The following is a 72,089-nucleotide window of genomic DNA, read 5'->3' on the forward strand; positions in this document are numbered from 1 at the left end:
TAAAGTGCCAATACATCAGTATTACACAGGATTCCTGGAGTTCAGGTTGGAGTGGGAGGAAAATAGCTGCTTTCCAAGGCAGGGAAAGGATGGATAGTTTCTGAAACAGTGCTCCCTAGGCCTGAAAATAATTGAGGTTTTGATTGTGCCCGCTCAAAGACCTACGCCCGGTTCAGGTCTGCACGTCCATGAAGCAACCTCCTCTGGCCCCTCCGACCCAGCATGCTCACTACCTCCTCCTCCCACCTCCTAGAGCGGCCTGGAATCCAAGGTAGTTGTCTATTAGTTTGGATTGTTTTATGTGTTGGCCAGCAGAACAGTAACTTACACATCTTTTTTTTTTTTTTTTGGTAGACACATCCCTCATATCATCTGCCAAATAGGGACCATGTAGGGACCATTATCTTCTTTTTTCGTTGTGACAAAATATACATAGCATAAAAGTTACCATTTTTATGCATACAGTTCAATTAAGTGCATGTATATTATTGAGCAACTATCACCACCATGCATCTCCGGACGTTTTTCATCATCCCAGACTGAAAATCTGTACCCACTAAACCATAACTCCCCATTCCCCCTCCCCCTCAACATCTGGGAATTGCCATTCTACTTTCTGTTTCTATGAGTTTGACAATCTTATGTAACTGGAATTGTCCTTTTGTGACTGTTCCGTTTCATTCAGCATGCTGTTGTCAAGTTTCATCCATACTGTAGCATGTGTCAGAACTTCATTGCTTTTTAAGGTGGGGTAATATTCCGTTGTATGTATATATCACATTTTGTTTGTTCATCCTTTAATGGACATTTGGATTGTTGCCACCTTTGGGCTATTGTGATAATGCTGCTATGAATGTTGGTGTACAAGTGTTGATTTGAATGCCTGCTCTCAATTATTTTGGTTATATCCTCGTCGGCAGCCGTCCGTCTCGAGAGACGATGGTGTAGCTTCTTAAGAGTCTATCTGCACCGCCGAGAATGGTTGTGCAGTCCGACTCGGGAGTGACACGGTATCTGTCTCCTCCCGTGTTGAATCGACATCTTGCGATGATGCTGGAGTGTCCTCTCCAGTGAAGCTGAAGCTACAGAGCCTGGGCAGGGTGATATGGAGGGTCTGCTGTTGCCCATGCAGCAGACCCCCCCTCTCTTCGCAGCTGAAGGATCCAAGGGAAAGACGGAGTCAATACAGCTTGGCTTCAGGTGCGCCGCAGGAGTTGCCGGTGTTGACTACAACGTCAAACCGCCTTAGGGACTCCGGCTCCGGATTTTCTGTCGGGGTTTACTCCCTTAGCCTTTCCCCTGAAGAGGTATGCCGCAAGGCAGCGGAGGTTTTTTGGAGTCAGAGTTTTCCTTCTCTGATGTACTACTGGTTATATACCAGTAGTGTAATTATTGAATCATATGGTAATTTTGTGTTTAATTCTTTTTTTTTTTGTAAAACCACTATATTATTTTCTATAGTGTTATACCATTTTGCATTTGCACCAGCAATGTACAAAGATTCCAATTTCTCCACAATCTCCCCATACTTATTATTTTACCATTATCCTCTGACTTAATCTTCATGATAGATAACTATTACTCTATCTAGCATCTGTATTGCACTTTACAGTTAACATTTTTTAACATAATTACCCCTTTTTACATTTATAGTAATCTTTGGTTTAAGTATTGTAATTTATATTCCAAAAAAAGGAATGAAAGCTTAGAGATGTTACATCATTTTCCCAAGATCACAGAGCCAAAAAGTGGGAAAGTCAGATATACAGCTTTCCTCCTGATTCTTTTTATTATTCAGAGAATTACATAGTCTAGATTCTTTGAGATTCTCCCCTGAGTGTTCTGTCCACTCTGAATCACAGCAAAAGGCCAGCTCACACACTGAGGAAAAATTTCAGGAAAGGAGACCCGTTATTCTCCCATATTGTTTAAGGTATCAAAGAAAAGAAATGGCTTACTAAGTAGCAGGAGGGATTTAGGTCAGGTATTAACTGGGTGGCTGATGATGATGGGGAAACTTTGGAGAAGATTACCAAAGGATACTTTGAGATCATTTAAGTCCTGAAAGAATGCTCTGGGTTGAATTCCTTCCCAGTACAGGCCTTGGGTGCAGGAAGTTATTCCATCAATCCTTGTTAATTATTTGAAAGCAAGAAGTAAATGGAATGACTTCACAGAGTTACTTTGAGTTCTCTAATTCTAGGACAAATATTCTACCCCATGGATTTGTTTTACTCAAGAGAGTTGTGTCCTGGTGTTCGGGGATGGATCTTGTTTCTTGACCCCTTCATCCTTGCTCTCCGGAGAAGGCAGACCCCCTCACCCAATGCCATTTCCTACCCTCAGGGAAGAGGACAGAGATGGCCTGACATCCTGAGCCACACCTTGGGCAGCGAGCCTTCTACACCTCTGTTGATTTGGTTCTACTCTGCTTCCCAAGGGAGGTTGGAAGGCATTGCCATGCAGGCCTGAGATGAAAGGGGCAATTTTAATACCTAATCTTTATGGGTTTTCAGTGCTGGAGCATAAAAAAGGGACATGGTAGCTAGGGCACAAATAAAATCATCTGGGTAATTATCCAGATGCTGCCACCAGTTAGCTATTCATTTGCCTTAGAGCAGCAGTCTGTGCGGGGTTTTATTTATTTATTTATTTATTTATTTATTTATTTATCTTACATACATATGTATATATAATTCTCTCTGAGCATGACTTTTAACCACATCCCACACCTTATGATAAGTCATATTTTTATTGTCATTTGTTCAAAATATTAAAAAAAAATTTCATTATAACTTGCTTCGACTGTTGGATATTTTATATATATACATATATATATTATATATATATATTATATATATATATTTGTATCTGTATTTTTCCCTTTTTTAATTGTTATTTTTTGGCCCTGTGATTTCACTCACATTAAGCAGTCCCTTTCCTCGCCCGCCTGCAGAACCATAAAGTGTCCATCTTTCTGTGACCCTGTACGCGAGACTAATTCAGCCCTCATGTGTGTCATACCCCCGCGTTTCAGTTCCCTCCCTATTCAAAAGGCAGACTCGACTTCCGCACCTCACTATTGGTAGAGAGCTAACTGATAAACCTTTTGGAACAGTAGTCTGCATTCCGAGATATTTAAAGACCTTTATTAGGAGAATGTTGAAATTAAGGAAAAATAATTCTAGTAATCGACAAAATGCCTGCTGATAAATTAAGGTAATTTTCTATGTAACAAAAGTGGTAATAAGTTAGTGTCATGTGCATCTGAAGCTAAACAAACAAGCAAAAAAGGAAGCAACTCATCACAAAGAAAAAAAAAGCAGAAGTATGATCTCTCAGCGACAGCCTTTTTCTTTTTGTTCCCCTCCTTGGAAGTCCCTTGGGGGTGCTCCTTATCTCCTACTCTGTAAATGACAGGTGAGGAACTGGGTTTAGAGGGACAATTGGTGAAGCAAATCCCAGCGTTTCCAACAGGACAGCTCTGTGGACCTGGAGTAGCTAGCGGTCACCCTTTTCCTCCTGGGGCAGGAGACTTAATCTTTAGAACCACGGGGCAGAGAATGCAGAGTGGGGGGAGGACTCAGTGTCGATCCCTGTCAACCGTCCTGTCACTGTGCAATGACAAAACTGAAGCCAGAAGGGTTGCCAATCTTTTTTTTTTTTTTTTTTTTTACGTTTGAGTGAGGAATTGAAGAATGCAATGGAAAGCAAGTTGAAAAAGGCAAGGGTGAACCCATTAACCCCAGCTCTAGGGAGCCGTTATCTGTAAGTAGATTTGCCTTCAGATATCCCATAGGGTCTGCAGAGTTTACAGAACAATTTAAGTAATCACTCCAAATGAGGTATTGTTTCCATAAACGCACAGACTTAAGCTTGGCAGAACCTAGCTTAGCATTTAGCTGATGCTTATTCTCACCTAAACTCCCTTCTAAGCCTGGATAACTTCACATAATGTTGAAAACCACCCTCCAAAGATCTGCCTCTTTACCTCTGCAGGGCAGCTGGAGGCTTCTGTTGGCATCCCTAATCAGTGCAAGATTGACACCAACCTGCAAACCATAATCACTCTGTTTTCACCCACTCTAGGTTGCTTTTTCTGAAATTTAATTGCCTGGATTTTAGTGTCTGTAATAAGAACTCAGGGGTAAAATCACACACCTCTGGAATCCCTCCATGATTATGGGCTATAACCTGCCAATGATGGAAACAGGATGTGTCCAATTAGGAGTACAGGGTTTTCTGGGCCCTGCCAGGATCTTCACAGACAAATGTCATGCTGTTCACACTCCTAGGGGCTGGCTGGTTTTGCAGTTTTTCACGCCCTATTGTAGTATACTATCTCAAATAAGGTCCCTGTCTAAGTGTGCTTTGGTGGTTTACACAATAAGTCGCAAACACTGAAGATTTAAACATCAAAGGAAGAAATCCATGCTTCCCCTTTTTATTCTGTAACATTTAACACGTTAGTTTTACTTTTAATCTCAAAAGAGCATGGTGAACAAAGTGCATTATGATGGGATTACTGAAATTTTTTCTTCAATGAAAATGTATTATATTTATGAATCAGATAAATGTTTTAAAGGAGCTGCCAGGTATAGTGAGCATTGGTGGACGTGTGAGGGGCTTTGTGACATGGATCGCAGGTCACTCCCTCACCTCTACCACGAAGTGAAACTCAGATTCCCAGGTTGTTGGCCACATTGAAGTTTACAACTCCGTGAAAGATCTAAACTCGTCATCATTAAAAATGCATCTCTAGGATACATCTGAGGGATGATTTTGGTATTTGTTTTATTGTACAAAAATCTCAGATTTGGAGCCAAATGCTCCAAGAGATCGTCACTTGAGGAGCTGAAGGGAAGGCAGGTGGTCCTCCAGCAGGGGAGGGGACAGGGGGACATGATTAACACTCCCATGGTTTCTGCATCTTCGGTGTTTTCCTCAGTGTGACTCACTAATATGCTCTTTGTTCTTTGTTCTAGAGTCAGAGCCATCCCAGCCACGTGGCACCGAGATTTATAACTCTGGGCAAAGGTTTCGGCAAATATGATTTCTTCACTCCAAAGTCCCATCTCTGTGTGTTCTTGAACTAAAGAGCAGTGCATTTCTGTCTGTTGGTTTCTAATCCCAGGAGTCTCAGCAGCACAGCTAGGAGAAGCTCCCGGAAGGTGTTCTCATTGCTCTGAAGACAATGACCGGCCCCAGCAGGCCAGAGCTTCACGGGGACACCATGGACTTCATTGCTCTCTTTTTTCAAACTGATGTAGTGTCTGCACCGACACAGGCAGTTTTGGAAAAAGAAACTCTGTCTGTTGTAACTTTTACCTACGTGGCGTCAATGGACAGATCATAACCCAAAGATCTGGTGAAGACACATTTCTGATCCAGAGAATCCATCGTAATGTTGCAATTGAAAAGTTCTAATCAGAGAAAAAGAGTGAGGTTTAAAAGAAGAAAAAGGTCAAGATCTAGGATTAGGTCTGATAATCCAGAGCCTGCTAGGAGCATAATAAAATTACTGATTCTGTATCTTGGATCTGAGTACGTGATCTGGGACAGAAGTCAGAGTCTTCAATAGTTATATCACCCTGCCCTCCTCGGCCCGCTCTTCCCATGAAGACAGGCAAGGGGTGGTGCTCAGATTCTCTCAGGCCCTAATGCAGTCTCTGAGCAATTTGTTCTTTTAGCATCTCACGCAAGCATGACCAACACCACAGATAAAGCTCACCTGGGGCCCGACTCACAGTGCCTGCTGACAAGCATCGGGATTGAAGCTAATGTAATGGCGCTGAATGCACTCTAGTGAGCAGCTTCGCCTAGGGCGTTCATCTGGATCCAGCCCCAGTCCTAGTGGGACCCAGCATTTTATTACAATCTGACGTACCACAAGGTCCCGTGGCAGAGTTCAGCTATGGTGCTAACCTCTGAGTTACCCAATCTGGAAGGGAGCCAACTGGCCTATGGAGCATTTGAAAATGAAACAGTACCCACCAGAGATGGGAAAGTGTGCCTGCTTTAGAATGTCTGATAAGATTCCCTTGAAAACTAACAACCACACAAACGCTCACAATCTCTGGGTTCTTGATAAGTTCACTATCTAATGGGAAAAGCAGATAGAAAATAAGAATCTTAAAAAAAAAAAAAAAACCAATAGAAGTGTTATATTGGACGTATGTCCAGAGTGCTGTCAGAACAGAGAAGAGGGACCCCTCTCGCAGCCAGACGGTGAGAGCAGGGAAGGCTGCCGCTGTATGTAGTTATGAGAAATTCAGAGTTCAGCTGATGCATCTTGTCTCGAAGCTGACACTTGTGCTCCAAATAAATTAATCCTTCCCAGAACCATTCCAAAGGACTTAGCTTTCCTCACAAAAGCTTTATGTTCTTATTCATCTGCATCCTCAAGGACTGGAAAAAGGTCAGAAATGTGTCGATGCTCGGACACAGACTGGTATCACTTTTAACCTAACGTCCTGTGCCTCTTCTCCTGAACGAGTTACTGAATTAATATTCCTCCCTACACATTCTTTTTTAAAAAGCCAGTTCTTTCCCATCTTACACCCTGAGCCTTTATTTGCCTTTACATAATTCTGAACAGATCTCTCTCTAGCCAACTAAACAAGCTATTTAGCTTCATGCAACATTATTTCTTCTGGAAGATAAGGGCATAATTTCCTTAGTAATTTCTTTTGGCTTACATTATACAGAATTTGACCTCCCCTGTTATTCACAATTTTCCCTTCCCCTTCTTCTGCGTACTTCAGGGGTTCGCCTGAATAGTAGTACATGCTTAAGCAGCATAACCTGACCGTTATTTTCAGTATCAATTCTCGCTTTAGAACTAAAAACCTACAAACAGATTCACTTCCTCTAAAGTTATCTGAGTTGGATGAGCTCAAAAATAGAAGAATGGGCTCTATTTGGGGGCTGCTTAGAGAACTCAAGGCCCTGAAAGCGAACACCTGCTAGTTGCCTGACAAAAGCTGTTTACCTTGTGTGGCTCACACGTTTGTCCAGAGCAGGGTCAGACCAGCCTGGCTCATTACAAAATTGGACTGGTTGTTGGCATCCTATTATCCTTTCATCTTTTCTCACTGGCAAGGTTCATGTGTCCATTATTCCTCTGGAGAGGTCAGAGGGGCCCAGGAATGACAAGGAGGGGCTCTTTGTGTCGCGGCTGGGATTGTGAAGAGTACTTACCTGCTGCGTGCTCACACTGTCCTGCAGTGGGTTTGTGACAGTGGGATGATGTGTCGTTGCGTAAGGGCCCCAGGGTGTTCAGCCTGAGTTTGGCCACAGTGCAGGGTCACTTCAGTTCTCTTCAAAATGTGGGTAGTGGTAGCCCATGGAGAGACTCTTTTGAAATATAATAACATTATCCAAAGCCACTTCCAGTTCGAAAGTAAATATTAGGCACCAGTTGATATGATCATGCAGATTTTCTTTTTAGATCTATTAATGTGGTAGGGTGGGGCAAAATAGGTTTATCCTTGGATTATTGTTGATTAATTATAGGATTATTTTCATACAAACAACTGTGAGCCTGCTCTGCTGCACCCTGCATACTTAACACATTCCTGAGTAATCTCACAATCGACAGAACTGCTAGATTTAAAGACCAGAGTCAATACGAGTTCTATCAGAAAGCTTCCTCAGAAGTATGAACAAACGGAGGATTATGTCAGTTGTTTTCTGTTGCAGTTCTTCACTGATTCCTTGGGGGATTCCAAGCTTACCACCAGCGATCCACTAGATGATTACAACACGTTACTAAGTCACCGCTGCTAAATTCAATGCCAGGATTAAATTATTGCTAAGGGTGAGTTATTGCCCTGTAATCTCGGTCTTGTAAATGATGTCAGAGAAATATCTATGCTTAGAGAGGAGGACTCGGTGTGATAAAACTCCAGTCAGTGATGGATTGGATCATGCCCTTCCCTATCTTAACACTGATCACTCTGAATCATTATTGCCTGTCTGTATGCTTGGCACACACTACGTACTCTATAAATAATTGTTAACCGACTGACTAGTCTCCAGGAAATAAAATTCCATAAGTAGAGGGATTGTGTCTGCTGACCTCCAGCTCCTCATATGGTAGATCTAGCATGAGGCAAAGCTATAGATGCGACTACTTCCTGTCAAATGTGTATCCTCTGAGCATATATAATACCTTTCCTTGTAGTTCCTCATGTTCATGTCTTATTTCCATTGCTAGATTTTACTATTTTTAAGTTTCTTAAGAGCAGGGGCTATTTTGTTTTTGAAACTTATTAGAGTGATCAAAAGTGGAAAGAAAAAGGTCTAAAAGCTTAAAGTAATTCATTTGTACATTTTTCTAAATTCAGCAGAATTATACTGACCTTAAAGTAGGCAACTTCAACACCTAAAATGAATTCCACTTCCATGTATTAAGTTAGTTGGGAGCAAAGAATAGCCAATAATAAGGCATGCCACAGCCTTTGCAGGGGCAGCACACCTCTCTGCTCAGCTATTCCCATGGAGCACCGGTGAACAGACACCTGCCAAACATTTTCTAGGTCACTTGCTCTGTTTGTAAACAGAAAATGTGTAATACTTAACACGTTATAATCATTTTCTTTCTTTTTTTTTTTATTTTGGTTTTTCAATTACAGTTGTCCCCTTTTCCCCTAATTTCTCTCCCCCACCCAACCCATCCCCTCTCCCGCAATCATATCATTTTCAAACTGGGTTTATGCAGAATGAAAGAAGAAAAAAAAAAGGAGAGGATGGAAATTAATGCACGTCTTCAGTGCTTAATGACCCCATTAATTGAGAAATAGGTAATTGGGGAACATAATCAGAAGAGGTAGTGGCCTTGGAGCCATTATTCTATTTTGGGAGTACTAGTAATGTTTACCAGCTGATTTTCTTCTGAATCGGGAGCTGAGAGTCAGTCTACGTTCACAGTTCTTAAATCTGGCCCACCATACAAATCACGTGGAAACACAAATCCCTGGCTTCTCTTTGTATTTCCTTACTCAGAATCTCAAAGGTGGGATTCAGGCATATAGATTTTTTTTTTTAAAGCTGGACAGGTGATTATTTTTTAAAATTCTCACCAAGGACATTTTTTTCATTGTGTTGCTTTTAGAGAGAGAAAGGCAGAAACATGGCTGTGAGAGAGAGAGAGAGAGAGATTGCCTCCCATAGACGACAGAGGATCATACACACTCGGACTGGGGACTGCATATGCAACCTAGCTATGTGCCCTGACCAGGAATTGAACTCACAACTTTTTGGTGTACAAGACAACTCTCCAACCAATGGAGCCACACCAACCAGGGACAGACAGGTGATTCTTTTGATTTTTTTTGATAAAAAGCTAGCCAGGTTTGGACATCATTGCTTTAGAATAGGGTTCTCAACCTTGGCACTATTGACATTTCTCGATGGCTAAAGCTGTGGGGACTGTCCTTTGTACACAGCTGTGCACTGTTTAAGGGTATTTTGGTTAACGGTGGCTTGCGTGTATGATGGTGGCCCCATAAAATTGTAATGGAGCTGACTTTCCTGTAAGAAATGGAAGGATTTGTAGTTCAGAAGGAATTCTTTTCTCTCTGATGGGAGCGGTATCTGTGGGGCTTGGCTAGAGATTCCCCTTCGCTCAGAGCACCTCAGTGTTGAGCACACAGATTACATCCTACATCCCAACCAGTGAGCCTCTGACCTGTTTGAGCACAGAGAAGCCTGTCTCCCCAGCCCTCCCACATCTGCGTGTTGGTCTTCAGAGAACATTACGTTCTTTGTTGAGAACCTGAGACACTGTACAAAGAAACGGGTCCACAGGAGCCATCTTAATAAACATGAAGTGCCACTGTCACTTCAGTAAAAGGTTTCTGAAATAGTGTGGAGCTGGTCTGTCCTTGTATGTTGGAAATATTTTCAGGTTGTAATGAAGTAAAGCACTGATCAGTTTATTTCTTCCATCAAGTCAATGCCAGAGAGAGACCTTTGTGCCAGATGGGGATCGATGAAATAAAAAACAAAGTTCTAAAGTCAAAAATATTGATTTTCCATTGGATTCTGGTCACCGATGTGTGCTGAATTTTGTTATATTTCTTTAAATATCTTTGGGCATTATTGTGCAGTTAGGTTACTTGAAATTAATTAGATATTCTCCAAGTTTGTTTTAAAGCTTTGCTTAGGTGAATCCAAATCAGCTTTTAGGGTAAATTAATTTCCACTACTGAAGAAATACCTTTCTGAAGATTCTATTTGATGTTTTAGGTATTAGGAAGGCTTCTCACTCTGGTTGGTTTGACGATGGACTATTACCTGTCCTAAGTGTGCAGAGAACTGAGATATGCCTTGACTATTGATTATGTTTTGTTACAAAGATCTGTTTGGGTGTCTGCATTCCTCACCAGGCAGAACTTTTAAAGAGAATTTCCAACAACTGTTAACCTTGTATTCCTGAGCACCTTACATGTTTCCGGGTACATACATAATTAACACATGTTTGCTGAAAGTATAACTGAAATATTAAATTGGAAAGTAGATTTCAAGAACCTTGAAAGGTCTGAGATTTCACCAAACTATAAGCTCACAAGTGAGCTTGCCACAGTGTCATGGATGCTTACAGAAGACAGGAGACTCCCCGAGTCAGACTCAAAAACTAACGCTCACAGCAGAAACAGGAGCTCGGGTGTCAGCCTTGGGTCCTCGAACTCCAGTCCCACCGGGCAATATAGGTGGTTCTGGTCGTACTGCACACAGTGGGTTGTGACACAGGAGAGGGACACTGGGTCTGGGAAAGCTCCTTCTTTACAGCAACCTTGGTCCGGGAACAGAGGCTCCTGCGTTTCTCAAGGCTGTGTTTGTAGTGAGTAATCTTGAGAAATGTCCCAGATAAGAGTGGTCAAGGCCTTGCATTCTTGGCATAAGCAGTAAGACAGTTAAGAGCTTGACAGACTCATGGAATATGTTTCCTAAAGGTAGAAAGGGTCGCTAGATGCAGACGTGCTACCTTGTATTGTTATGATAGCAAAACAATAAAAAGCAGACACAAGGACTCTTAACATTTTACCTCCCGGGTCCATTTAGCATTGGGGTTAAGAGTCCCCTGTACCATGATGAAAATTCACAATAAAACCTTGAATTATCCAGTAAAAGTTCAACCATGTAGGAAGACAGGAAATGCATGAAAATATAATACATTTAATAGACAGTTCATCTAAAACTCTTTAAAATAAAGATTTGGTTCTTAAAGAAATATAGTTCAGAAATCTAGAAAGTTAGTGATATGAAACTACTCAATCTTTGATAATTGTTCATAAAAATGCTGAACATCACTGTGAGATTTAAGGTACTGCTATGTAGTCAACGTTGATGTGTATCCATTTTACTAAAAATTCTATTTTTTCACACACCTGTCAGATGCTTATGTATATCTCTTTGACTACTGATTGCCATACTTTCAATACGTTTTACATTTTCTCCACCTTGACATTTTTAGACACTGCTAAGATTAGCAGCTCTTCCCCTTCATCATCAGTGACGTGACCCTTAGCGGTGACTGTTTTGTACTTAAAGCAATCCTTCATTTCAACAACGTCATTTTTAACAGCCACATAATAATCCATGACATGATCTGAATCCCTTATTGATGGACATTTACATTATTTCTGGTCTACATTATTATAAGAAGTGCTGTACTAAATATCCCTATAGCAGATCTTTGCTAACATCCACAACAATTTCCTTTAGAGACATGACCAGGGGTGGGAAAGTGGTTGGGAGAGGGGAATGTCAGAGGAGAGAACAAAAAACAATGTTAAGGCTTCAGACACGCAGTTTTCAAGTCGCCCCGATGAACCCTTTTACCACAAATATATGGCAGTTCTTATCCCCCACTTCCTCATTAACACTACTATTTGAAAAAAAACAAAAAGGTGAGTTTCAATTGCATCTGAACAGAAAAGACAGCTTCCCCTGGGGAGTGACAGAGTGATTGCATCTACAGGCATGGAGAGTGAGAGCATCGCTGTTTGTGCTGCCTCCCTGTGGCACCTGAAAACCCGACAGGACAGGAAACGGTTTGATTGAACACAGTCCGAACAAGTCATAAATGCTAGTTGATTTAGGGCTGAAGTTCTAGAAAGTGAGTGGCAGAAATGTAGAAAACAATGGACCCGACTTCAGGATGTGGGAGGGTATGTATGGCAACCAGAGGAAAACATTCTTAACCGTAAGTGCAGCACACGGCATGATGTGCATCATGCAAACAGGGATGATTTGCTGCACTGAGTGAGAACACAAGACAACGTTACACGGGAGGATTCTGAGGAGGGGTCACGCGTGGTTTCTTTGAAGGGACAATGAAAACTACTGCATTTCATGTATTTATTGAATAATATCTGTTTCTCCTACAAGATGGGGAAAGCAGTGAGGCACCAATAGATTGAGATTCCCCTTCCCACCAATCTCAGTCTTCTAGGGTAATCATTTTACTGAAAAGAACATTCTTAGTGGTAATTATAGACTCTGGATCTTAGATTGGTTCAGTGAGGTAGCCCCCTTCTCTCTGGCCATTACCTCACTGTTGTGTGTGTCTATGGGTCGTGCATACATGTTCTTGAGCTGATCCCTTCACCTCTTTTCATGCAGTCCTCTCCTCCCATCTCCCACCCGACAGCTGTCAGTCTGTTCCACGTATCCATGCCTCTGTTTCTATTTTGTTTGTCTGTTTATTTTGTTCATTAGATTTCATATATAAGTGAGATCATATAAATTTTTTCTTTATCTTTTAAAACCTCAAATTTACAGGAAAGGTACAAGAAGAGTAGAAAGAACATGTACCCCCCCTGCCCCCCAAAACTTGAGAGTAAATTGCTGATGACATGGCAAGTCATCCCCAGTACTTTCGTGTCTGTTTCCTCTAAGTAAGGACTTTCTCCAATATAACCCCAATACCCACAATGGGACCAGGAAATTAGCGTGATAAATTACTACTACCTAACACGCAGATCCCATTCAAGTTTCTTTAAAATAAAGAAACAGAATTAAGTGCAGTCACATTCATAAATACCTGATTGGCAGGTGTTCACTAAACGGCCATTACTTTCACTAATCTGTAAGTTCACTGGGGACTCCAGGATTTCTGTCTTGGGTAGCTATAATCCGTGCTCTGAAACCTTTGCCTAATAAGACAAATAACCCCCCCCCCCCCCCCCCCGTCATGTGCCACATCCACATACGAGCTACATCCTCTACACCATCCTAGTCCTGCCCAGACATCCCCCACCCCTGCTCCCAGTAAGGCTCTAATCCAGGCTCTAGCCAATTTCCTGAGAGACAAGGCTGTGAGGTCGCCCACATGGAGCTTGGAGTGCAGACTGGGCAGCCTCACCCCCTGGGGCTGGAGGTGGGGCTGGGGTGGGAGGAACTGCCTCCCGCTGTGAGCCTACACACCAGGCCTGTGGCCTTGACGGTGGCTCTGCGCCCTTGACGGTGGCTCTGCGCATGCGCCCTGGGGCTCACAGGGGCGAGACACGACCTCAAGTTTGCTCTCATCTTGGGCTCTGGTACCTTCTTAGAACTTTGGAGGCACCGGCCTTACCCACGTTGGGGACTCAACGTAAGTCCAGGCTCTACCTATTTAGAGTGTAGGCTTTATCATTTTCGATGGTGTCGTGTCTCTCCCTCCTCCGCGTTGTCCCTTCAGTCGCGTGGCCTTGGCCTCAGAAGAGTGGCTCCGGCCCTCGGCCACCTGTGGTGGGACACCCTGGGCTCCCACTGGCCTCGAGGCCTCCTAACGGCCTCTGCAGCCCAGCCCGAGGGGGTGCCAGGCCCAGAGGGGGTACCCCGCGTCGGCTTGCGGGCAGCTGACCCTGCGCTGCGGTGGGTCTGTCCAAAGGCATCAAGGCAGCGGGTGGGAGCGCTCTTCTGAAGAATTTTATTTTTGCTGAGCCACTTCATTGTTGTAATACTTCGATACACATTCGAAAATAACTTTTTACCCTTTGGAATTTCTGAAAAGAAATAAAGCTCCTTGCAGCAGGTCAGCTGAAAAGAAGGTCCAGTTAATCCCGCTTCTGTTTTCCCAGTACCGGCTCCTAACCGATCCTTCAGCGGCTCCTCTGTTGGCCCCACGCACACACTCGCGCACCCCTCTCCCGGCCAATCGGGGTGCCGAGAGGTGGAGCTCACTGCTTTTTTTAGAGATGAAAAGAATACAAGAGCGCTATAATTTATTCTAATATTCCACCGTTAATAAACGTTTGGGTGCTGTGGTGCGTACGCGTGTGTGTTTTACAGCTTCACTTAGAGTGTAATTGAAGCGCAACCGTCTGCGCTTAAGTGTCGAATCTGGTGACTTTGATCACATATATACACCCACGAAAGCACTGTAATCAAGATGAGCATTTCCATCACCCGCAGCAGTTTCTCCTGGCCCCCACCCCGCCACCCTGATCTGCTTTGGGTCACTGTAGATTAGCTTGCATGCTCTAGGATTTGTATACATGGTGTTACCCAAGAAGAGGTTCAAGCTATAATAAAGAACAAAGGCATTTATTTAAGCAAAAAGCATTGCAGCCTGGGAGACGCAGACTCGGGATCAAGGCCAACTGTGCTCTGGAGGAAACGAAGAAAGGCCAGAAACCCGGAAATGCAAATGAGGGAGACGCAGACTCGGGATCAAGGCCAACTGTGCTCTGGAGGAAACGAAGAAAGGCCAGAAACCCGGAAATGCAAATGAGGGATCGCTGGCTAGGTTAACAGGGATTGGTTAGTTCCAATATGCAAATGAGGGAGGTGAATAAACGAGGAGGAAAGAGGGGACGTGTCTGTGTGCGTGCAGCAGTGGCTCGGGGATGTTTCTGGCTCAGCCTTGAACTGAGTTTAGCAACAGGTGAAGCAACCTCATAGCAGCTCTCAGCAGAGGCACCAGGTGCGTATAGGCCCCAGTTCCTTAATAGCCTTCTGACTTATTTTAAAGCGACTCTCAGCGATACTTATTCCATTTCACTTTTTCCACCATCATAGACTGCGACGTGTGTTTTCTCTCAGCTTTCTTTCACGCAGGACAATTATTTTGAGATTCACCTACGTTGTGGGATGAATCAATATCTTCCTTTTCATTCCTGAGCAGTTTCCATTGGGTAGCACACAGACAGTGTATGGTTCTATTTTTACTTCAATAACAGATTTGGGTATTTGGCAGACTTTTTTATTTTTATTTTTGAAAATGAGTGTAGCAAGCTTGACACTTTAAAGAAAACAACTGACAATGTTTAGCAACGATAAAATTTAAGCTTTAAAGGCAAAATTAGGGAGCTAGGAAATTTGTGCCCATAAATGCAAGCTTGAGGGCTTTCCCAATATCTGAGCTTCCTGATGAGGTTGGTGGTGACGTTAATTAGATCTGAGATGTTGTTAATGCAGTATGTCAATATATGGAAGTTCTGTGTAACTCTGAATATTTTCAAACAAATCCATATAGTATCTTTAAAATCATTCACGTTACAAATTCCATTAACATGCAAGGTAGACCAAGGGATTTTAAGGTAACAGAGTACTACAAGTTCATTTCTGTGGTTTAATATTCCATTTTAAAATAACTTGTAAGAAATGACCATTCATTGAGTTTTTGTGAATATCAAAGAATAATATCCTCAGTTATATGAAAAAGCTATTTAAACACTCTTCCTTTCTTTAATAATGTATCTGTGTGTGGCCAGACTTCATTCACATACTTTACCCAAAACAGCCTTTTGCAGCACATAGAATGCAGAAGTTTTTCTGTTAAGCAGACATTGAGATTTGTAAAAGTTGTAAACCATGTCATTCTTTTGGTTTTGAAAAATAGAATTAGTTTCATAAAATATTTATCCTTTAATGGCTTATTTTAAAAGTTTATTATTTCAAATATGGTAAATGTTGACAGATTAGAAGCCACATAAACAAAGACTCTTTGAGGTCTCTTTATTGTAGCTTGGGCGGCTAGAGCAAAGTACCTTAAGGTAGATGGCCTATGAACAACAGTAATTTATTTCTCACAGTTCTGCAGTCTGAGAAGACTAAGATCAAGGTGACAGCAGATCTTTGTGTCTGCTGAGAGCCTGCTTCCTGGCTTGTAGATGCCTGTGTGCTCCTTGTATCCTCATATGGCAGAGAACAGAGAGAAACAAGGTCTCTTGTGAGTCTTATAAGGGCACGAATCACAGTCATTAAGGTTCTATCTCCTGACCTCATCTGATCCTAATTACCTCCCAAAGGCCCCACTCTCTAATACCATCACATTGGGAGGTAGAGTTTCAACATAGGAATTTGGGGTGGGGCACAAAAACTCCATCCGTAATAAGATCCTTAATATTTGAGAAGCAATAGTTTAATAGAACCTTTTCTTTTTCTTTCTTTCTTTCTTTCTTTCTTTCTTTCTTTCTTTCTTTCTTTCTTTCTTTCTTTCTTTCTTTCTTTCTTTCTTTCCTTCTTTCTTTCTTTCTTCTTTCTTTCTTTCTTTCCTTCTTTCTTTCTTTCCTTTCTTTCTTTCTTTTTCTTTCTTTCTTTCTTTTTTTTCTTTCTCTTTCTCTTTCTTTCTTTCTTTCTTTTTCTTTCTTTCTTTCTTTCTTTCTTTTTTTTCTTTCTCTTTCTCTCTCTCTCTCTCTCTTTCTTTCTTTCTTTCTTTCTTTCTTTCTCTCTCTCTTTCGTGCTAGAGCAAGAGAGAATAAGGAGGGACCTAGGGTCTTTTAAATTAGGTGAAGGTTGAAATTTTAAATGGAGTGGTCAGGGAATACTTTAACTAGAAGGAAACGTTCTGACAAAAGCTTGTAGGTGGTGATGGAGCAAGTTGTTTCTGCGAGCAATGAGCCCCAAACCCAGGGGCAAAAAGTTCAAGGAACGATATGGCACTGTAGCTGTGGTATAATGTGTGTGTGCGTGTGTGTGTGTGTGCGTGTGTGTGTGTGCATGTGTGTGTGTGTGTGTGTGTGTGTGTGTGTGTGTGTGTCCTGGTGGCATTGGTAATGGTTAGATCTTGTAGGACTTCATAAGTCATTGTGGTGGCTTTAGTTTTCACCTTGAGCAAAATTAGGAGCTACTGATTTTTTTTTTTTTTCTTTTTGAGCTGAGAATAGTCAAAGGGTGGAGGTGGGTGGGCAGTGGGTAGGGTGAGGTTAAGAATAGAAGTGGGAAGACAAGTTAGAAGTCTGGTATTACAGATCACTGAGGAAGGTAATTTGGACCAGAGAGCAGAGCTGGAAGGAAGTGTCAGCTTTTATATGCTCTGAAGATGAACCCAGTGGAATTTCCTGGTGGATTGTGTGTAGGATGCAAAAAAGGAGAGTTAAGGATGATTGAAGCTATTTGGTCTGAGCAAATCTTTTGTGTGGTAGGCTATATTGATTTTAAATTTGTTACAGCTTTATTTTTTGCCTATGATTTTAAAATTTTAAATATTTTGGCAGCCTTTAGGTTTCTTTTTCTCTTGACGAAAGCTTTCTTTAATATGAGATTAGAAAAAAAAAAACTTGTCATATTTTATCCCAATTCTTTTAGGTAGTTAAAGAATGAGTTATCTGCCTGGTATTTGTCTTTGCTTTCAGGAAAGCAGTGTGTCTCAACCTCTGCACTATTGCCATTGTGGGAAGCTCTTCTGTTCATTGTAGGATATTTAACAGCATCTCTGGCCTTTTCCTATGATGTCCCAGTAGCAACCCCTGCCTCCACCCCTGCCTAGTTATGCCAAGCACACGTATTTCCAGACATTGCCAAATGTTCCCTGAGGGAAAAAAATTGCCCCTAGTTGAAGACTATTTCAATGAAAAATGTTAAGAAATTGAAGCCCTAATTGGAAATCAACCTTAAGGAAGAAACTCAGACATTCATCTGAACACACAGTTCTCCAAAGAGGACATACAGAGGGTCTATAGGCATATGAAAGGATGCTCAACATCACTAGTCATCAGAGAGAGGCAAATAAAAACCACAATGAGATACCACTTCACTCCAGTCAGAAAGGCCATCATTAACAAATCAACAAACAACAAGTGCTGGCGAGGATGTGGAGAAACAGGAACCCTAGTGCACTGTTGGTGGCAATGCAGACTGGGGCAGTCACTATGGAAAACAGTATGGAACTTCCTTAAAAAACTAAAAATGGAAACTGCCTTTCGAACCAGCAGTTCCATTGCTAAGATTATACCTGAAGAACCCTGAAACCCCAAATCAAAAGAACCTGCACACCCCTATGTACATAGCAGTGCTATTTACAATAGCCAAGTGCTGGAAACAGCCTAAGTGCATCAGTAGATGAGTAGATTAAAAACCTGTGGTACATTTACACCATGGAGGGCTATGTAGCAGAAAGAAAGAAAGAACTCCTACCATTTGCAACAACATGGATGGAACTAGAGAGAATTATGCTTAGTGAAATAAGACAGGCAATGGAAGGCAAATACCATATAATATCACCTAATACAGGAAACTAATGAACAAACCAAACAAACAAGCAAAATTGAACCAGAGCCATGGAAACAAGGAACAGACTAATAGGTACCCGGGGGAAGGAGGGGAGAGAGAGAAGGGAGGTAAGTAGGGGAAGAGTTTAGTCAAGGAACTAGTATAAATAACTCATGGGCATGGACAATGAGGTGGGGACTGACTGTGGGAGAGGGGTGGGCTGGGTGGGTTGGGGAGCAATGGGTAGGAGTGGGACAACTGTAATAGAAAAACAATAAATAAATCAAAAATATAAAAAAACATAAAGAAGAGGAAAAAATAAGAAATTGAAGCCCCAATTTTGAAATATAAAAATTAAAAATATTTTAAACTTTTTTATTTCAACTGTAGCAATGTCCTTAAAGTCCCGAATCTGAATACATGGAGAAGATAGGAGGGCGCAAAGCAGGCCCAAACACTTAACTAGAATCAGACCCTTTTCGAACATGGTAACCTTATCAGGACTAGTCACCAGAACTATCTTACATTTTGAAAAAGGAACTAATAAGCTGATTGTATCCCAGAAGGCTGCTTTGCCTATTTCTGTTTGTATTTTGGATTCATATCTTTTACTTTTATTTTAGTTTTTGTTTAATTGAAATAGCAGTGTGAAACAGTGGGAGTTATGTGCATAGAGAACTGGGCTGAATCAGAAAACCTAAATTCAAGGTCATGGATCTCTTTGTCTTTAATTTTTTATTTGAAAAATGAATATATCAATGTGAAGTTCAGTTAAACTAATGTACTAAAACCTTTAAACATTTTGAATATATAATGGAAAAGAAATTAAAAATTTTTTAGAAAATTAAAAAATTTAAAATTATATATGAGGTCTGTCCAGAAGGTATCCAGACATGTAATATGAAAAACAGAGACATTTATTGAAGAAGATACAAGATACAAGAACCATTGTACATAGGACCATGATGCCTCAGTTCCCTTCAAAATAGGTCCCTTGGGACCTCACACAGTTCTCCCAATCGCCATCAGCTGCCCCAATCATATTTTCTTGAATCTCCTCAACAGTCTGAAATCTCTTCCCTTTCAAAGGTGGCTTTAGTTTTGGGAAAAGCCAGAAGTTGAGGGCACCAAATCTGGGCTGTTGGGGGGCTGACTCACCTGGGTGATTTAATGTTTTGCCAAAACCCTCTGTATGAGACGTGATGCATGAGTGGGTGCGTTGTTGTGGTGAAGCTGCCAATCACCAGCTGCCTACAGCTGTGGCCTCTGAGTCATCTGAATTGTTTCTGTGGAGGAATGTTCAGGCTTAATCCAAAATTTGATGCAGCTTCATTGCTCCACTCAGTCATTTTGAACATGACAGCCACACAGTACACACGCTCACTCTATGGCATCTACCGCCCCCACTGACTAGTACTGTTAAGTCATGGTTTTTCACACCTGCACATTCCAGTCCACTTGCCTTGGCTTCCAGGTTACATCGATGTTGAGCAAACTGTTCTTGTTCTGTTAACAATGGCTAGACTTTTTCCAGACATATCTTGTATATATTTTAATTGGTTCCCACTGGTCTAGACTTATTAGATTTGAATTCATAGAAGACAAATTCCAAAACAGTAAGAGTGACACCATCTGTTGTATGTATTCTGTAGAGTCATGGGATTTTAATATAGAAAGGACTTGTCATATCAATTTTATTAGTGTTGCAGATTGTATTTTTTGCAAACCTTATGAGGACTGTGATACTGCGAATTTTTTATTTAAGTTTAATTCAGAAGTTTGTGAACTAATTATTGGAATTTAATTTCTCAATGTATAGTCTTTTAAAAAAAGAAATAAAACACTCAAATATGATATACTAAATTTGAAAGCAGAGACAAGTACTAATTAGTGCCATCTGATTAGCTTATTTATTATTTAAGTTGTGGCTTGACTGTATCTTTATTTGAAGCTATCTGTATCTGATCATGTGTAATTGGGGAACTACTTCTTGTATCTGAGCCTGACTTGTCCAATACTATGCTATCAAATGCAATAATGTAAATTATATGATGAAGCTTCTATAAGACTGGGTTCATCAGAATGATTTTATTCTCATTTTCTCACCACTTATGAATCCAGTTTATAGGTGTTTTATGTTTTTTATTTACTATTTACTTTTTGCATCTTATGTTAGGATAAGAAGGATTTTTGCTGTTTCTGCTGTAAAAAGAATGGTTTGAAAAACCCTAATTTAATTTAACCCTCTCATTTTACAGATTTAGAATCTGATTCTAAGAAAAAACAAAACAGTCCTGTAAATTTCTCACAATTGAGCATCAAATAAAACTCGTTTACAGGTGTCCCAACTTTGCAAACACAGAATAAGTACTTTTTGTGAATACAGTAATATTCTAAGGAATATACTATTGAGTGAAGGTTGTTAGATGTGGAACATCTTGATTTTAAATTGTCTTTAGATAATATAATTCAGTTTTTAATATCCTGCTTATATTTTTTCCTATAATTTTCTCTGAATTGTTAAAGTCTGATCTTCAGATACACAAGGGTAGGAGCTTTATCCATGATGTTGAGGACTTCTTGATTTTATTGAGCAAGCACTAGAGAGGCAGGTGAAGGAGACTGGTTGAAATCCATGGAATAGGTTATTCTGTTTACCTGAATAAGAATCTTTTCCATAGTGAGGTCCTTCGGTGAGCATTACACGGGACCTACAAATTTCCTTTCTACGTGTCCATTTTTGGAGGCTCATCCACATAATTCTTCTTCAGACATCCTTATAATATTATAAATCCTGTAGTCTTGCTTCTTCAGCATTACTAATGATCTTGCAGAAACTGTTAGGTGTTGTCAGTTAATGTGCGTAGATTCTTAACTCAAGCAATTTCTTCTTCAGGGAAAGTAGGTGTACTAGTAGTAGTCCCATCATCTGTGTGTATTTCCTTTGATTTCTCAACAAGGCCTCCTCAGGTTGGGATGCAGTGTGTCAGCAGTTTGTTTCTGGATCTTACTGGCATTAGGTGAGAGCATGCTCAAACCAGACTCAGATTTTTCGCCCCCTTTTCTATGAAATGGCCCATGAGGCCATTTGTATTTGAGGGGAGGGAGAGAAGTGTGGAGTAGGCTTCTGGTAGATCGAATAATCTGATCATGCAACTTCCTTATGTTTTGGGGCTTCCTTTGGCTTCCCATGGTATAGACCACTTTCACTTAATGAAGGAATCCTTCTGGCTACATCTGCCTTTTGTACTTTAAAAGAGTAGTGTAGTTCTGAAAGATTTGTGTACTTTTTTTTTTTCTTTTCCCATTTACTCAGGTAAATGGTCACATGACCCTTTGGATGACTGCCATAAAGAATATTCTGGGTATAATCCAGCACAGGATCCTTTCTTGAGAGTACCTGGTCTTCATTCATGTAAGGAATTACAGGTCTATAAACAGGCTCAAGGCTGGAAATTGGTTAAAGGCCTGTGATCCTAAATAATGGTGGCTTACGAAGTCCTGTCTTGTTCTGAAGTGTTTTGGTTTATTCTAATGAAAACCTTTGGGGTGCTGTTTATTGATTTTATTCTTAAGACATTCCAGGATCAGGTAAGCATAGCCTGGAATCTCTGTAGATCAGACCATGCTGATTGCTTCCCCCAATTAATTATTTAGGATGAAATAAAAACCATAGTTTGTACTCAGACGTTCCTAAATCTTACCTCTTTCTCTAGCTTTCCAGTTGCCTATTTCCATTTGGACTTGGGCTTGAAGTCTTAGAAAGGTCTCCTGTTCTGTTATTTTATCTCTGAGATAACATTTATGCTTTGATAAGGTTTTATATTCCTGTCCTTCATGCTCCTCTCTTAATTTTTATTCTTTTCCCATGAGTTTTGGAGTATTCTCTCAAAAATTTTTTTCTGCCCCTCTTATCTTTATTTTGTGTTAACTTTTCCAATGCAGTTAAATTTTTAAAAAATTTATTGATTTGAGAGAGACAGACAAACAGACACACAATTTTGTTGTTCCACTCATTTACGCATTCATTGGTTGCTTCTTGTAAGTGTTCCGACCAGAGGTCAAACCTGCAACCCTGACACCTTGGGACAGTGCTCCAATCAAATGAGCTACCTGGCGAGGCCTCCCATGCAGTTTTTAACTTATGTTTATATAGTTCTTCCTAATCTTAGCTGTGGCATCTTAATAACTACTTAGCCATATAAAAATGCATTATTCTCTTTTGACCTTTTTGAAAACAGGAATCAGACTTTTGAAAAACAATTCTTTGCTGTTTCCTTCAGTACATTTATTCCTGGAGGGGAGCATTTCCTAGGTTTCTTTTAAGTGGTTTCCTCATTTTTTATTTTTAGGTTTTGTGTTTTTCTCATCCTCATAACAAGAAATTGATAATTGTCAGCTGCTAACTCAGATCCAAATACGAGTTGAGCTGTGTCCTGTCATAATAGATGTTGGTTCTTGCATGGATTTGTGGAATATTTATAGTTCTGAATGTTTGCCTTGTCATTTAAGAAATTCTAACCATCTAGAGAAAAGGAGCAGAACTGTAGGGAACTTTATCTCTGTGCTAAAGAATTCTCTTCCTCCTCTCCTTCCTCCATCTTTTTGTGGCCAGCCATGTCAGTGACAAGGCCTGGGTGTACTTAACCTGCCTCAAGATCTTTCCACGCCTGGGTTTCTTTAGTTCTGTCCAGGACTCAGTCTGTTGCCCGCGATCAAAGAAGAATCCTGGAGCTGTGTGATGATGCTGATAAGGCCCAGATATTACTAACTGACAGAGTGGGGAGTGTAAACATTGTCTTCTGTTGGTTCTCCACCTGCCCTTGCTTGTCACACTCACATCTGTGAGTTACAGGTTATTGGAAAGTTTGCACGAGGGAAAGTAGTTTCCTTGTGGGAGCAGAAGGAGATCTTCGGTGGGCTTTGTTTGGCTTCCTTCTATTTATACCACATCTGTCTAATATCTAGTAGAAACTTGTTAGTTTCTGGAAAATAAAGATTGTTCTTTGTTTAACAGTGACTATATATATACACACACATATATATTTCCTATTTTTGTATTCTCATTATTTTAGTAGGCAAATGTGGAAGGCAGTGAACAATTCGATGCATTTACTTTATCTCTCTTTTACCTTGTCCAATGTATGTAATTTTTATTAACACATCCAATTTGACAAATACAGACATAGAATTATTTTTAAGGTTTATGTTTTCATACCACATTTATATAAGGCTAATTTCACTTAATTTTTACAGCTAACTGTCCAGAAGCTAATTAAGATGCTATTATTTGCTTTTTAGAACATGAATTCTACATCTCCATTGCCACCATTTTTTGATATGGATCTGACAATATCCCATATAGAAATTTGTCCCAAGAACATTCTGGTGAAATTTCAAGGCAGAAGTAACATAGAATGTGAGTTCGACTATCACATATTGCAGAAGGAAATAGAGCATATTCCGAAAGTGAAAAACAATGTGGACATTAATGAATTTTGTTTGGTAGAAGAAAGAGTGTCTGGAGAATGGCTGAGAGGAAGAGTTTTGGAAAAGAAAAATGAACTCTACAGGGTGCTCCTCATAGATCATGGAGAAGAACTAAGAGTCGGTAGTATGCAGGTTGCTTCAGCCTGTGGCAAGTTATTTGAACTCCCACCACGAATAATATTTGGTATTTTTGCAAACATGCTACCAGTTGGAGAAAAATGGTCTCCTAGGGCTTTGAATTATTTCATGTCATTAGTAGGAGTACAAGTGAAAGGCTGTATACAAGCCACGCTTCCTCTTCAAACGATTCTTCTTGAAGTACCAAAAATTTTATCTCAGGTTCTTGAATTAAAATTAGGAAGACTTATTGATGGAGATTCATTCTGTCTTATTGTGGAAATGTTAAAAGAATCCCCACAACAAATGCCTGGTTTATTACAACATAAAATACCTGACTTGTCAGTAAGTAGTAATGATACTTTATTAGATATTCAACATGTTTTGGATAATTTGCAGCCATCTTTGTCAATAGGTAGCATTGAAAGGGTAAAGGTATCATCTGCGTTGAGCCCAAGTAAGTTTTACTGTCAGTTAATTAAATGGATTCCAGAGTTAGAAGGCTTGACAGTGTGCATGAGTTCACATTATGATATTATCAGTCAAGAAAGTAGTCCTATGTGTGATAATTTTGGACTACTTTGTGTTGCCAAAAGGAGAGATGGGCAGTGGCATAGAGGTATTCTTCAGCGGCTCTTGCCCAATAATCAAGTGAGAATTTGGTTTATGGATTATGGTAGTAGTGAGGCTGTACCCTCAATTCATGTAAAAAAACTTAAACAGGATTTTATTTCAGTACCATTATTTTCATTTCCATGCTCTCTGACATATTTACAGAGTTCAGATATAGATGCAAGAAAACTTCAACTCGGTGTATTTAAACAAGCCTTGCTAGGGCAAATAGTATATGCCCATATCGATTGGCTTAATAAGGACAAACATTTGTATTACGTAACATTACAAACTCAACAGACTACAGTTAATTCTAAGTGTCTGCTAAAGACTGGAGGCGCACAAGTACTTTGTCCAGTGTCTGATTTAAAAACCTCTAATATGTGGGGAGACACTATTGCTTCTGATGAAAACAGCTTTGCAGTTGAGAGTTTTGTTGGAGATACTGAATGGCTGATAGACTCTTTAAATAAAAAAGATACGTTGAAAGTAGGTTTTCCTATTAAAAATGTAGAAATGGAGATAGACACTGCCTACATAGCTTCCATAGCATATATATTAAATCCCTCAAATTTCTGGGTACGCAAAAATGAACATCAGAATGAATTTCAAGACGTAATGAAAAAAATAAACACATTTTATGATCTGCATGAAGATGACGAGCTAATTCTAAGAAATCCGGAACCTGGATTGTTTTGTTGTGCGAGATATAGCAAGGACAGATGTTTTTACAGAGCCGTCATCACTGACATTAATGCTTCAAAGATTGATGTTTATTTTTTGGACTATGGAAATACTGATTCCATACCATTTCTCGATGTACGAACTTTGCTTCCAGAGTTTTGTGAGCTGCCTGCCTTGGCCATGTGTTGTTCGCTTGCACATATAATTCCTGTTGAAGATATATGGGTAAAGGCAGCAACTGATTATTTAAAAAAAATTATCTTGAACAAAGAAATTTTGCTTCATGTTATAGCCAAAAAAGATGACAAGTACACTGTAAATATTCAGAGTGTTGAAGCCTCAGAAAATATGGACGCTTCCTCTCTTATGGTACAAGCTGGATATGCAGAATATTGGGAAGTAGAGCAAGAATGTTATCCAAAATCTGTAAATCAATATTCAGTGTTAAATTTAAAATCTAAAAACAAAGTTAATAGTAAGAAGATTTTACCTGCCATTCCTGAAGGGCATAAACCTAGAAAGTATCATTCAAATAAGCTAAAAGAAAGTAATTTGCCTTCGTTGAAGTCCCCAGCTGTTAATTCCTCAAGTTTAAAAGATCCTTTCACCTTCTCTATGGACCATGAGTCGCCATGGCCTTATAATGAATATATGTTTAAACCAGGAACAGTCCTTAAAGTCAAGTGTTCTTATTGTTACGGCCCGGATGACTTTTTATGCCAGCTTCGATGTAAGTTAGAAGACCTAAAATTGCTAATGGAACAAATTCAGACTTATTATAGGATTCATTCTGATCCTTACCAGACTGGGCAGATCGCTTGCATTGCTAGGTATTCCAAAGATAGGAAGTGGTATAGAGCCGCTGTCTTGGCTCAAGTATCACATAAAGAAGTGGATGTAGTATTTGTTGATTATGGTTATCAGGAAAGAGTTTTAATTAAAGATCTGTGTGCAATTAACCCATATTTTCTTTTTTTAGAAGTCCAAGCCTTCAAATGTAGACTAAACCATTTAATTGAACCCACTAGTTGTAAATTATTAAGTTGGACAAGAGAAGCATACAGCGACTTTGGGAATTTTATTTCTTTGTCTAGAGGGTTATTGACCTGTGTCATCTGTGCCTTGGTTAGTATACATTCGAATCATTTATGTAATTTGGTGGATTTACAATCTCCATTTACCAGTGCAAAAGAATTTCTTATTAATCATGGCTCTGTACAGTATAGTACATTATCAAAGCCATTCCCATCTTCAGTTAGTCTTTACAGTTACTGTTATTCCTCCTTTAATATAAAAATTGGAAGTGAGGAAGAAATATATATATCTCATATATATAGTCCCCAAAAATTTTATTGCCAACTTAGCAGAAATAATAAAGACCTAGAGATGATAGAAACAAGAATCACAGAGATTAATAACCTCAAAAACTGTCCAAAATATTCTAGCAAAAAGAGATTGTGTATATGTAAATATGTAGAAGATGGTCTCTCTTATAGAGCTTTAGCAATGCCAAAATCAGGTTCATTGTCTGACTTTCTGGTTTATTTTGTGGATTTTGGAAATAAGCAATTAGTAGAAGAAAGTATGTTGAGGGCTATTTCTGATCAGTTTCCAGAGTTGCTGTATACACCTGTGCAAGCTGTTAAGTGCTTTTTGTCAGACCTCAGAGATGCAGACATTCCAGCAGAAATCAGCAGCTGGTTTGAAGAGAATTTCTTGGGGAAACCATTAAGGGCAGTAATATTGTCCAGGGAGTCAGATGGCCAGCTTGGTGTAGATTTGTATGATGGCCGTCAACATATAAATCAGAAAATTAAAATGTTGCTTCATGCTTACGGAAAAAAACATTGTGACCCAGCACACTGTGTGGAAAAGGGTCATAAAGTAAATGAAAATAAGAGACTCGCTGTTTCTTTGAGAGACAAAACAGAAAACTATCCCCATGATGTGATAAATAAAACTAGTCTAGTAACATATTCTGGAAGCAAGATGCATCAGTTAATGAATTCCAAAAGTATATACGCCAGGCTTTGGAAACCATCAGTTTGTTATAAAATTGAACCTGGGTCAAAAAAAAAAGTAAAGAGGTCCTTGAATGATGGACTGAAAAGGAAAGGTGTAAAAATTGTCCCTGGATCTGCACACACTCCTGATGAAAGTGACGTGGGCAAGAAATCAGCAAGGGTTGTGTCCCCGTCTTTCATCAGAGAATTCCGTCAGGTAGCCTCACAGGACCCATACAGTCTTACGAGACCACAGCTCAAAGACCTCCCTCAACCCAAAATTCACTTGAATGTCAGAGTTACAGTGTATGTTTCTAATATCAGTAATCCAGCAAGTTTCCACATTCATCTCGCCGAGGACGAAAATGTAATCACCAGACTTGCGGACGCTCTAAATGAAAGCAGGGCGGATGCAGCAGGTGAGCGGAAACCCGTTCAGCCTGGGGTGGGGGATCTTGTAATCGCGGAATACTCTGCTGACAGTGCCATTTACAGAGCAGTCATTAAGAAAAGTTTGCCGGAGAGTTATTTCGAAGTGGAATTTATTGACTATGGCAACACCGAAGTAGTAAACATATCTAAAATTTATGAACTTAAGAGAGAATTCCTGACCATTCCCCAGCTAGGACTTCATTCTTTTCTCAGCGGCGTGAAGTGGAATGAGCCCGGTGAAATATGGGACGGCAAAACCGTAGATTATTTTGCTTCAAGAGTAAGTAACAGAACGGTTTCCTGTGAGTTTTTGAAAAAGCACGAGCAGAAATGGGAAGTAAATATAATTTGTGATGAAAAGTGTGTCATGAATGAACTACTGAAATGGATAGCATGTTCAGAACTACAGAAAACAGTATTGCAAATGCCTCAGGTGGTTTCTCAGGTGAGCCCTGGCGATGATGGTGAAATGAGGGAAGGGAGAGCAAGTGGATGTGAAAGTTCTGCGATCCTTCGACCATCCCATCAACAGCTGGTTACTACTCCTTTTGAACAGTTAAAACCTGGACAACTTGAAAAGGCTGAAATACTTGATGTTTCAAAAAGCGGGACATTTTATGTGAAGTTATCTAAAAATAAAAGAACGCTATCAGACTTAACAGTATTAATTTCTCAAGAAGTAAAAAAACCTTTTTCGTCAATGGAAAATATTGAAAAAGGCTTAGAATGCTTGGTAAAATCGAAAAATACTTTGAAGTGGTATCGATCACAAGTAGAAAGAACGTGTGTCGATGAGGAAGTGCTTGTTTTCTTAGTAGATTGTGGTAGGTATGAAATCGTGCCTTTATGTAATATCATGGTGCTTAGAAATGAAATCAGAAATGTTCCGAGGCAAGCTGTGCCTTGTAAATGGATTTGGTGTGACAATTCTAGGAACATGCCATTTGAGTCCATTGTGCATTTATTCGCTCATTTAGAAATAGACATCCTTTTCCTGAAATGTGTAGGCTTGGTCTGGGAAGTAGACATTTTGGTCGATGGCCTATTACTTTTGGAATATTTAAATTTAAATACAGTTTATCTTGAAGAAAACAAACTTAGATCTTCAGAAATTATTTTCAATGTGGCATCCAAGACTCCTGTGTCCTCATGTGCAACCAGACCCTTTAGTTGGGCACAGCTCGAAAATGGTCGGTTATATTCTGGTATTGCCACTTCTGTTTCTGATCCATCATGCTTCTGTGTACAGTTAGAAGATTTCTTTGACACAATGAAATCTGTCTTTATGTTGCTTTCTGATCTACCAGAAAACTTACAAACAGTGTCTGAAGAGCTCATAATTCCTGGCTCTAGCTGTTTGTTCAAATGTGAGTTGGAAGATGAATGGAATAGAGTAGAAATTTCTGAAGTGTCTGATCAGTCTTTGCTTATTGTGTTGATTGACTATGGATTTTCTATTTATATACCTTATTCAGATATAAAAAATCTTAAAGTTGTTCCTGAGGAACTTCTGAATTTGCCAAGGCTAAGTTATCCATGTGTCTTACATGGTATCTTACCTGCTGAAGGGAAACATTGGAAGGAAGAAGCCAAAAGTTTTTTTCTGGATTTTGTAAGTAAACCAGGCTTAGTTTTTCAGTTTAGGGGATATAGTTTTGAAACAAAGTTGGAAGTAGATGTCATTTGTGACAAGAACAATCTGGCAGATATCTTAGTTGCATCTGGTCTTGCAATGTATTCTAAAGATTCAGATCATCTTGATGTTCCTTCCGTTGGATCTACTAAAATCCAGTGTAAATCACAGAGGAAGCCTTTTTGCCCATTGTTAGAGGACAGTTGTTCCAGAAGAGAAAAGATCACTTGTGCACGCACTAGGAAACCAAAGCTAAAAAAGCAGAAAACTATAAAGAGGAAAGATGTCTGCAAGAACCTCTCAAGGAAAAGCCAAAAGCATAATCCCCAAAGTACCATTACCTTTGATAAGTGTCCAGCAGCTTCATTTTGGGAACAACTGAATGGTTTGAAGAATAAAATCAATTGCGTTGAAAACATATTCGAAAAGCTATCAATTGAACAAATACAGGAAAATAACACAATGGACTTGAGAACAGCAGTAAAAGTACCGCATGTTAATGAAAAAATATCTGAAGAACACTTAAAAGGTAAGCAGCCATTCTTTTTTGTGGGTTCTATTTTTGATGCTGTAAAAAAATTTCCTATCATAAAATTATCCAAATTCAAAATATCATATTGCAAGAAAATTTACTAGAAAACCTGAATAAATTTGGGAGAGATCACTTGAAGAATAAAATGATGCTCACTATCTTTACTTTTTTTGAGTAATAACCTTTGAGAATGTAAACAAAGTACAGAGGATTTTAACCACATCTGCATGTACATGTTACATACATGTACATTTTACAAGTAATCTCAGGGGTTCCACAAAACTCCTGATGATTCATAGATCTCAAGTTAATTAATCTTGCTGTTATTAGTGAGCTTCCTAGGCTCATTTTGAATAATTAATTTTGTATTATATATTTTTATCTGATGAAATATATCTGCTTTTAGCATATTGCTAATGCAGTTTAATTTATAGAATAAACTGACGAGCATAGCTCCTGAGGAGTCTTATAGGCTATAAAGAATGTCCCCTGCCTAACAAATGTTTGTTCTGATTTTCTAAATGCCTTACTATAGCTAATAACAGATTACAGTTTTTTTTCAACAAGTGGAGGTTTCTTTTTATATTGGTGTAGTTTAGAAAGAATATTACATTTGAATTTATATTTAGACATCTTACAATGAATCAATGAATGCTTTTTATTTTCGAGTCTTTTACTATTTTATTAGCAGTTTAGTTAGAGTGCTAACTGTGTCCCAGGCACTGTGCTGGCAGTTTTATATGTATTATCTCGTTTAAAGCTTACCATAGCTCTATAAAGTAGATTGATACTAATGTTCAAATGGAGTCTCATAAAGAATACCCTGGCTCCTTGCCTGAATCTAAACCAACTTAGAGATGGAAGAAAGACAATTGACAGGCAAAATATCACATTTATTAAAAAAGCCCAAAGCAGTATTGATGAATGTGGCTTACATCCATGGGGAAATGGGTTCATCAATGAAAAGTCATTAGACTTAGCAACATGGGCACAAAGGAGAGCTTCTTCAAATGAGAGGCTTGCCCCAAAACTTACAGACTGAGGCCGTTTTCTCCAAGAAGAAGGGAAGGGCAGAGAAGGAGGCTAATCTAACATAACCCTTTTTTCTTCTGTGTGAGTAAGGGAGCCACTGGCTGGTTTGGCTCAGTGGATTGAGCATCGGCCTGCGAGCTAAGTGTCGCTGGTTCGATCTTCCAGTCAGGGCACATCAGAGAAGGAAAACTCTGACTCCAAAAAACCTCCGCTGCCTTGCGGCATACCTCTTCAGGGGAAAGGCTAAGGGAGTAAACCCCGACAGAAAATCCGGAGCCGGAGTCCCTAAGGCGGTTTGACGTTGTAGTCAACACCGGCAACTCCTGCGGCGCACCTGAAGCCAAGCTGTATTGACTCCGTCTTTCCCTTGGACCCTTCAGCTGCGAAGAGAGGGGGGGTCTGCTGCATGGGCAACAGCAGACCCTCCATATCACCCTGCCCAGGCTCTGTAGCTTCAGCTTCACTGGAGAGGACACTCCAGCGTCATCACAAGATGTCGATTCAACACGGGAGGAGACAGATACCGTGTCACTCCCGAGTCGGACTGCACAGCCATTCTCGGCGGTGCAGATAGACTCAAGAAGCTACACCATCGTCTCTCGAGACGGACGGCTGCCGACGACGACGACGACGACGACGACGAGTAAGGGAGCCAAGAGGGGAGACAAGTGTCATGCTAGGGGAGTGCCTCACTATTTTATGGTTGAGGCTCAGAGAAATGAGGTACATTTCCCAAGGATATAAAACTTACCAAGTAAGGAATGGAGATTTTAGACTCAGAAGTCTCTAACTCCAAATATGCTTTTATTCATTATGTATATTGCCTTTTGAAAAGTAGCTACATTATTTGAGGAAGAGTTTTCTATCAACTGTTGGTTATTAGTTCATACTTTAGCCCTTATTATGTCGTATTGTTCCTTTACTTGTGTGTATTTCTACCTTCTCTATGTTTTTCCCATAAAATTCTTTAAGAGCCTACTTTTGGCCCCGCCTCCATCCCACCCCCTTCATTCCTAGCACACAGTGAATCAATCAGTAAGTGAATTACAGTGAAATAGCTGTTGCAAAAGCAGTTAGAGGCCCAAATATTAAATTATACTTTAAAAAAATAAAAATTAATTTTAAAGATTTCTTAAATTTATTTTTTAGAGACAGGGAAAGTGAGAGAAAGAGATAGAGAGATACATCGATGTGCGAGAGAAACATCGATCAGTTGCCTGTCGCGTGCCCCCAACCAGGGACCTGGCCCGCAACCCAGGCCTGTGCCCTGACCAGAAATTGAACTGGTGACCTTTCAGTTTGCGCAGCAATGCCCAAGCCACTGAGCCATACTAGCCAGGGCAAAAGTAAAAAAAACTGAAGTCCCATTCAAGGAAAAATCATAACTCTGATAAGACAAGTATAAGAAACCTGGTTTTGTGGACTTACACCAATATGCTTGCTATAGTCAAAGTTTTAAAACAAAATAAGCAAACAACAAAAAAACTGGCTTAATTGCCTCAAATACTATTCAGCCTTTTATCACCACTGTTACGCATCTGAGGGTCGTATAATAAATAGTAACCACTGCCATTTGCTGCTGTTATTGCCTGTAGGTACTCTGAGTCTAGAGTAGCAGTTCTCAACCTTCCTAATGCTGCGACCCTTTAATCCAGTTCCTCATGTTGTGGTGACCCCCAACCATAAAATTATTTTCATTGCCACTTCATAACTGTAATATTGCTACTGTTATGAATCGTAATGTAAATATCTGATATGCAGGATGTATTTTCATTGTTACAAATTGAACATAATTAAAGCATAGTGATTAATCACAAAAACAATATGTAATTATATATGTGTGTTCCGATGGTCTTAGGTGACCCCTGTGAAAGGGTCGTTCGACCCCCGAAGGGGTTGCGACCCACAGGTTGAGAACTGCTGCTCTAGGGCAACATGGTTTTTAGTAGTTCTTGGTTGAAGACATCAATACTTGAAACTTTCCTGCCTATTAAAACATTTAGAAAAGGGGCCCTAACAAAGTGCTTTTCAACCTAGGCTTTGCATTAGGATTAAGAAAGGAAACCTTAAAAAATTCTGATGGCTGGATCTCATTTTTAGATTCTGTTTTAATTGGTTAGGCTGTGGCCTTGCCCTTAGAATTTTGAACTCCAGGTGATTCTGCTGTACAGCCAGCGTGAAGACTTGTGGATAATTTCCTGAATTGTTTGTGAGAGAAAATAATTCTGGCCTATGTGTGGTGGAAATGCTTAGACTCTGTCCCTGCTGTATTTGGATTCCATGCTATACACATAGTTGCAGTAATTCTGTGCTAAACTTAATTCAGTGATATTAGTTGTAAAAATGTCATTGTGCTAGAAATGGACTAGAAGTCTAATGCATTTTATCTTGATAGCTATTGTTTTAATTATAGAAGCTGCTGCCCTTACCTTTAGAAAATTTCCTTAACTTTCCCATAGTTTCAGCCTATATAACATCAATATTTAATTTTTCAGGGTAATTGTTTTCATTTGCAGACTTTCTCCAAAAGTTACTGGTTTCTTTTTAGGATGTTTGTAGGATTTTATTTGCTTGTTTGTTTGTTTTATTTTTGTGTATGTGTGTTGGTTGCTTGCTTGCTTGTTTATTCTAGAATAGATCATTACGGAAACTAGAGAATGTAACAACCTTTTTAAAAGAACACAAAAATATCTAGGCAGTCTTTGGTAATGAGGTGGTGCTTGGAGTTGATATGTACTTATGTCACTGGAAGTCAACTTCGAAAGAAATCTGGAATGGCAACCATTTTTAGAAAGGAGTGTTTTCTCTGATGTCTTAAAATTGAGGTAACATATAGACAACCCCAGGATGCCTGACGAACACGCAAAATGTCAGAATGAAGTTTGAAAATAAAGAGGAGTAAGGGATACGGATTTATGAATCAGTTGCGTTGAATATGGCATGGCATAAACGCGTTTTAATCTACCTGTGCCTCAGTGTCTTCATCTGTAAAATGTCGATCATAATAACAACTCCATTGGCTGGTTGTGAAGATTTAAATAAATTAAAACACGTAAAGTGTTTTTACCAGTACCTGGTACATAGAAAATACTCGCTAACTGTTACAAATTTAAATAATCATTATAAGAAAGCTACTACAATACATTTGTTTTGAAAATATTTTGTGAAATAGTAACTTAAATTTCTGATACTGCTCTGCAAGAAAGAAATATTTAGGATGATGTATACATACATACACACACATTTACAGAGAATGTTTAGATTAATGGTTCAATTTCTATTTTGAAGATAGAATTTATGAAGAAGAGACCATTATAGTTTTAAATAAAGACTAGAATAGGCTATATGTATTTTTCCAAAGTAGATACATGTCACTAATTGTTCAGGAGAAGATGTTTTTATTTGTTACACTGTATGTGTAATTACATGTTATAGTGTATGTATAATTTGTTCATGCTGTATTTTGTTCTATTGTGACTTTTAGGAATTGTTAAGTAAAAAGAAATTCTGATTATAATAGGAATTTTCAAAATAAAGTATTGGATAATTCTTAATAAAATGTATAATGCTTTGAAAATTCGAGTACAGCATACTTAATTAAATTTTGCTTGTTTTTCAGTGGCGGGAGATGAAAGCTCAGATTGTTTATGCATCAGTTTGGCAACAAATGATACATAGGACACCCAGTAATTACTGTTTGTTTTAGATGCTCGAGATACATGATAAAAATGGTAAGCATAGGACAACTTCTAATATTAAAGTACATTAAAGGAATCTAGATTGTTCAGATTATTTCCCCAAGATACAATGATTAGAATGTAACAGAAATTTTATGTGACCAAGAACTGTGATGATGTGACTTGAAAAAAATTACTTAGGAAAAATGGCTCACCCCTAAAGTACAGTTGACCCTCGTCTTCATCTTGCAGATTTGTTCCTTCTGAGCCATGGCAAATAACTTAGCCAGTTACCACTGCATGGAAGTCTAAATATATAAAGGGGTGGGCAAAAATAGGTGTACAGTTGTGAGTATGCAAAACAGTTTATTGTTGTATTACTTATTAATTATTTCATTATTTATTTGTTTTATTTGTCTTTCTATTATTACTATTATTGTTATTATTTTGTATCCTTACTTATGATTTATCTTTTAGGTAATGATGGCTGGTAATTTAGCCTACTTTTGCCCATCCATGTATATACTTTGGTCTCTTCCACTTCCATTCAAAGAGGAGGTAGGCTCTTCCCAAAGGGGGAGTTTCTTCTCGCCATTGTTCTTTAGGGGCGCCCCTCACTGGAGATGTGTTTTGGCGGTATTTTATGTTGGTTTGCAGTGACATTGAGTTGACCAATTTGTGGGTTAGACTTGGTGTTTTAAAAACCTCTGTCAATTGCTCGTAGGAAAACTTCCCATGAAGACAAAGAAAGGTATGTGATTTTTGAGTGTTAAAATAACCTTGTGTTTCTAGGACAGATTGCATTTAGGCATGTTGTGTAATCCTTTTAATGCCTTGTTTGATTTGGTGGTAGTATGCGGAGCATTGGTCAGTAGGTTTTTATTTTCTTATGATGTCTTTGTCTGGATTTGGTATCAGCATAATACAGTGAGTTGGGAAATAGCTTCTCTATTGCCTGAAAAATTGTGTGCAGAATTGGTATTATTTCTTTCTTAAACATTTGATAGGACTCACCAGTAAACCAATGTAGGCATGAGCTCTTCTTTGTGAGAAGATGTGAAGTACGACTTCATTTTTTTTTTTTTTTTTTTTTTTTTTTTGCTTGTCATAGATGGGCTCAGTTTTTCTACTTCTTCGGAGTCAGTTCAGTTTTGTTATTTGTCGGTCTAGAAATTTGTTCATCTCACCCAGATTCTCTAGTTTGTTGGCATAAAAGCATCATATGTCTTATAATATTTTTAATTTCTGTAGTGTCAGTAGTGATGGTCACAGTTTCACTCTTTATTTTGATTCTTTGCCTTTTTTTCAACATTTAAAAAATTGTGATAAAATGCACATGAAGTTTACCATCTTAACCATTTTTCGGTTGCAGTTCAGTGGCATTAAATCCATTCACATGGTTGTACAACCATCATCCATCCATCTTCAGAGCTCTTTATATTGTAGAAACTGAAACTCTGTACCAATTAAACACTGACCCCCCATTAAATCCTCCCTACAACCCCTGGCAACTCCCATTCCACGTTTTATTTTCATGAATGGGACCTCACACGAGTGGAATCATATAGTATTTGTCCTTTTGTGACTGGCTTATTTCTCATAGCATCATGTATTTAAGGTGCAGGCATGTTGTGGCATGTGTTAGAAGTTTCTTTTTAAGGCTTAATAATCTTTAGATCTAAAGTAAGTCTCTTGTAGGCAACCTATAACTGCATCATGTTTATAAATCCATTCTTCCAATTTCTTTCTTTTGTTTGGAGAGTTCAATCCATTTTTACTCAAAGTTATTACTTGTAAGGAGGAACTTCTGTCATTTGCTATTTATTTTCTTTAGGCCTTATAACCGCCCCCCTCCCTTATTTCCTACATTACTTGGGTCTTTTTTATAACAAACAATTCCCTTCTCAATTTCTTTTGTGTATATTCTATAGCTCTCTTCTTTGTGGTTACCCCGAGGATTACATTAACACCCTAAAGTTGTAAAGCTTTAATTTGCATTTATGCCAGCTTAACTTCAATAACATATAAAAATCCTGCTTCTCTACAGCTGCATCTTCACCCCTTTGAGTTATTTTTGTCACAAAATAAGATCTCTCTCTCTATACTGTATTTGCAGAAACATAGACTAATAATTGTGTTTTTACGTACTAGTCTCTAAATCATGAAGAAAAAAAATGGATTTACAAACTAAAGTTACCATAATATTAGCTTTTAGACTAATTATTGTTTTATTGAATGTATTAGTCTCTTAAACCATGCAAATGATAAAAAGCAAAGTTACAAATCAAAGTTAGAACAATACTAGATGTTTTGCTTTCATGTATTCATTGTTACTGAGATCTTTATTTTTTCCTGTGGCTTCAAGTTATTGTCTAGTGTCCTTACATCTCAGCCTGAAGGATTTCCTGTAGCATTTTTTCAAGACAGGCTAAATAGTAACAAACTCCTTCAGCTTTATTCTGAGAATGTTTCAATTTCTCTGTCACTTTTAAAAAACAGTTTAGCCTGGTTGGCAGTTTTTTCTCTCTCTTAGCTCTTTGAATATATCATACCACTACCTCCTGGCCTACAAGGTTTCTGATTTTTAAAAAACTACTCATATTCTTATTGAGGATCCTTTGTATGTGATGGCTTGCTTCCCTCTTGCTGCTTTCAAGTTTCTCTCTGTCTTTGACTTCCTCTTGACAGTTTGATTATAATGTGCCTCAGTGTGGGTTTCATTGAGTTCAACCTACTTGGAGTATTGAGCTTCTTGGATGTTTATATTCATGTATTTTCTCAAATTTTGGAAGTTTTGGCAATTATTTCTTCAAAGAATCTTTCTCCTCTGGGACTCACAATGTGTATGTTCATGGTCTTGATGATGTCCAACAGGTTTCTTAGTCTCTCTTCAATTTTTTGTCTTTTATCTTTTATCTTTTTTATCTTTTATCTTTCTGTTAGTTAGATTCGATCATTTCAATTGTTCTATATTCAGGTATATCGATTCTTTTTGCCTGCCTAAATGTGCTTTTGAATCCTTCTAATGAAATTTTCATATTATTATGCTTCCAGCTCCAGAATTTTATTTGGTGTGGTTTTATATAAAAAATTTTTAAATTTAAATTTTATTTTTTTTATTTTCTTCATACATCATTTTATTGACTTTCTCCATTTTTTTTTTTAGTTCATTTGGTATCTTCAAGACAGTTGTCTTAAATTCTTTGTCTTTTAGGGCCACCTTGTTTCTTAGGGGTGGTTTCTATTTATTTATTTTTCATTGAGTGTGGCACACTGTCTTATTTCTTTGTATGCCTTGTGACTTTTATTGAAAATTGGATATTAGAATCTTTTAATATGGCAACTCTGGAAATCAAATTCTCCCCTTTGCCCATGGTTTGCACTGTTTGTGTGGGAGTTCACTCTGAGGTGTAAACTTAGTCTTTTTTGAGCCTGCACCCTTCCCTGGGCATATATAGAAACTTAAAACTCCTTGTATAGGTGATTGCTTGTCAATGCCATAGTCTCTAAATGTTTGGCTCCTAAAAGGAGAAAAAGAGAAAAGTAAAAGGGGGAGCAGATAAAAGAAAATAAAAATGCTCTGGCCTTTTAAATTTGGAGGGCCCTTCACCTAGAAGGCGAAGAACTTGTAACAATGGCTTCCCACTTCTGTGTCTGCACCTCCATGATTAGAAATAGCAATCAGCCATTAGAACATAGATCCCTGATATTTAGAGAAAATGGTACTTACTGCTCACCCTGGATCCCAAGAGCTGTGTGTGAGTTGCTCCAGGAAATGCACAGGGTGGGCTCCCAAGAAGCTGATAGGCAGAGGATGTGTAGCTATTCCTGTGCTAAGAGCGGAAATTGCACTAAACCACAATTCACCAACCAAGTGTTTCTTGAGCAGTTGCAATTATTCAATAGAGTCTAGGGTTCCCAAAGAATTGCATATGACAGGTTTGGCCAGTGCAGTCACTGCTTAGGTGGGGAGGTGGATTCCTGGGGCTTCCTACTTCTCAGAGTCCTCTAATTTTATTTATTTTTTGGTCATGCTAATGATGGCTTTTTACTGATCATTTCTAAGAAGGTTCATTGGGTTTTTTCTATTTTAAATATTCTATTTTATTATTTCTTTGTTGATTTTATTATTTCCTTTCTTGTGTTACTCTGTGATTTGCTTTTCTTTTTTCTGATTATTTATTTTAGATCTTACTCTTTTGTAGTAGAAACGTTGAATGCTGTAAACATCTTTCTAAGCATTCTTCAGCAGCACTGCATGAATTTGAAACTGTTTGTTTTCATTATTTTAAGTTGTTTTCTAATATCCCTTTACCATTTATTAATTGGATCTAATAACAATAAATTTTCTCAGCTTTTGTTTTTCTGTGAATGTCTTCATTTTGCCATTATTAAAAAAAATAACTTCAAGGCATATTTTCATATCATATAATATACCCTTTTCAAGTGTACAATTCAATAATGTTTTGGTCGTTTTAGCAAGTTGTGTAATCATAACCATAAGTGACTTTAACAACATTTTTATTGCCCTGTATCATGTCTGCCTCACATTTACTGTTAATCCCTGTGTTCTTCCCCATCTCTGCTCCCTGCCTCAGGCAAACACTAATTTTTGCCCTAATAACTTTTCTTTCCTGGACGGTTTATGAAAATGAATCATACACTATATGATTTCCTGTGTCCATCTTCTTTCACTGAGCCAAGGGTTTTTGAGGGCTATCCATGTCATAGCCTGTACCAGTAGTTCATTCTTTTAAGTTGATGAATAGTATTTTATTGTGTGAATATATAGGTAAGCCTTACACAACATGTGGGTTAGGGGTGCTGACCGCCTGTGCAGTAAAAAATCTGCCTTTAACCTGAGTTAACCCTTCACAGCTGCCAACTCACTCCTGAACAGTGTGGGTTTGAACTGCGTGGGTTGGTTGAACTGTGGTCAGGTGCACTGCACAGTTCAATTGAACTGCGTTGGACAATTGAAAACTATCCGTGTATAAGTGGACTCATGCGTTTCAAACCTCTGTTGTTCAGGGGTCTGCTCTACCACATTTAGGTTGTTTCTAAATTTTGGTTCTTGTGATTAATGCTGCTAAAAACATGTAGACAAGCCTTTATGTGACTATATGTGTTCATTTCTCTTGGGTATATATCTAGCAGTGGAATTACTGGGTCATGTGGTAAATTCGTGTTTTTCATTTAAATAATTAATACTTTTCTAAAGTGACTGCACCATTTTTACATTCCTACGGGTCATATATAAGTGTTCCTGATTCTCTGTATCCTTGCTGATATTTGTTATTATCTGTCTTTTTTATTTTTGCCACTCTAATAAGTGTGAAATGTAATCCTCTGGTTTTAATTTGCATTTCACTAATGAATGTTAGCGATAGGGAGCATGTTTTATGTGCTTACTAGCTATGTGATATCTTCTTTGAATAAAAATGTGTGTTCAGATTTTTTTACCATTTAAATTCTTTTTTTGTCTTTTTATTGTTGTCTAGCAATAGTTCTTTATATATTGTGGATACAAGCCCCTTATCCTATATATGATTTACCGATACTCCCCCCATCCCATGCTGTGGGTTTTCTTTTCACTTTTTGATGTCCTTTAAAGCACAGATATTTTTGATTTTGATGGAGCTCAAATCTATTTTTTCCTTTGTCACTTTGCTTTAGGAGTCAAATATAAGAAACTATTGCCTAATCCAAGATTATAAATATTTACATGAGTGTTTTCCTAAGAGTTTTATAATTTTAGCTTGTATATTTAAGCCTTTGACATATTTTGAGTTACTTATTATATACAGGGTGGGCAAAAGTAGGTTTATAGTTTGTATGGCAAATAATACAATAATAAATATTAATACAAGAATAATCTTTGTGTTTCACATATTCACAACTGTTAACCTCGTTTTGCCAACAACTGAATGGTGTTAAGTGAGGTCTAACTTAAATTTTTTTGCTGGTAGATTTTTAGTTTTTGCAGCACCATTTACTAAAAAAGAACACTATTTGTCTACTGAGTTGTTGTGGAACCTTTGTCAAAATCAATTGACCAAAAATGTAAGGATTAATTTTGTTTCATGGATCTAATGATTAGCCTCATGCCAGGACCCGTTGTCTTCATTGCTATAGCTTTGGAGTATTTTTGAAATCAGAAAGTGTAAGCCCTCATACCTGTTCCTTTTCAAAATTGCTTTGGCTCTCATGTGTCCCTTATAGTTCCATCTGAATTTGAGAATCACTTTGCAAATGTCCACAAAAATACCAACTTGAATGTTAATAGCAATTGGTTGAATCAAGATTAATTTGGGGAGAGTTGCTACCACAATAATATTGAATCTTTGAAACCATGAATAAAGGAACATCTCCCCACTTGTTGACCTTTAATTTCCCTCAGTAATGTTTGTGATTTTTGATGCATGAATCTTAAACAGCTTTTATTACATGTATTTAAATATTGTTTCTTTTGATGCTGTTATGAAAGACACTGTGTTTTTTATTTCATTTTCTAATTGTTCATTTATGGGAATGTAATTGATTTTTGATCTTGTGTCCCATGACCTTGTTGAGCTTGTTCATTAGTTCTGCGTGTATGCATATGTGTGTTCTTTTGAATTTTCTCAATATAGGATTATGTCACATGCCAATAAGTGAAATTTTAGTCCCCCCTTTCCAATCTGGATGACCTTTTTCTTCTTGTCAGATGGCAGTGCTTAGCACCTCCAATACAATGTTGATACTAAGTGGCGAGAGTAGCCATCTACCTATGCTTTGTTGTCTGTTTTAGGGGAAAGGCCTCTGTCCTTCACCATTAACTATGATGTTTGTGTAGGTGTTTTAACTTTTAATCATGCTGAGGAAGTTCCTTTTTATTCTAAGTTTATTGAGAGTTTTTATCATGATTAAATGCTTGCTTGACCTAATTTTTTTCTTGGTTACCCATTACTTTTTCCTGCTTCTTTCCCTAATTTTTTTATTACGTGGTAACCAAAGACAATGTAAATATATATTGGAGTAGCTTTGGGTTGTGGTATCTTCCTCTCAATATTTAAAATTTTTCTTCTGGTAGACATTATTAATGGATCACTTGGGTCGTCTCAAGGTTAAGTTTAATGGCAGCTCTATTTCAGCTGAGATAAATACATGTGTTGTGGCCATTAACTCCTCCTCCTGTCCTTATGTGCGTCGACAGTAGTGCTTTAGTCTTCTTCGCCATTTTTTCATGATACACTGGTGTAGAGGATTTTATTTTCCAAAATAAAATCCCAACACTATTTCCTCTCTTCATTTTCTTCTCCAAAGATCATAGATAAGTGATGCTGTGTGTTGTCCAAGGCTGGGTCATATAAAGCTCTGCACCTCTAACTTGTTCACTGGAATACCTGTGCTTGATGAGGAGTTGCCATGTAAGAAGGCCAGTTCCCCTGAGGCTGCCCAGGCCACGTGGAAAGGCCATGTTTAGGCACCTTTTTGATAGTTCCAGCCTATTAGACTAGTAGAGTATCCCTTGAGAAGGCCTAGACATTGTGAAGCACAGACAAGCCAACCTTGCTGTGTCCTGTCTCAATTTCTGCCTCACAGAAGATGTGAACATTATTTTATCACTAGGTTTTGGAATAAGTTATTGTACAGAAGTGATAACTAAAAGAGATTTTGGTACCAGAAGTGAGATGCTGCCAACCTTTAGACCAAGCAGTGGGCAGAAACTGGAAGCACCTTGAGGAGAAGGAACCTGGCAGGGCTCAAAGAGGTTATTAATGAGGGCTTTGAGGAAGCTGGAGAAGATGTTGGAAGCTGGCGGAAAGGAGACTGGTGGCCTTGATTAAATATAGTAAGGAAATTTAGCAAAATTGCTACTGCCGTGATACGGAAAATTAAAAATGTGCCCGTTGAATCAAGTAATCAGGCTAAAGAGATTTCTAAGTGATTACTGTACTCCTCCTGGTTCTTCTGTTTTTTGAATGAGAGTTCCTATGAAGTTATTATATGCTAATCCCACAGTTGTATGATGGATGGATGTGGGCTAATATGCCACTCTATTTCACAGGTCTTCAGATCAAGAAGAACTCTACTGAGAATCCAGTGCTGGGGACCCTCATCTGCACTTGGACCTGATTTAAAGGATGAAATCTGAAACTGCTGTTGCCATAATGGATTGAGACTTTGGAGCTCTTGGGGAGGGCGTAGTGTAATTTTTCATAAGGGAATGATGTGAATTGTTGTGGCCGGAGGGAAGACTACGTTACATTGTATTACCCAAAGATTTTCACAGCAATATTTCCCATCTTACACGCTCTCATCTAATCCGGCCTTGCCATTCCCCATCAAGAGGTCTGATGGATGTGGGCAGGCTTGTGGCTCTCGTGACCAAAGCATAGGGTAGAAGTGACACCCCGTGACCTTACGAGGCTGGGTTATAAACAGGGATGCAGCTCTCAGCTGGTGCCCTGGACCATCACGCAGGAAATCCAGCTACATGTTCTAGGCAGTGAGGAAACCCAAGCCACATGGGGAGGCCATGTACAGGGACTCCTGTCAGCTGTTCTAGACTTGAGCCATTTGAGCTGTCCTTGCTGAGGCCATGGGCACTGGGCAGAGACAAGCCAACTTCACTGTGCCATTCATGTCCAAATTCCTAAGCTATTGGATCCATGAACCTAATAAAATAGTTGTTTTATACACTAAGCTTTGAGGTAGTAACAGGAACCACTGGATAACTTGAAAACCACGTTATGAGACTCATTAGCATTTTGGTGTTTTTGTTAAAGTGGCTTCATAGTTTAAGTGAAAAAGTTTATGATACGCAGTTTAGCTGCCTAATGGCTTGCTTATTTATTTATTTGGTTTTAGGACATTAAGTCATGTGGCTATATATGATTTCCAGATAGTTGATGTGTGACTGCACATTAGTTTGTACTGGTTTATTTGTGAACTTTGCATTTAATTTGCATTTTGTTCTCCTACTTGATTGAAAACTCAATAAATATAATAATAATTTCAGTTTGCCTCTATATTTTACACATAATTGATATGAGATAAATGCATATTGATTGACTTACTATTAAATTTTATCATCTTTTCAGAGAGCATACTCCATGAGATACAAAAATAATGTGAAATTTATAGATGACTTAAGAAATAGGGAATTATATATCAATATTAACTCATTAGTAAGGGTTATAGTCTGTCTTTTTTTTTTTAAAGTATATTTTATTGATTATATTGTTACAATAGTTCCAATTTTTTCCCCTTTGCTCCCCTCCGCCCAGCACCCCCCTTCCCTGACAATCCCCTCCCCAAGTCCATGCCCATGGCTCACCCTTTCATATATTCTTCTTCTTTTTTTTTAAAATAATTAATTAATTAGTTAAATATTTTAACAATAAAAAATAACAATCCCTCCCTCTCAGACTTAAGACCCTTTACAATCTTATAAAGGACAATGGACGAAGGTCTCGAGCTCCTCTAGTTGCTTCAAGCTGGACATGGTCGTCGTCCTACCTACCCTTGGGTCAAGAAATCCCTAATAAGAGTGGGGGTGTGGAAGGGAGGGTGGCCTTCCCACAAGGGGAAGGATCGTGCAGACTCCAGGTTGGTTGGCTGTCTCTGGACAACGGCATGCTTGGTTTAACAGGCTGGCATCCTTGTTGTATTCTGGGGGCAACAGGGTTAAAGGACATCATTCAATCCGTAACCACTAGATGACAAAAGACAGGTATTAATTTTTCAATGTCCTACATTAGGGAAAAGAAGGGCTTCTTTAGAGGAAGGTATGCCAGGTACATCTCACCTGTCCAAAACCCTTTTGCCCATTATACTTAGTTTGGACTGAGGGAAATATTTTAGGTTTCCCCCCTCTCAGGCCTCTGGGCTCTTTCTGTCCAAGCCGTTAGGATAGAAAAGAGAAACCAGTTTTAAAGTGAAGCCCACAGACCACCCCGTTCTTCACCAACCCAGCCACTTAGTTCAGCCAAACCATTGAGTCTCAGGAGGCAGCAATGCAGACAGGATTAAGTGAGGCCTATATGTACAGACAATCACTCAGGTAATGAGATCGTAGGCTTATGCCCTTTGAAAACAGAAAACACATGTTAATTTATGTAACATAACCCACATACAAGTCTCTAAATCTGTAGGACTGTCTTATCGGAAAGACATCCAGTTGCAAGGCATTTGACATTCTTCTTGCCTGTAAGTTAAACATCTTTGATAATGCCACAGACATAGTTTAACTTTCAAATGAAAACAAATTTTAAATGAAAAGAAACTTTAAAGACGGTTAGCTACACTACTTTATAGTCTACCACTGGGCATTGTGATCTTCCTTGAATCTTGATTTTTCTCCCTAAGATTACCCTCCTTGTCATTAAAGGGACTGCATTAAGTTCATTTTTAATTTATCCTGTTCATTTGCATAAACACAACAAGAGCAGCAAATGATCACTTATGATCTTTAGTTCTGCTTTGCTGGAACTTACGCAAGGAACATTTAGGGTGACCTTCAGTCTGCCCTTCAGGGCACAGAAGCTGAGCCACATACCTGGCATTCAGCCTTGCCTGTAAACACCTGTCTTTTCCAGGTCCTCCTGGTTTTCCATTGTGCCTTAAGGTCCCTTCTAGCCATCTTTCAGGAAAACAACCTTCGTTCCTTCCCTGGAAAGATTGCTATGGACCGTTCATCCATCCAAGGTACCAGGCCTTTTATCTCGTGGACTTTTATTACCTTTGAAAATCAGTCCCAGTTGCTCAGGGCTTTTTGGTAACAACCAAAGTCCAAGCATGTCTCCTTTAGGCATGACATTCCAGTCAAAGTCTTAGTCAAAAAATCGTTATTAATAACTGGTCTTATTAGTTTTATGCAAAGAAACTTAGGTCATTACTTACTTCTTTAGAATGCCAAATTCTGGAGGTATCAGATAGGGAGAAAATATATACAGTGTGAAGGAAAACCCTTGTCCTTCTAATATTCACTGAACTTGCATTTCTATTCTTTATATTTTTATTTTTCCCCCCCACTAAAATTTTTTCTGTTTGTTTGTTTTTCCATTACAGTTGTCTCACTTTTTTCCCCCTCTTGCTTCTCTGCACCCTGTCCCTCCCTTCTCCCACATTCAGTCCCCACCCAGCTGTCCATGTCCATGGGTCATTTATACATGTTCTTTGACTAGACCCTTCCCCTTCTTACCCCTTCTCTCCCTCCCATCTCCCCCTTTGTTACTGTTAGTTTATTCCTTGTTTACATACCTCTGGTTCAATTTTGCTCATTTGTTTGTGTTGTTCATTAGTTTCCTTTAACAGGTGATAGCATAAGGTAATTTTCTTTTGTTGCCTGGCTTATTTCGCTAAGCATAATTCTCTCTAGTTCCAATCATGTTGTTGCAAATGGTAGAAGTTCCTTCTTTCTTTCAGTACTTATTCATTGTCATTTTCCCCCTTTGTACTCGTGTTCCTCTCTGTCTCTCTCTGTTTCTTCATCTTCTAAAAGCAGACCCTTTAGCTTCTCTTGCAATACTGGTTTGGTGGAGATGTATTCTTTTAACCTTCTTTTGTCTTGGAAACTCCTTATTTCACCTTCCATTTTGAATGAGAGCCTTGCTGGGTAGAGTATTCTTGGTTGTAGGCCTTTGTTTTTCATTACTTGGAATATATTTTGCCATTCCCTTCTGGCTTGTAGTGTTTCTGCTGAGAAATCTGATGATAGCCTTATTGGAGCTCCCTTGTATGTTATTAGTTGTTTCTCTCTTGCTGTTTTTAGGATCCTCTCTTTGTCTTTGAATGTTGGCATTTTAATTATGATGTGTCTTGAAGTGGGCCTGTTGGGGTTCATCTTCATTGGGACCTTCTGTGCTTCCTGGACTTGCATGATTCTTTCTCTCTTCATGTGAGGGAAGTTTTCTGTCATTAGTTTTTCAAAGAGGTTTTCTATCCCTTGCTCTTCTTCTTCTCCTTCTGGAATTCCTATGATATGGATATTACTATGTTTCATGTTGTCCTGCAGCTGTCTTAGAGCCTCTTCAGTCTTGTTCAGCCTTTTTTCATTTTGTTGCACTGTCTGTGAGTTTTTGTCTACATTGTCCTGCAGCTCGCTGATCCGATTTTCTGCTTCCTCTAGGCTGTTTTTAATTCCTTTTACTGTGTTCTTCAATTCAGAGATCATATTCTTCATTTCCTCCTGGCTCTTATTGATAGCTTCCATGTCCTTTTTGATGCTGGTATAATTCTCAGTAAGTTCCTTATAGTTCTTCTGGAGTTCACTGTAGTTTTTCTGGAGTTCTTTGTAGTTTCCGCTGAGCTCATTGAGCTTCTCCATAATACATGCTTTCAATTCCATATCTGATAGTTGGCTCCCCTCTATTTCATTTAGCACTCTTTCTGGGGACTCTGCCTTTCCTTTCGATGGGGGGTTGTTTCTCTGTCTCCCCATTTTTGTGACTCCTATTGTTTGTTGGTGCTTCTTAGAATGATCTGCACTTCCTGGATCTGCCCCTGATGTCGTCCTGTCTTTTAAGGAACTTCATTCCTGGTAAACTATCTATCTAATTTGAGTATTTTTGCAAGGTAAAGTTGGAGATTAAAGAGCAAATGTTTCTACCAGTCAAGGAAAATGTTTTTATAATTTTTTGGAGGGTTTTACTGACATCTAGTGGCATTCAGTCCTGCATGGTTTAAATTCCTTTTAGTGTTTTTTCTAGTCATCTATCCGTGGCTGTCTTCTCTTAATTTTTAAGACTTGTTTTTTAAAGGAAAAAGATATTCCAGGTGCCTAAATTGAGAATAGCAAAGTTTTAGGGATGTATATTATACAAATACCTTATATATTGTAATTTAATATAGATGAATAAATATGATGATGTCATTCATTCTTAAGTGTAGTTGTTTTTCCTGTACTTTTTTTTTTTTTTTTTACTTCATTTACTTGGATTCCTCTACCTTCGTCCATTTTCCATTTATTTAATTTCTCTACCTTGCCCTAAAGTAGGTTAAGTATAAGTATGGATTTTCTCCACATGCATCTGTTTCAGTGTATGAATGAACATAATTATGTAAACATATAAATGCATGTACACATTTTTTACAGGTATACATTTTATATTTATACATTCATATATATATAATATATAATACATACATCAATATGTTATACACACAGACGTATATACACAGCATACAGATGGAATTTCCTCAAAAATCTAAAAATGGAACTGCTGAAGTATCCTGAAACACCAATTCAAAGGAACCTATGCACCCCTATGTTCAATAGCAGTGTTATTTACGATAGTCATGTATGTATTTTTGCTATATGTTTTAGAAAAATAAGACCAAAAAAATTTTATACATTTTGCTGTTCTCACTTAACATATTTCTTTGAAATCTAACATAAGTAACAAAGTTCTGATTATTAGTTTACATATATGCATAATTTTTAAAAGTATGGATATATTTTAATTTTATTTTCAGCAACTTCTCTATCGAGAGCCATTTTTCTTTGTGGCTTTTGCCCCCTTGAATGTAGAGGTGGTACCCATCTGTGCATCTATATCCTAACACAGGGTGACTTTGTTTCTCTGAGATAGCTTTTTAGCAGTGAGATTGGTGGGTAAAAGAATGTATTTTTAATTTTAATAGATGTTGCCAGTTTGCTTTTAATAGCAAGTCAAGACAACTAAGAAGGAATACATCTACTGCAAAACCAGAAATAATCAGAAGTTCCAGAATATAAAGCTACACGGAAGTCCAACGTATGAAGTTATAAAGAAGTGGTGCTCATCTGGACAGGTAGGAGGGGTGAAGCCGGGGCGGAGAGGTCGAGCTGTGCTGGCGGTGGCAGCTGCAGCAACAGCGGTGGGATGGCGGTTAGCACAGACACCTGTATTTAAGGGGAGGTGAGAAGCACCTGGGGAGCATTGCTGGCTGCAGACCAAACCCATCAGCTCGTGATTCCAATGCCAGGGAAGGCAGACCCCCATTGCCTTGGACTGTGAGGCCCAGAGGGCATGGGGATGGAGGAGGAGGCTCCCAGTCTCTCAGCGGAGGGTGAACGGCAGGAATCCTTCTTGGACCCCCGCCCCCACGCAAAACACCACAGCATGGTGAGAAGGGTCACCCAGTTGTGATGAGTGCATGGGGCTCTGCCCCCTATAGAGTAGGAGGTGTGACAGCCCGGCCCAGGAAGCAAAGGTAAACACAAAACTGTCGGGATGGCACAGATCATGATAGAGATCCCAATCACATGGCTGACCAGACAGCAAATATCTAATCTAACATATTAGCAGATAGGAAATCTTTCTGAGGAACAGTTCAGAGCTTTGGTTATAAAAATGCTTACAGACCTAACAGCAGATCTTAAACAAGATGGGAAAGGAATGAAGGCTAGCCCTGCAGAAATGAATGAAAACACATATGAAACAAGTAGTAAGGGGAAGAAAACCAGGGGTCAAATCAACAAATCAGGACATAGGGAAGGAACAAACAGTCAACCAGTGCAGAAAGAGGAAACAAAAAGTGAAGAAAATGAGGAGAGGCTCAGAAACCTATGGGACAGCGGTAAGCAGGCCAACATCTAAATCATAGGGTTGCCAGAAGGTGAAGAAAAAGTACTAGGAATTGAAAAATTATGTGAAAAAATAATGAAGCAGAACTTCCTAACTTGGGGAAGGAAATAGACTTACAGGTCCAGGAAGCACAGAGAGTTCCAAAAAAACTGGACCCAGGGAGAACCACACCAAGACACATTATAATCAAAATGTCAAAAATTAAGGATAAAGAGAGAATCTTAAAATCACCAAGAGAGAAGAAGAGAATTACATACAAAGGGGTCCCAATAAGACTTTCAGTTGATTTCTCAAAAGAAACTCTGCAGGCAAGAAGGGGCTGGCAAGAAATATTCAAAGTAACGAAAAGCTAAAACCTACAACCACAATTACTCTATCCAGTGAGGCTGTCATTCAGAATAGAAGGGCAGAGAAAGTGCTTCCAGGACAAAGTAAAACTGAAGGAGTTCATCAGATCCAAACCACTGTTACATGAGATGTTAAAGGGACTGGTTTAGAAGAAGGAGGATCAAAACTATGAACATTAAAACGAACTGTGTCACAACAACCAACAACAGAAGCTAGGGAATTGAAACAAAGGCAAACTAAGAGGCAACGAGAGTAGGAAAAGAATTATAGGTATGAGGAACATTTTGGGGAGAGGTCAGAGGGGAGAGGGAATGGGGGAAAGGGAGGGAGATGGTACAAGAATTAAGAAGCATAGTAGGAGGGAGTGGAGTAGACAGGAAGAGGTTGAGAAGAACTGTATGTACAACCAATGGGCATGGACTAAGGAGGTGGCGGACAGCTGGAGGGAAGGGGTAACTGGGTGGAGGGGAACAAGGGGAAAAGAAATCGGGACAAGTGTAACAGCATAATCAATAAAGCACATTAAAAAAAACCGCAAAAACAAAAACAAACAAACAAAAAGTCAAATGTCAATTAACAATGTATGAGAATACCTTTTCCCTCCTCAGCATTAGTAGATTTTACAGTATTTAAAATTTTTTCGCTGCATGAGAAGTGTGAAGTGATTTATTAATTTGAATTTCTTGATTACCAGAGAATTTGAAAGTTTTATGTTTAATTCTGAATTTATTCTTTTATTAATATTATAATTAAAACTTTCGTATTTTTTGTGTTAACCCCTTGCTCATCATCCAATATACAAATGTTTTATATGGAAAAATATATAACAGAGTTTCAACTCTTCATACAATTAAACATGTCTATCTTTTGTTCCTGAAACACTGAGTTTCCCAGTTATAGTTAAAAACATCTTCCTCCCACATGGATTATATTCTTTCAGGGTCCTTCCCTTCCTTTTTTATTTTACAAAGTTCTTATTGTCTGAGTCTTACATTTAAGTCTTAATTCATCTGAAATTCAATTATTTCAATAACTTTAAAAGATATAAATGTACAGTAAATATACATATACACAGTAAAATGCAGTATTAAAGAATTATCACAAAGTGAACACCAGTTGGTCATCCAGAACAATTCTTGCCCCTTTTTAATTACTAAGCCTGCATTATTGCCTTCTTGCTTTTCTTCATATTTTGCCTCCTAAGCTGAACCCCTAAACATTGTGGTTCAGTTTGTTGGTAATTAGCCTTAATATGAATCATATAATATCTAACTTTTTATATCTCATGTCGTTCACTTAACACTTTGTAAGCTTTATTCATGTTGAGGTAGGCAGCTCAGTCTGTTTGTTCTCCTTGCTGTATGGTATCCCGCTGTGTGAATATTTTGAGACCTTGTCTGTTTGCTGTTGGTGGGTATTTGGATAGTTTTCAGTTTATGGCTATGGGATAATGCTACTGTGAACATTCTTGTGCATTACTCTTGATTCTTTTTGTGCATACATTCCAGCTGAATATATGTTTCAGAGAGAAACTGATGGCTCATAGGGCACATAGATGTCCAACTTGAGTAGGTCGGTAATTACTGCCCAAAGTGTTTCTCAAAGCTGCCACTGCACCAGTTTACATTTCTACCAGTGATGTGAGTTCCAGTTACTCTATCTTCACCAACATTTAGCATTGCCTATTTTTTTGTGTCTTAGTCATTCTATGGGTAGATATTGGTACCTTCTTGTGGCTTTAGTTTGTATTTCTCTGATAACTAATGAAGTTGAACAGCTTTTTTGTGTTGATTGGTCACTTAATTAAGACTTGCTGTTTCTTGGACACTTTTGTATGAGGTAGATAGTTTCTTACTAATTTGTCAAAACTCTTTATATATACCGGCAGCCGTCCGTCTCGAGAGACGATGGTGTAGCTTCTTAAGAGTCTATCTGCACCACCGAGAATGGTTGTGCAGTCCGACTCGGGAGTGACACGGTATCTGTCTCCTCCCGTGTTGAATCGACATCTTGCGATGAAGCTACAGAGCCTGGGCAGGGTGATATGGAGGGTCTGCTGTTGCCCATGCAGCAGACCCCCCCTCTCTTCGCAGCTGAAGGGTCCAAGGGAAAGACGGAGTCAATACAGCTTGGCTTCAGGTGCGCCGCAGGAGTTGCCGGTGTTGACTACAACGTCAAACCGCCTTAGGGACTCCGGCTCCGGATTTTCTGTCGGGGTTTACTCCCTTAGCCTTTCCCCTGAAGAAGTATGCCGCAAGGCAGCGGAGGTTTTTTGGAATCAGAGTTTTCCTTCTCTGATGTGCCCTGACTGGAAGATCGAACCAGCGACACTTAGCTCGCAGGCCGACGCTCAATCCACTGAGCCAAACCAGCCATATTCTGAATACAGGCCCTTTGTTGCCAACATCTTTTCCACTTAGCAGCTTGCTCTTATTGTGGTAGTTAATTATTATTTTTTGATTAACAGAAACTCTTAATTTTAATTAGTTCAATTCGTACATTTATTTTGTTTAATGCTTTTTGTGTCCTGTGGAAGAAATCTTTATATACTCTCAAGCTGATAAAAACAGTTTCCTAGAAAAATTTTATGATATTGCTTTCAAATTCAATCTATAATTCAGTTAAAATTAATTTTTATGTAAGATAATAAGAAATGGGTCAAATCCATTTTTTACATAAAGATATTCAGTTGGCCCAGGTAGCATTTATTGAAGAAGACCATACTTGCCCCACTGACTTGATATATCCCCTTGGTCATAAATCAAGTGTTTATAGATTTATGGGTTGGTTTCTGTACTTTCTTTCTTTTATTGGCAATAGCCCACAATAAATCAACACCATACTGTCTTAATAACAATAGCTTTATACTAAGTCTTGATATCTGCCAGTATAAAGTCAGTAGTGTTTTTGTTGTTTAAGTTCACCTTAGTCCTTTGCTTTTGCATTTCTATAAATATTTTAAAGTTAGCTTTTTAATTTGTTACAAAAATAAGCTCTTATAATTTTTATTGGGATTTCATTAAATTTGCATATTATTTAGAGAAAAATTACAGCTTTATAATATTGAATCTTCCAGTCCATGAATATGATGTGTTCTTAGATTTACTTAAGACCTTTAAAATGCTTTTAAAAATACTCTATAATTTTCAATACATCCATCTTGTATACCTTTAATTAGATACATTCCTTAGCTATTTTAGATGCTATTGTTGATGATATTTTATTTTAGTTCATTTTACTTTTATATATTGATCTTATATCTAGTGATCCTGATAAATTTATTTATTAATTTCTAATAAAGTTGCTTCTAAAATGACTTTTTTTCCCTCTTCTTTCTTATGTCTTTAAATTTTATTTTCTTCCTTTAATGTGCTCAGTTTTTGTGAGCATCCTTGTGTCATTCAAAGTCTTGGAAAACCTTTTAATATTTCACCATTAAGTATGATGTGTGCAAAATTGGCCTTTATATAGTCTTTAAGAGGGCAAAGTAGTTTCTTTTTATTTTTAGTTTGCTTAATCTTTTTAGTATGAATGAGCATTGAATTTTATCAAATTGATATGGTCATGTGACTTTCTGCCCTATTTTTATGGTTTATTTCATTGTTTTATTTAAAAATATTAAATCAACCTTATGCTTGTGGACTAAATTCTATTTGGTCATGATGAGTTATAATATTTGTATTTTTTTGGATTTAATTTTCTAAGTTTCAAGTGTTTACCTCTGTAGTCATTAGAAAGATTTGCCTACATGTTTTCTTTTAATAACTTTTGAGGTTTTGATGTAAAGGTTAATTTAGTCTCATAATTGAATTGGAAAGTATTTCTTGATTTCTATCTATGAAAGACTTTGCAAAAGATTTGTGTTACACTTTTTCTTTTTTTCACATGGATGTAATGTTAGGTTCAAAATAGCTAAAGAAAAGATTTAGGTAACCAGAAGATATGTCAGTAGAAAATATATATACTGAAGCACAGAAAATGAAAAGGATGGAAAATAAAGAAAATGCCATAGGTCAAATGTGACCAAGTGAAAACTTCTCACATGGATGTGGTTGGAATCAGGAAAGAAGGGAGATAATGGGCAAAAGAAATATTTAAAGATACAGTGACTGACAGTTTATTAAACCCCCAAAATCTAGTTAAGGTTTCAAAAAATACAAATCCCAAACTGTGTAATTACAAACCACAAAGAAAAATGTTACAGGCACATTACAAAGAAAAAAAAAAAAAACTTCAAAAAAATAAGATAAATAAAACATTTTTAAAAACAGCCAGAGGAGAAAACACACATTACTTTGAAAGAAAAACAAATACTATTTACAGATTACTTCCCAACAAAAGAGTGTAACTCCCAAGATAATAGAAAGATATTTCTGAAAGTCTGAAAGAAAGTAACTATTTTAAAATTCTATACCCAATGAAAACTTCCTTCACAATTGAAGGCAAAATATACTTACACACAAAAATGAGAGAATTTCTCCTCATAATGCATGTGTTAAGGGAAATACTAAACAAGTTCTTTAGAAAGAATTAAGGAGATCCCAGATGGAAACACAAAAATACAGGATGAAATAAAGGCCAACTTAAATAGTAGATACTTGGGTAAATATAAATGACTGTTTAACACTATCAAAATAATAGGTCATTAGATTTAAATGTATGACAGCAATGACACAAAAGCAAGAAGTGAGGATGGAGTGAAGGTGTTCTACCCCTACCACTGTCTAAGGAGTAAAAAGAAAAAACAGATTAATGTAGACCCTACTAAATCATAGATGCATGTGGTAATTTTCTGGGTAGTCATTAAAGGATTTGTGGACGAATGTGTAACTAAAATTAATAGAAAACTGCAAAAAGTATTCATTTATTCAAAAGAAAATGAGAAAAAACAGGTAGGACAACTTGACAACAAATGGTAATACAGTATATATAAACCAAATATATTCCTAATTGCATAAATGTCAATGGGATAAACACTCCATTTAAAAGAAAAATAAAGATTGGAGAAAAATAACTAAGACTAAGATAGCTAGCTAACTTTATCAGTCTATACTCTCCAAATATAAAAGGGTTTCTTTTTCCCTCCTTGTACTTGCTGGTCCCTGATATTTGACTTCCTGATTTTTTTCTTATACATACTGTGAGTTCCCTCTATTTGCAGGGATAGCTCAGTCATAAAAAAATGTTTGCATTTTGTTTCTTATATCCCATTTTAGATAGATTTTTTTTTCTGGGAAACTGAGGTAACTTGGGCCTTTTGGGCAGGCACAAAAGGAACAAAAATTTTATTTGCAGGCTTTGAACCAGTAAGCTTTATGTGAATATTTCTGGACTGCCTGGGTCAGAAATGCAAGAAAAAATATTGGACTGCCTGATTGCTTTATTTTTGTCCTCTGGACTAAACTCATCATGATAAGGTTCTTTAACCCTATGCTTGGATATTATCTGCCCACTAACAAAAATCCCTCCTCCCTTACACTCTGATTATCACCCTAGACTGAAAGAGAGGCTCAGGTCCTTATAAAGGACTCCAAAATTTTTAAAAAATTAACTGTTGATTCGGCAAACATTTATTAATTGAAGTCCTATCCCCACCCAACCCCTCAAACTGTGATATAATTTAATATATCTAATTATATGTTTATTTATTGAGGATACTCTCATCTCAATTTTTAATACTTAAACTATCACCATTTTTTAAATTCGTGATATAGGACTCAGCATAGAGTAAACATTTAACAACTATGTGTTGACTTAAACATGTACTATGCAGCAGGAGTTATATTAGCTACAATATATCATTCTTCACCTGCAAATCTGACCTACCTTTTCTCCAAAGGAAACAAACAGTGCTTACATTTTTAATGTGTAACAACGTGCGGGAATGAGAAGGATGAGTAGAGGGAGAGAATCGGTGGCGATAACCAGGAAGTATGGCAAGTGACAAAGTCCAGAAGGACAAAGGTGGTGACGTGCCCAGAAAGCTAAATTTATTAGAACAAAACTTAACGTCATCTTTTTTTTTCAAAAAACCAAAGGCTTGTTTCCTGATTTTTAAAAATTAATTTATCTTGCTATTCTATCCAGAACTGAAAGCTTCTCCGCAGTGTCTGAAACTTTTTTCTTTGTACATCAATCACATTGCCTGGGATATTATGGTCAGCACATAGAAGGAGCTTGGAAACTAATCAATTGTAAAATTTACCCACACATTCTGAATTGTTCTGCCATCAACCTGACATATGTTCAACCCATGATAGATTGTATTGAGTGAGCCATGTACTTTTTTCCTAGTGATCAACGGTACAAGTTCTAAAACACTGGTTTGGGGTTTATATCCCCATTTCTTTCATTTCCCTTGAATTGCAGACCCATATATCCTACTTCTTCTTTGACATTTTCAACTGGAGGCCTAATAGCCAATTCACGCTTAACATGTTTAAAATTAAGTTCTTGTTTTTCTTCTCAAACCTACTTTTCCCCTGGTGTTCTTTGGGTTAGTAATTGGCTTCCTGTTCACCTGGTGGTCATGACAGAAACCTGATGTCATTCTTTATTGCTCTTTTTCTGCCATACCTCAAAAACATCCTTCTTAGCACTTCCTTTAAAACAAAGCCCTCTTACATTTTACCCCCTGCACTGCTGCCACCGGAGGCTAAGCCCCCACCATGTCTTACCTGGGTTACTGCCGCAGGCTTCTAAACCGTCTCTCTGCTGACACCTGTCCCCTTCCCCTACCCGGATTGTTCTTTACATAGCTCTTTGGTTAGGTTCAAAACATCCAGCGGCTTCCTCTACGTTTAGAATAAAATGCAAAGGCCTTCAATGGCCTGTAAGTATAAAGTCCTGCATGGGCTGGACCCCTGTTATCTCTTTCCTCATCTCCCACTTTTTCGGTCACTCACTAGTCCAGATACAGATCTTTAAACATGTTTTTACCTCAGGACCTTTGTATGTATTATTTCTCAGCCTGACATACTTTTCCTTAGAAATCTACTTTATTCAAGTCTATAATTCAATATTTAAGTATTGCCTTATTATAGAAGCCAATCCTGACCGCTGTCTTCAGAGTAATCTACTCTCAACTGTCCAACTCTCTTCCCTTATTCTACTTTATTTCATAACATCGATGACAAACTGATGTCATAGCATGTATTTATTTTTTTAATCTCCCCTCACTAGAATGTGAACTCTTTGAAGGAAAGAAATTTGCTTATCTTGTTCACCATAGCTCTTTCACTTAGGGCAGTTGTTGACATGTAATATGTGGCCAATAAATATTTGCCGAACGATGCATAAATAAGTGCAATTTCTGACTGTGACAGTATTTCTCTTTGTGTACATTTCAGAACATAGCTGCCTTCTTGTTTTTTATTGCCTGAGATTTGGCTCTAAAGAATGCTGGACTTTATTTTGTAAGTATGCCTTTAATTTGTGCATTTTCAAACTTATACTGTTCTGAATTATTGAGTTTGTGCGTTTTTCAGGATAAATTATTATGCCTCTTATCTTTTGTAATTCACTCTCAGGAAGACGGACTGAAAAATAATGAGGTCTTTTAGAAGTTAAAAGTAGAAATTTTGGCCACCAGATGGAGACCTAGTATTGATTTTTCATGTTAAGCTGACTATCTGAGAAGTAATCATAAGGAAAAAAAAAAAAAAAAGGTTAAACCAAATGTTTTGCTCTTTCCTGTCCTATTTTATGTGTTTCTAACAATTTTTACCCTTTAGAGATATTTATATATATATATATCAGGGAGGTTTGGTGTGGTTAGCAAGTTGTAGTAAAAAGGAATCATAAATAAATTCATTCAAATATCATTCAAACATCAGGGAACTTGGCTAATTCTGTTGTGAGGTTAATTTGGAAGAGGACAGGTTGTCGAAGAAAGTCAAGATGTATGGGTAGGGCAGAATGATAAAATTTTAGGAGTTAAGGGATCTGTAGGAGTGGGGGAAAAAGGGCCAGTCAGGGAAGAGTTTAAAAAGCAAAAAGAACTCATGATGAAATAGATGTAACGAAAGTGTGCTTTCCTGGGCCAACGGAGCAGAGAGGCAATGAAGGTCCCAGAGAAGGAGGCTTCCAGAAATTTCTTTGCAGCCAAATATCCGAGGGGTTTTCTTACTGTCCAGGCATGTTGGATTCTGCTGGTTCTTTCCTAAACAAATGCAGAAGTTTGCAGATTTTATCACTTCATTCCTTTTACTTTTGGTATTTTTCCATAATGCCAAGCAGTTTGGAGACTGACTATATGTGCTATATGACATGCCTAGAGCAATGTGTTTTTTCCGTGAAGTTCTTAGTGAATATGATTGCCTCGTTCCAGAAAGAAAAAAGACCCCAGAAGGAAAATTAAAAATAATTAAAAAATTTTTTCCTCCCTGGGTTCATCTCCTTTGCTTCCAGAGATAGCCAAACAACAATTAAATGAAAAATAAAGTCTTTTTTGGTGGTAATGCTAGGAGAAGAAAAACATTTGTGACCTATATGCTATTTACCCTGAACATTGGAGGAAACATGGCCTTTTCTTTCCCTGTCACTTCATGAACAGGTGGGTGAACTCCGCTTGGGTTTTCTTTCACTCCCTGCAAATGGCAATCACCTCTTAACTGATCTCTGTCTTTGTGCTCTCTTCTGTCCCATTGGCCTTCTAAAGTCCTGTCAGACTATTGAACCTCCAACAAAGGTGACCCGCCCACGTCTGTCAAAGACTGCCTTCAGCGCAGGGTGAAATCCGAACTCTTTAGCGTGGTCAGGCCCCTGGAACGTGACTTTCCTGTACGCTGGACTCAGTGGCTCAGCTCAGGCGTAACTTTTGAAGCCTCTTTTAATTCTTACGAACCAAAGTGATGTAGCCTCCTCTTCTGTGTTCTGAAGTGTTTGTTTGTACTCTCATTATATCACTTATCACTCGCATTGTACTTAACTTTGCTAATTTTGACCTTGCATAGATTCTGAATACTTGAGGTCTGGAATTCTTATTTCCCAGGGTCTACAGTGCCAAAATGAGGGCAATTGGTAAATTTTGTTCAACCTTTCAATTTTAGTTTTGTAGAGATATGTAGAATCATTTATTTCCTGCCATGCCATACTAGAGACTTTAGATAACTAATTATTTTTTAAAAATTCTTGCCTTTTAATGGTTAAAACCAATCTAGCCTATTAGGTAAAATGACAACCAAACGTAGTTTCCTTTATGTTGCATTATGGTAATATTTCATAGAACTTATTTCTCTTTTGAAAGTTATTTGCAAAGTGGACACCTACAAAGTCAATTCATAACTTTGTAGGATTAACCAAAATGAAGAATTAATCGCTATGTGTACTCTGCTTCTCAAAAATATGTACTCTAAACATACAAACCAACAGTATGTATACATGTATTGATTGAAGTAAAGTGAGACACTATTAATAAATCCAGTATTGAAGAGTGCTTTAAGATTTATTCATTTGTCAAAAATTTATTGAGCACCAGCCATTTGTCAGGAACCATCCTAGATTTGGGAGAACATTTATAAATAAAATGGTCAATCAGCACGCACGGAGCTTACTTACCGTCTACTGAAGGAGAGAGACAATAAAAGGTAAACAAGGAAGGAGCAACCTAATTTCATATAATGGTGATGCTATTAGGAAAAATCAAACAGCAATCATTTATAGACTAGCTGAAAGGTCAAGGAGCATTATCGGTTTGACATTATCATGCAGAAGTGGCACCCTGATGATGATCAGATAGGACACAAATATGTTCCCCTTCTTTGTTCATTCTGAGAGAACTCTCCACAGGCCTCTTTTTCAATACTCTTTATCTAATCCTCTCGTTACCTTGTTTCAAAGATCCTGATCGTCCATGTGGGTATTTTAAATTTCTCATTGGTGGGATTTACATCCCTATTGTTCTCTGCAAGGCCATTTGAGTTGAGTGGTGATGCTGTAGCAATCTGATCTTCCTCAGACAATGGGTCACTGGAAACTTTCCGTAGGGCCATAGATATGCGTTAAGAAGGAAGCGGCAATGCAGCATACATGATTGTTGTCTGATGTACTTAAAGGAACGCCTGGAAAGCAGGAGGTACTTGTTACAGGCTGCCCTCTGTATGTCTTCCCCCTTCCTCCCCCCAAATCACGTGCTGAATTCCCTGTACATCAGAATATGACTGTCATTTGCAGAGAAGGTCTTTAGAGAAGTACAATAATTAATTTCAAATGAGGTCATTAGGGTGGGCCTCTATCCAACATGACTGGTGTCCTTATGAGAAGAGGAACACTGGACACACACACACACAGAGGGAAGTCCGTGTGAAGATGCAGGGAGAACACTGCCAGCTGCGCAAGAAGAGAGGCCTCGGAAAAAGCAAACCTTGCCGGAACCTTGATTTTGGACTTCCAGCCTCCAGAATTAGGAGAAAATAAATTTTTGTTGTTTGAGTCACCCAGTCTCTGGTACTTTGTTCTGGCAACCTTAGCAAATGACTACAGCGCACAACGTCTATTTGCTGAGTTGAATTATATATGTATTTATTGGAATGTTCACCTTCTAGTATTTAGGAACCTTTTATGTTGTAAAAATACTTACTTTTTCATGCTGAAAATTTGTTTTTCTACTTTCATAATTTAGCTTTGTTTACATTTGATTCCTTTTTAATTTTACTTACAGTGAGGTTTTAAAATTGTACATAAATTCTTAATATCAGTGTAGTCATATCAGTCATTTCTTAATATACTTGGGATTATTTCTGGAATTTTTATTGTATTCATTTATTGTATTCAGAATACAATTCATTTATTGTATTTTTATTTTGGTGCTAATGTCATAGTTTTTTAATATCTGGACCAGACACCTTGGCACATGCCTTGCCTCACCCAAGCCACACTTAGCTATTGTCCCAAGGTCATTTAGGGCCACTGTCCCAAGGTGTATGGAGCCACTTAAGAGGGCTCCATTGACTAGACTTGCCCCTGAAGAAGCCAAGATCATAGGTGCCTGATTCCGGCAGCTCGGGGAGGCCCATTGGCATGATCACCAAGGGAAATGGGACAGAGGGGTGAAGAAGCAGAAGCTGACCATGACCTAATGTGTCACAACTTTTCAATGAGCAGAAGCTCAGATACACCAAAACCGTATCTAAAAAATATCCTGTAAATGCTGCCCTCAAGACTGTAAAGGAGGAAAGAGGAAGGACATCTCTAAAATCAGAGAAGGAAAACTCTGACTCCAAAAAACCTCCACTGCCTTGCGGCATACCTCTTCAGGGGAAAGGCTAAGGGAGTAAACCCCGACAGAAAATCCGGAGCCGGAGTCCCTAAGGCGGTTTGACATTGTAGTCAACACCGGCAACTCCTGCGGCGCACCTGAAGCCAAGCTGTATTGACTTTGTCTTTCCCTTGGACCCTTCAGCTGCGAAGAGAGGGGGGGTCTGCTGCATGGGCAACAGCAGACCCTCCATATCACCCTGCCCAGGCTCTGTAGCTTCAGTTTCACTTGAGAGGACACTCCAGCGTCATCGCAAGATGTCGACTCAACACGGGAGGAGACAGATACCGGTTATAAGCTCATCCGATTGGCGAAGGAAACGAGCGCCAGGGGTCTCCTCTGACGGTGGGAGAGGTCATCGCACCTCACTGGACAGCTACCGTCTCGCCATGGCTCGCCTGCCCCACTGGGTGCGTGGGGATCAGAGAGGCGCCTCTCGAAAAGTGGGCCACAAAACACCCGCACCAGTTAATTCCAAGCAAACAACAAGAAAGAAGCCTCCGGCTCTTCGCCTCGCTAGCTGGAACATCAGGACCATGTGCCCCGGACTTACTGCAGACCTTCCATGGATCAAGGGTGCCAGGAAAATCGCTGTCATCGATAGGGAACTGGCACGACTAAACATCGACATTGCGGCTCTACAGGAGACCCGGTTGGCCGACAACGGAACTATCAGAGAAACCAACTACACCTTCTACTGGCAAGGGAAGTCTCCGGACCAACCAAGACAGCACGGTGTTGGGTTCGCTGTGAAGAACATGCTTATTAACTCCATAGAGCCACCCACAGGAGGCACAGAGAGATTACTTACCCTCCGATTGTCAACAACTTTCGGCCCAGTCAGCATTCTTAGCGCGTATGCCCCAACCCTCTGCGCCACCACCGAAGAGAAAGAACAGTTCTACCATGCACTGGACGAAGCGTTATCCAAGATTCCCAGAAGTAACGCTCTCTATCTCCTTGGAGACTTCAACGCAAGAGTAGGAGCCGACCACATGGCCTGGCCCACCTGCCTTGGAAACTTTGGGAGAGGAAAGATCAATGAGAATGGTCAGCGACTGCTTGAGCTTTCGTGTCACCACGGCCTGTGCGTGACAAACACATTCTTCAAGTGCAAAGAGATCCACCAGGTGTCATGGAGGCACCCCCGCTCCCGCCATTGGCACCAGCTTGACCTCGTCATCACCAGAAGAACGGATATTGGCAGCACCCTCCTCACCCGCAGCTACCACAGTGCAGACTGCGACACGGACCATGCCCTCGTGGTAAGCAAGGTGCGCATAATGCCGAAGAGGTTGCACCACTCCAAGATGAAGGGTCGCCCACGCATCAACATCAGTTGTGCCAGCAACCCAGTTAAGACCCAGCAATTCATCAACAAGATGGAAGATGCACTCAGCAAGGGAGTGGCGGCAGATGACATTATCGAATCCAATTGGCCACGTCTCCGCGACGCCATATACAACTCCGCCATTATTGCTTACGGGAAGAAAGAGCGGAAGAACGCTGACTGGTACGAGGCTCACTGGGAAGAAATGGAACCCGTGATCGAGGCTAAGAGGAAGGCCCTACTGGCTTACAAGACCACGCCCACTCCCAGTACACTTCAAGCTCTACGGGCTGCCAGGAACAAAGTCCAGAAGACCGCCCGCCACTGTGCCAACACCTATTGGCTAAACCTGTGCAGAAGCATTCAGGAAGCCGCCGATATAGGCAACGCACGAGGAATGTATGAGGGTATCAAGAAGGCAACAGGCCCAATCCCCTCCAAGATCGCCCCCCTTAAGTCCAAGACAGGTGAGGTCATCACTGACCAGGAACAGCAAATGCGGCGGTGGACCGAGCACTACCTCGAGCTGTACGCAACGAAGAACACCGTAACAGACACTGCTCTTAAAGCCATCCCAGACCTACCAGTCATGGAGGAGCTAGACACCCCACCTACTGCGGCAGAGCTCGGCAAAGCCATCGACCGCCTTGCTTGCGGGAAAGCACCAGGAAGCGACGGAATCCCTCCAGAAATCCTAAAGAGCGGGAAACCAGTCCTGCTACAGCCGCTCCACCATCTACTCTGTCGCTGCTGGAAGGAGGGTTACATCCCCCAGGATATGAGAGACGCCAACATTATCACCATGTACAAGAACAAAGGAGACCGCAGCGACTGCAACAACTACCGGGGCATCTCTCTCCTCAGCGTCGTCGGCAAAGTATTCGCCCGGGTCGCTCTTGCCCGCCTGCAGACCCTTGCTTCCCGCGTCTACCCAGAGTCCCAGTGTGGCTTCAGAGCTGGCCGCTCAACAGTGGACATGATCTTCTCCCTACGCCAGCTGCAGGAGAAGTGTCACGAGCAGCATAAACCACTCTACCTCGCCTTTATTGACCTCACGAAGGCGTTTGATCTGGTCAGTCGAAGCGGACTCTTCAGCTTGCTACGGAAGATTGGCTGTCCACCACATCTGCTTGCTGTGGTCATGTCCTTTCACGACAACATGCACAGCACGGTGTCCTACAACGGCGCAACCTCTGAGGCCTTCCCAGTCAGCAGCGGAGTAAAGCAGGGCTGCGTCCTCGCGCCTACGCTGTTCGGAATCTTCTTCTCCATGCTCCTCCAATACGCCTTTAAGGACTGCAGCGAGGGTGTCTTTATTCACACCAGATCCAATGGCAAGCTCTACAACCTGGCCCGTCTACGAGCCAAGACCAAAGTCAAAGAGGTGCTCATCCGTGAGATGCTCTTCGCCGACGACGCAGCTTTGACATCACACTCCGAAGGGGGACTCCAGCAGCTAGTCACTTGCCTTTCCCACGCATGCAAGGAGTTCGGACTAGCCATCAGCCTGACGAAGACGAATGTTATGGCTCAAGGCACGGGGACTCCCCCATGCATCACCATCGACGGATACACCCTGGAGGTTGTCAACGACTTCACTTACCTCGGGTCCACCATCTCGAGCTCTCTGTCAGTTGACTTGGAGGGAGGTCAACCGGAGAATCGCCAGGGCAGCCACAGTTATGGCCAGACTGAACCGGCGAGCGTGGAACAATTCCAGCCTCACTGAGAAAACCAGACTGCGCATCTACCAAGCCTGCGTACTCAGCACTCTCCTCTATGGCAGCGAGACGTGGACCACCTACGCAAGGCACGAAAGGAAACTCAACAGCTTCCACATGAGGTGCCTGCGACGCGTCCTGCATGTCGCCTGGCAGGATAAGGTCCCCAACACCGAGGTGCTGAAGCGAGCCAATATGAGCAGTTTGCATGCAGTTCTTAGCGAGAGACGCCTCAGGTGGCTCGGCCATGTCAAAAGAATGGATGCAGGCCGTATCCCCAAAGACCTCCTCTACGGCGAGCTAGCAGAAGGCAAGAGGATGACAGGGCGCCCAAAACTGCGGTTCAAAGACATCTGCAAAAAGGACATGACACAATGCTCCATCAATCTCAACACATGGGAAGTTCAAGCAGACGACCGCCTAGCCTGGAGGCTCGTGGTCAGGCAAGGTACGTCACGGGCAGAGGCTGCGCGCAACGAGGAGGCGGTCCAGAAAAGATTGAGGCGGAAGCAGCGTCAGCAGCAGCAACAACGGCCATCTGCCTTCACCTGTACCAAGTGCGGCAGGGATTGTCACTCCCGAGTCGGACTGCACAGCCATTCTCGGCGGTGCAGATAGACTCTCAGGAAGCTACGCCATCGTCTCTCGAGACGGACGGCTGCCGACGACGACGACGAATATCATAGTTTTTTAAATTATAAATTTATAGTATGTTTTAACATCCATATTATTTTTTTCTCTATAGATGCAGTGTTTTCAAATTTGCATGTGACTACTAAGTTAAGATTTAATAATGTCTTGATTTTTTGCTTCATAAAAATATATTTGTTTTAATTCTTTTAGGTTGGTAACTTCCTGCTTCTTATTTTGTCACTGATGGTTGTAAAACAAGCTGAAAATATACATTTCCCATAAGGGAAGTGTGTATGAGTTTAATGTTAGATGTTATATGATTTCTTATGAGTGAGAAAGAAAATATTAGAATTATTTTAATTTTAATTTTCTAGACTAGAGATATAACTGTTTTTCAAGGTGTAGGGAATAAGTAGACAGTATCATCTTCATAATAATCTCACCATGCTGACGGGCATCTTTTCAGAGGGCTGGTGTTATTTTATTTTTTAAAATTTATTTGTTTGTTTATTTATTTATTTTTAGAGAGAGGGAAAATGAGAGAAAGAAACATCACTGTGTGGTTGCCTCTCATACGCCCCCTACTGGGGACCTGGCGTGCAACCTAGTCATGTGCCCTGACTGGGAATCGAACCAGAGACACTTGGCTGGTAGGCCGACGCTCAATCCACTGAGCCACAGCAGCCAGGGCTTTTTTTTTTTAATGCAGTACTACTTGTTAGACACTTGCAGGCTAGCGTGAGGCAAGCGAGTAGCCTACTTAGCGAGCTTACAGAGCCCCTGAGACTGGGTGCCTTCTTAGATTTCTTCACTTTTGTGCCGTAGAAGTTTCTTTTGCTTTACCCTTGGCTCTTCCACAGGCAGGCTGGATGCGAGAATCTGGGGCTGCGCTGCTGTGTGCTGGAATAGGGGCCCTTCCTTGGAGTTGCCGGCAGCATTGGCTCCCTGCTTATTCTTCTGCAGTCTATTGTTACCTACAGTGCCGGCACCCAAGTTTTGAAACTGTTACTGGAGGTTTTGCTTGGGCTATCAGTGCCACCCACTTACTTCCAGGTGAGGAATGCCTTTTGCATACAGTAATTTAGAATTTGCCTAGTCCTCATTCTGCTCTCTCTTGTGGTATGTTTTACAGAAACTTCTGACATATGGGTATATTCCTCACCTCCTTTAGGACTGAAATAGAGAAAAAGTTTGTTTATATTGTCATTCCAATTTCAAAGAAAAGGAGTTAAATATATTTGATTGTTTTATGAGCTTGAAGGATATGATTAATATATTGAATTTTGCTCTGCTAATTGACCTTTGATTTTTTTCTCTGAAAAAGATATAGGCTTATTGATAATTCAGTTTGCTATAAATGTGTACCTAGTTTATGTAATAAAAATCATGCATTTCATTTATAACTCTCATGATGGATGGGGGGAGGAGTGTAAGTTGGATTTTAGATTATAAATTATAATGAAATGTATAAAAATTGCTTTTGGAAGAGTGAGGAGGGAGTAATTTATCTGCCCTTGGTATTTGGGGCTATGACTTCATTGATGAGTGGCATTTAAAATGGTCTTGAAGGCTTTGTAGAATTTTCAGAGTAAGGAAGAAAGAGCATTCAGGATAGAAAGAATAGCGTAAAGGCATGGAGTACTAAAAATACAGAACTTGATGCTGGCATGTTCAACTGTGTTTATAGCAATCCACTGGTAAGTCTAGACTCTATCCTAGCAAATACTCTAACTATATCCCTTTTTAGATTCCTTTAGCTGCTGGTAAGAAAATCTAGTCAATTATGTTATCTATATATTTTATTATGTCTACATATTTCCTCTTCTCTCCTTTCTCTGGTGGCAGCTGTGAAAAATTAAATGGTTAGGCAACTGGTTCTATATGTTTCTTTTCTCTAATATTCTGAGTTTAAATTTATTAGTCTTATAAGACATGGTTTTGGGAAAAAGCAATAACTGTAGAAAGATAGGAAACGACCTGAAAATGGCTGCAAGGTCTCGTGTAGAAACGAGTGGATAGTTTTTCAAGAAATAAATGTGGTGGTTTAGTTTGTGTGAAAGATAGAATATAAAATAGAAGAGAACTTGTTTGACTCTCACCCTTATTTGTATACAGTTCCCTTAACGTTGAGAATATCCAAGAATTGCTGAGAATGAAGAATTCTGAGAACAAAGGACTTCTATTGTACATAGTATAAGCTTTAAGTGGGCATTTTATATGTGTCTTAATATTACCAGAATATATATTAGGGGTGGAAATCACCAACTCGAGGAACAAGCAGGCCTTTTATCAAATTAGTAGAAGGGCAGTGAGATTCGTTAAAGCTGGAGATGCAGTGGTTAGATAACATGCCAAGTCTGTGGAGAGCAGTAAGTGTAGCAAGAGATTAAAGTCTATTGAAATCACTTAAAGACATGAAGATTTGTTGAAGTAAATCAGAACAATGACCCATGTCAGAACCCAATGAAGGAAGATCTGGCGCTGTTGCTTTTTGCTTTGAGTGTGTCCACAACTGTTCTCAGGACATTGTGGCTGTCATGATCACACTGAGGTGGACTGAAAGCTTTGCATCTCTAGCAGCAAACGTATGGTTTCCTACGGGGGCAGACACTGCAGATTCAGTGCGACAGAAGAGTTATGGGCATCCCCTTCGTTTATCCAAGCCACTGACCTACTGAAGCTCTTAATAAAATAATTTTAAACTTTACCCAAGACAAAACTTTGTGGCACTCATCTTTTAAATTGAAAATTAGGAAATTAGCCTTTCTAAAGGATGACCATGGCTGTGATTCAAAGATGAGTTTTTAGGTGTGTTTCCCTTCTATTCTTTTAAAATCTTTATCCAAGGATATTTTTTATTGATTTTGGAGGAGAGAGAGGGAGGGATGGAGGGAGGGAGGGAGAGAGAGAGAGAGAGAGAGAAAGAGAGAGAGAGAGCGCCAGGGAAAGAAATATTGATCAGTTGCCTTCAGCACATGCCCCAACTGGGGATCGATCCTGCAACCTAGGTATGTGCCCTGATGGGGAATTGAGCCTACAACCTCTTGGTGCATGGCCCAAAACTTCAACCAATCAAGCTGCCTGGCCAGGGCTTCCTGCTGTTCTAACTCAAAGTTATGTTAGAAGAGATATGCTTTCTAAATCAGATATACTTTTTGGCTCTTAGATCAATTCTATCCATTTTCTGAGAGATAATGACTGAGAATACTTTTCCTATACCCAGGGACAATATTAGGCCGTTGAAGGTAATATTCTGAAAATAAGGTACTGGTAATACAAATATTAGGGGTTCTTTTCTTTTAAGCTTTGTAGTCCAATGTGACAAAGACTTTAGGATCAGAGGTGTAAGATGACATTCAACTTGATATATGAGGAGGAATGGATATTTTTTTAAAGGAATTTTGGATAAAATATAAATATATGGAAATTTTTCTTATAAGGACATATTTAGATTGAAATATTTTTAAAAATACAATATGTATTTACATGGCTTCAGATTATTTTTTATATGTAGAAATATTAAGTTCTATAGAAAAAATAGTTCATATAGCATAAAATATTAAATATTTTTTTTAACATGGGGAAATTTTACAAGTTTCTCTTAAAAATATATAAAACCCAATTTTTTTTTTGATTTTTACCTAATAGGACTTTTTAAAGGTAGGGACACCACTCTTAATAAAACAAGCCCTAGAACTATAAAAAAGCTTGGAAGAAAAATCTTGGGTATGGAGGCATGATGGGGATTAGATTCATTATTCTTAATTTTATTCCTATTTTTTCCTTGGGATTCTCTCAGTTAGGTAGTGCCATCATGCTGGTTAAATAGGGTCTGTCCCAGGGCCACATTAAGACTTTAGAGGCCTTACACACTAAAAATATTATTGTAGGGGTGGTGGTCAATGAAGGGTTTTATGTCATTATTAAAAATACTAAGAAGAGAGTAAATGTGCCTAATTATTTTTACTCTTTCAATGATGATTATTTCAGTGCTCTACATTCACACACACATGTGTGTTGTGTGTGCATATAAACATAATATTTATTTTAAAATATTTTGATGCCCTTGTTTGCATGTACTAATCTAGTGCAAGCTTGCCTCATTAGAACTCAAGCATGGGATTATTTTTTCACGTTACTCCTTCTTCCTGAAATATTCTTACAGACAGTGAAGCCAATGTCATACCTTTAATTAGAAATCAGTCCATAGATACATTATATGTATATGTATAATGTATGTGTGTGTAACATATGTATGTATGTGTATATACATATACACATACATAGTAGTCCAGCTTCATTTTATGTGTTTGTTAGGGTCCTCTGTGTTTTAAAACTATATAAGGAGTATACAAGCAATATAATAGAAATGGGTTGGAAGGAGAGAAAAAATTCCTCATTTTGTTACCTCTCTCCTTTGGAAACATGAGGATTTTACTTGAAGTGTCCACTTTGTTTTCTTACACTAAATTACTACCATCAAGTGAAATTTGTATAAATAGACTACACTTGTCTCAAATATCGTCATTCCAGAAAAGATCTTGTTCTCATAGCATTTAGGGACTCCAGATTGATTCACTCCACAGATATTTTGGTGTGTCAACCGGATGCAAATCATTCTGTAAATATTTGTGCAAGATCTGTTTTTGGGACACAAATTAATAATATAATTTCTGGCTTCAAGAAGTTTATTTCTGATAGGGAAGATGAGAAAATTAGTTATCTGGCATAAAAGGTAAGCTAGAGTAAATTCTGCATTAATGTCCATTTAATATTTAAGGAATAAGGCAGAGTAGGATTTAGTGTCACAAGTGTATTTTAATTTTAGCTTAGACCAAAAAGACATTTTTATACTTCATTGGTATGGAGATGAGTTTATTTCCAGAAGGAACACTGTCGCTTTGCTATTAAGAGACAAGGCAATTAGACGGAGAGTTTGAAATTCTTCTGTGTACTTGGCCATATAGCAAGTTATCTTGCTCTTCCCACACAAATAATGAAAGCAAACAAACAAAGGAGAACACCTGCTTATTTCACCTCTAATGTGTTTTCTTTTATCCTGGCCCCCAAGGGTCAGATTTAGTCAACAGCTGTGCACCATGTGTGCCCCAAATCTGTAGAAATTTGTGCATGGATTTGCAGAGCATACTTTCTTTCTTTCTTTTTTTTTTTTCCCCATGGAATAGTCATGATTGAATTTAGTTTATTTTTTCCATTTTTAATATTTAAGAGTATGTATGATGAGAGATAATACACACACATGCACATATACTTAAAATGATTTTTCAAAGCACAGTGGAAATGCTGCTGTGTACATTTCTTAATATTTGGCTGATACAAAGGTATGTGAAGAGTGGCCCTCCCTGTGGCCTACTTTTTCATGGGGAGGTGAAGAGGTCGAGCTGCCTTCACAGTGATTGATCTGCCCAGGGAATCCTATGCTGCGGAGTCTTTATGACTGTACTGGGGATGTAGAATCTTCCTCTCTGCAAGCAGAACGTTGCTGAGAAACATAGAGATATGCAGGAGACTCAATTTGAATAGTCATTTTTCTTGATTATTTTAAGTTGTGTGTACTAGAGTTGGTATTTAGGTGTTCCTCCTCATAAACAATTTCAAAATGTTATGAGCTTTCCCATTATGAATCTTCTTGTTTTACATGGGAACACAGAGCTGACAGTGAAAGAGAAACATAACCTTTCTGAAGAGTCTGTGCTGACCTTATCCTTATTTGCATTTCTACTTTGGGGACAGAGGCCCCAGTTGCGTTCAGGTGCTTGGCTAAAGAGCTGGCCCACAGCACTTCTGCCAGGTTCTAAATAAGTTAATTCATTTTAATTTAAATGCACTTGGTTTTAAGACAGCCTACATTTTAAACAACAATGAACTCAGACCAAGTAAGTAAATAAATGAGAATTCAAGGTAACATCAGTTTGTGAAAGCCCTGATGTGGGGATGAAAAGAAGCAGCAACTAGTGTATGGTGACAAGTGCCAAAGGTAAATGTCTAAATTGGTTAACATTGTTCCTTTTTAAAATAACCTTTCAATATATCCATATATGCAATCATATCATCCTCATGGTAGTCCAGGAGGCCCATGATGCAATATGGGTTTATGTTTTCACCAAGAAAGAAATCATAGTTTGTGAAATTAATGAATTAGTGGTTCAGTAGCATCACGAAAGGTTTTACTTTTTTCAGTTTCCCTTATTCACTCTTGCCTTTGATTGACATGATGAAATCTGTGAGGGACTTTTTGGAAGATTCCTTTTTGAGCTTGTTTCTTATAGATGATGCTTCGTGACTGTACCAACACCAGTGACTACCAAAGCGTGTGCTTCTCTTCCTTTTGGATTTCTGGCAGAGGCATCCTGACCAGTAAGCGAGACAACGGGGTTCCCCTCTGTTCTGCTGATCATCTTCCAAGCCTGGCTGGGCCCAGCCCGTTAGTGAGTGTGGTGCCGGGTCTTATTATGAATGTTGGTGATCTCCATACATTGATCATGTGGCTGGTGAAGAGAAACATTGGGGACAGATCTGTAAAAATTTTCCCTGACATAAATTATATACAAATAAAAATTGTAATAGATGTAGAAGGCAACTTGTTTTATTAATCAGATATTTTGCAACTTTATAGTAAACCAAATGGCCTTGAATTTTGATAAGACTATAAGACTTTTCTATTAAATGTAGTAATGAGGATTTACGAGACACGGAGAAGTATTTTGGTAGAGGTTTCCAGTTGACTTAAACACGATCAGTGATACAATTCCTTTCACTTTTCTCCTCCTGCCCATAAAATTCCCCATGGCATGCATTGTTCGAGAAACTATTATTTAAACTGCCCATGGTAGCTAAAATATTGGCATATCCTCTGGGCTGCCGAAGTGCGTGTGTTTGTGATTTGGAGGATTTCATATCCTTGATGTAATAGAATTGGCAGCAATGTGGTTTGAGGAATGCTGTGCCCAGTGATGTCATTACTGTTCCGTGTCCCTATGTACATATAGGTGTTGTCATGCGGTACAATGTTTGATGTAGACCATACTACTGGGTTGTTAGCACATGGCAGCTGCTTTCTTATCTCTGCTAATTTTAGTACAGATTTCGGGGGAAAAAAATGTCTGGATCCAACACATTGACCTTAATTTGTATTATATTTACTGTTATTATTTCCATATTATCATGTTAATACTTCCAAATGCTAGTATATTTATTTAAAAATAGTTTTTCATCTCTCACCAGTTTTACCTTTTGCTGGTTGCCAATATATCACTGTTCTGAGAAGGTTCAGTAAGGGCAGTTCTGTTCAACTTCTCCCTTTGCTAAAAGAGTATCTTTTAATTTTACTGAATGTATTGGGTTGACATTGGTTAATAAAATTATATAGGCTTCATGTGTGCACTTCTCTAATACCTCATCTGTGTGTTGTGTTGTGTGTTCACCACCCCATGTCAAGGCTCCTCCCATCACCATTTATCTCTCTTTTCCTCCGGTAACCGCTGGACTGTTGTCTGTGTCTATGGGTTTTTCCCTTTGTTTAATCTCTTCACATTTTACACCCAGCCCCGTGAACGTCCTCCGCTCTGATAGCTGGCAGTCTGTTCTCC

At 39.0% G+C, this 72,089-nt stretch overlaps 1 protein-coding gene across 1 annotated transcript; it reads left to right on the forward strand.

The window, feature by feature from the left end:
- The first annotated feature begins 23,727 nt into the window (after positions 1 to 23,727).
- Positions 23,728 to 43,482, forward strand: TDRD15 (tudor domain containing 15). The gene is made up of 3 exons (XM_090280175.1): positions 23,728 to 29,923; positions 34,578 to 34,689; positions 42,686 to 43,482. The coding sequence occupies exons 1-2, from the start codon at positions 23,728 to 23,730 to the stop codon at positions 34,634 to 34,636; spliced, it is 6,255 nt and encodes a 2,084-aa protein (XP_090136301.1). The 3' UTR covers positions 34,637 to 34,689; positions 42,686 to 43,482.
- Positions 43,483 to 72,089: the final 28,607 nt, after the last annotated feature.

Source organism: Furipterus horrens, unplaced genomic scaffold, assembly GCF_987537825.1.
Source record: "Furipterus horrens unplaced genomic scaffold, mFurHor1.1.pri manual_scaffold_6, whole genome shotgun sequence".
Taxonomy (NCBI): domain Eukaryota; kingdom Metazoa; phylum Chordata; class Mammalia; order Chiroptera; family Furipteridae; genus Furipterus; species Furipterus horrens.

Coding starts and splice junctions, on each gene's coding strand:
- TDRD15 (XM_090280175.1), top strand. CDS start 23,728: ATGAATTCTACATCTCCATTGCCACCATTTTTTGATATGGATCTGACA. Junction 29,924..34,577: donor ATCTGAAGAACACTTAAAAG/GTAAGCAGCCAT, acceptor CTTGTTTTTCAG/TGGCGGGAGATGAAAGCTCA.